This window comes from Mytilus trossulus, unplaced genomic scaffold, assembly GCF_036588685.1.
Source record: "Mytilus trossulus isolate FHL-02 unplaced genomic scaffold, PNRI_Mtr1.1.1.hap1 h1tg000085l___fragment_1__unscaffolded, whole genome shotgun sequence".
NCBI classification, from domain to species: domain Eukaryota; kingdom Metazoa; phylum Mollusca; class Bivalvia; order Mytilida; family Mytilidae; genus Mytilus; species Mytilus trossulus.
The window spans coordinates 5,460,707-5,532,795 of NW_026963295.1; the positions used below are offsets into that span (position 1 = coordinate 5,460,707).

A 72,089-nucleotide genomic window follows, 5' to 3' on the forward strand; every position below is an offset into this window, starting at 1 on the left:
TTTAACTTTTAAACTGTTCTAAAAGTATTTTCCGGTTAAGAGCGGATCCCGAGTTAAACAGGTAAATACCGATGAATCGATCAGGTTTCACATGATGTTTAACAAAATAATGTAGGCAAATGTAGGCATATATTTTTTTACTGTTGAAATGTGCAAAGTTTATCGAGATTGAATAAAATAATATTTACTTTCAAGTATTCTAAATTTATGTATATGTCATAAATGTCATTGATTGCATTATTGAAACTGGATAATATTTTCGTAAATATATATTTAAAAAGTGTTTATTTGTGTTTTATATATATATATATAACTCGTCTAAACATCAACCCAACAATGTTAGATCTGTAAATTTGCTTTCGCAAATTTTTGGTTCTTCCCTCGCCGGGATTCGAATATATGTCCAATGACGTCACATAATGTGTATATATATGTGTGCACCTTATCTACTATTGTACCTATCTGATCACGTGACAAAGAATCAACTTTATATCCCAGTTGTAGGTTCGAGAAGCCTAACACATTTTAAAAACTAGATGTGTCAAAGCGACACGAACAACCCCGTCTCAAAAAAGTTGAAAAATCAGGAATTTCAATGTGGACATTGTGGACACAAACATAATAGTAGTCCTACATATCAAAAATCAGCTCAAATTCTAGAGGCATATAGAAAAAAAGTCTGTATAACTGATTTCTAACAATTTTCAAAGTTGTTTAACCTTCATTTTGGCAAAAATAAGCGGAGCAAAACAAAACTTAAACTTGATCTGTAACTCATTGTGGTTAACTCACATACCACGAATCAGCCCAATATCTGAAAGCATCTAGAAAAAAATCGGTATAAGTGCGATTTTCAAAAATTTATCAAAGTCCTAAGCCCGAAATTACAGAAAAAAATAGCCGAATTGGACAAAACTTATTCTTGAGCATCATGGGTAACTCACATACCAAAAATCAGCCCATATCTGAAAGCGTTTACAAAAAAGGTATGTATAATTGTGCTTTTCAACAAATATCGAAGTTCAAAGCCCGTAATTTCGGTAACAATTAGCGGAGCGGAACCAAACTTGAACTTGACCTAGCTGTAACTCATCATGGTTAACTCACATACCAAAAACCAGTCAAATATCTGAAGACGTTTAGAAAAAAAACCCGTTAAATGGTTTGTTGCGGAATAACGGAATAACGAAATTACGGAAAATACGGAATTACGGACAAGGATAAAACTATATGGCCCCGACATCCTCGTACGGACCCTTGCTGATGATGTATCTCTGATATACATGTAAGTTTGATAAACATTTGGAAAAAATTATACAGATGAGAGGGCTTTTAAACTGGGTGGCCGGACATATACACGGACACAACCGGACTCCCGGTAATTTTGTGATGCGGGATTCACACAGCGCTGATCATTGCTCCCGTTTGAGACCAGACACCGTAAACACGGAAAGTAAAAAAGTCGGCCTACTATCCTCAATGTCATGGAATGTCCTATTATTGACCGATCGCTGTAGTATACGTTCGTAACATATTCCTACGGCTTAGAGAGGTCCAAGTGAGGTGACTTTTAATAGGAATTGAGCAAATTCGATTCGTCTAGTCGGATTTCAATCGTGATTATGTCGTGACAGATTCTGTTGTAAATAAAGGCAACAGTAGTATACCGCTGTTCAAAACTCATAAATCCATGGACAAAAAACAAAATCGGGGTAACAAACCAAAACCGAGGGAAACGCATTAAATATAAGAGGAGAACAACGACACAACACAGAAACGGACCAAGCATCAGACAAAACACCACGAGAATAACAAATATAACATGAAAACCAAATACATGAATTTGGGATAGACAAGTACCGTGCCACGTCTTATCTCAAAAATAAGAGAAAACACAAACGACTCAACGTTAAAATGCAACACACACAGAAACGAACAATAATATAACAATGGCCATTTTGGTACAGGACACTTTTAAAGGGGAATAAAAGTGGTGGGTTGAACCTGGTTTTATGGCATGCCAAACCTCGCACTTTAATGGCAAATTGAAATGACAACATAATATTAATGGACTACAATACAAATAAATAGGAGAACATATTAGACAAAGAAAAACACGATTAATAGATAACAAAAAGCATCAGGTTTAAAATTCAATACGCCAAAAACGCGCCTTGTCACCACACAAGACTCACCAGTGACGCCCAGATATAAAAGATCGAAAGTGAAAAAAGTACAAAGTTGTACAGCACTGAAGATCAAAAGTTGAAAAGGTTTCGCCAAACACGGCATTGTAACAGTTACAGTATCGGATCAAAATCGGAACAATGTTTTGTGTTTTTGGACGGTGTCCTGTGGAACGGGCATGATCTGGATAGATTTGTCATTGGTGTTTTTTTTTGCGAACTGATTCAAGATTGCATCCCGAATACGAACCGTCTTTGATGAACCCGTTCCGAAACAGTCCCGTAAGTAATACGAAATTCGGCAATATACACTCTTCTGAGTTCGGACAATTACTGAACACGATACGATTGAGTATAGACTTTTGTTCTGTGACTTTCTGTCCGTTTACCTAAAATATTTGTATATTGACCTATCTTGATCTCTCTCTATATATACTAACATTTCCCAACGAATATCTGGTGCATGGATTGTTCTTCTTGATCCCTATTCGAATTTTATTGACCTTCAAAAGTTATCGCATCGAAAGTTGAATCAGTGCCAAGCAAGATAGACACCCGAAAATTTTCGTTAAACGAGTCAAATCCGTCTTCTGGTTTCTTAATCAATCTGTGTTAATCATTTCGATTGAGTCTGATCGACAATGTGACTAGGGGGGGGGGGCGGGGGGGGGGCACTTCCTATGTAATGACTGGTAGGGATGAGCCGCTGGAATAGGTCACTATTTCATGCTTCATGATATATGAAAAGGGTGAGAAATTCAGATTAAATATATCAATAGGTTGATATTATCACTTGCTGGATATATATTATAAGTATCTAAAACTAATCAAATGTTCCTGTTTATTTTTAATGCAGTTAAACCACAGTCGTAAATACATCAGCTATTTGTCAAACTGCCAATTAAACTCTATTTATTCAATGTGGTATTTCCACTGAGGTTAGATATAGGAGCAATAAATCCAATCATTTTGACATTTCCACCTCATTAACATTGAAAGGTTTGCATACATGAAACATTAGAAGAAATTCCATAGCATAGTGTCAGCATCCTTCAAGCGGGAACGACAAATCAGTTTTTAATTAATGTAAACTCAGTAAAAGTGATACTCTCTGAAGTGTTAGGCAGCAACCATTTGATTTTCTGGGGGGGGGGGGGGGGGGGGGGGGGCTATGGTTTTTTTTGGAAAAAAAAGTTTGTTTCCAGGTTTTGGTGAAAAAAATAATTTGTTTTGGACCCTGAGAAAAAAAAATTGTTTGTTTCACCCTCAGCTGCCCCCCCCCCCCCCCCCCCCGACCCCCCCCCCCCACCCCCAGAAAATCAAATGGTTGCTGCCTTACTACAATTATCTGATAAAACATTATCTATTGTCTTTGCAAATTGAAATTTCTTCATAATTAAAGTTATAAAAGGGGCAAAAAGAAGAGTGAAGAATTTATTGGAAAAGCAATGTGTGATTATTGCAACTGCGTTGCTTCTAAAAAAAACGTAAAATGAGCGGGACCTCAAAATTTTTGTAAACTCTAATGTATCAGAAGATGAAAAATATCCAAATATAATTCATCAGATAGACAAAAAATAAGTACAGTTTCGATCAAATTTTGTCGATCTGCCTGCTGTCATTTGAAAGAAAATTCCAATTTATTTTCAAGGAAGCCCTATTGCCAGTAAGATTTTATTGAAATATTAATGTTTATAAATATCAAAATAAACAGACATTTCAAACAAGTTTTTCCAAAAAGACCCTTTTAATTTTGTTCATTTTTTTGAGGTAAATGTTAGCCAATAAGACTTCATATACCTGCAGTGGCGGATCCCTAATTTTTTATTAGGGGGACTGGGGCGCTGACTGACCCAAATCTTTTTTCTCCAGAAAACGGGGAGGGGGCGGCGGCCAAGAACCCCCCCCCCCCCCCCCCCCCCAACCGAATCCGCCTATGATCTGTCCCTTTTCTAATATTCTTTTTTAAACATGATATATACCCATGTATATTTCCAAATATTTGTATAACAAAATGAAGACCTACACCTATATAATGATCTGATATGCGCTACATTGCCACTCCCTCTTAAAACAAAGCTTATCGACAATTGCAAATTCCAACAGTCTATTTTAGATGTCAAATGGGTGCAAATTTCATAATAATGCCGGAAACATCTGACACATTTACAAATGTGATTTTAACCGCAACACAATAAATACTAGCATCAGACACTTAATTAGAAATAACCCTGACCGTTTTAAATTTCCCACCCTTTTCATATATTAATGAAGCTTGAAAGACTTATTCAAGCTATTCCTATATATATATAGCCTTCCCCCCTGGGGATTATTGGATTAATAAGTTCCATTATAAGAATAGGGAATTTAACTAGCGGATCAAGAAATGTTATAAGTGGGGCCCACTGACTGCCTAAGAGGGGTCCGCCCTGGTCATGCTACAGTGATAATCAACCATTTCCCCCCAGAAACCCCGGGGGGATCCCTGGCCCCCTTCTAAATCCGCTTCTGAATTTTAAACATCCTCTTTTCCTCTTTTATAATTTTGACGACTTCTCTCCCAAAAACTACAGTTAAATATGCTTTTCGATCGTCTGTATTGTAGCAGGCTATAATTCTTAATACGACTAAACTTTTATCTTCCAAAGGTAATCATTCAATTTTTGAATGTTGACCTTGCTATAGAAATTTTACAATTTTTGTGCACAGTTGTGCACATTAACAACGCTCCAGTCTTAACACTTATCAGTAACTACGTAGTACTACATAACTTCAAATTAACATGTCATTTATATCAACCCCATGCAACTAGGTACACAGCTGCATTCAATGAAACATGATCAGAGATAAAAATAGATGTATATTCTGAATCAGATCCTTTCTTTTCGATACAACATATAAACGAGAGAAAAAAAGGGGGGGGGGGGGGGTGTCAGAAGAAAAATGATCTTTAATTTTAAATAAACTGATGTATGCAAATTGCAAATTCAATTAAACGCTATCAGTGATTACTCATCATTTGTATCGATCAGATCTGCATTTCTTTTGCACCGATTTTTTTTATTACATTTTCGCCGAATTTGTGTTTCATTTGTGCTGTTTGTGTACTTGTAAATTACAGGTTCATTTTGATCATTATAAATTTCTTCCGTTAGTACAGAAGTTATGAATTGTCAATCATAACATGTATCTAACTGTTGTAACATACGCACGGGGGGAGGGGGTGGAAGTAGGCTTCCGAGCAGGATTATAAAAAAGAAGATGTGGTTGCCAATGAAACAACTCTCCACAAAGACAAAAATGATACAGAAATTAACAACTATGGGTCACCGTACGGCCTTCAACAATGAGCATAATTAGCTATAAAGGGTCCCTATGTGACAATGTAAATCAATTCAAACGAGAAAACCAACGGCTTTATTTATGTACAATAAATGCACGAAAAACAAATATGAAACACATAAACAAACGACAACCACTGAATAACAGGCTCCTGGCTTTGGACAGACACATACCATGATACATAATGTTTCGGGGTTAAACATGTTAGCGGGATACCAACCCTCGCCCTAACCTTGGACAATGGCATAACTGTACAAAATAAGAACGAATTTAGTCAATTTAAAAAATTACTAGTAAAAGTACATCCATGAAAATTTACACCGTTATTCTTACAGTTTTCAACGCGTGCAGCTGACCAGCTAACTTGATGTTCAATATATATAAGTACAACATCTTAAAATGCATGAAATTGTCATCCGAGACGGATTCGAGCATCAGACATAATGGCAAACGTGAAGCACTCCTCGATTTCATGAGGGAAGGAAAGGTCACCGAAAAACTGCAGTAGCCATTAACCAATTTCACTTGAGTTTTCTCTATACTCTGTGCTTAGCCCATCAGACTGACCCTTCCCCCCCCCCCCCCACACACACACACCAGTTACTTCTGCGCCAGATAAAAACCACAACATAAAATTGAGAAAGGAAATGGTGAATATGTCAAAGCGACAACAACCCGACTATAGAGCAGACAACAGCCGAAGGCAATCAATGGGTCTTCAATGTAGCGAGAATTCCCGCACCCGTAGGTGTCCTTCAGCTGGCCCCTAAAAATATGCATAATAGTACAGTGATAATGGACGTCATACTAAACTCCAAATTATACACAAGAAACTAAAATTTAAAATCATACAAGACTAACAAAGGCCAGAGGCTCCTGACTTGGGACAGGCGCAAAATTGCGGCGGGGTTAAACCGAATCATGGCCAAAAAAAGTTAAAAGGCCAAATAAAGTACAAAGTTGAAGAGCGTTGGGTACCAAAGCGCTCTCATGTCGACAATTTTGACAGATATTTATAAAAAATATATTCAATGTCTATACGAGCAATATCTAGTATAAGTTCGAAATTCATGCAATACTGGTCACTTTTCTTTCACCGTCTGAGCCATTAGTGACGATTCATCTCTGATATAAGCTTGATTCACAATTGACAAGAACTTTACATGAAAGGGCTAACAAACCAGGTGGCTAGACAGAAACACGGACACATTCGGAAGCCCATAGAAAAGTTCCATGTCCACCGCAACGTATGTCGCGTAGGGTGATACATTTTAGAATTATAAAGAAGAACATTGCTGACTGCCAACCTTCCCACCAAAATATATATTGGAGCGATATAATTGACACGATTACTTATAAGAACTTTTTTTTTTACATGTATGTACTAATTTCCGAAGTCTACAAAAAAGAATTCCGATCGTCATCCCGTTCACAAAATATAAAAGTACCGCTTATATATGATGACTAGTAACACACAGTCATGTTCCATGGCGAACGAGGCGGGTGCAAATAGCATAAGAAGTGGGTTTTTTTTTAATTATTATTTGACCTTGATGTGTTAACGTCATGTTTCTAAAAATTTAGGCGAAGGAAAGAAATATTTATTGGCGAAAATGAAAAGATGTTCTACAAATGATTTAGAAATACCATGGCAATTCATATTTAAATGATTATAGTATACAATTATAACAACCTTTTAGGAACTGTATATGCATGCACAAGATCCCCCAGCTATAGTTGATTTCTTATTTGAAATCCAATTATTAGTAAAAATGTATAAGAATGTATATATTTTGAAAAATAATAAAATCCTATATATACATATAAAAGAAGATGTGGTATGAATGCCAACGAGACAACTCTACACAAAAGACAAAACTGACACAGAAATTAACAAATATACGTTACCCTTCGGCCTTCAGCAATCAGCAAAGCCAATACTGCTTAGTCAGCTATATAAGGCCCCGAAATGACAATGTAAAACAATTCAAACGACAAAACTAGCGGCCTATTAAACAAAATTGAACGAAAAACAAATATGTAACATATAAACAAACGACAACCATGCATGCATGTACTGAATTACAGACTCCTGACATGTGACAGGAACATACTTATATCAGGTGGCGGGGTTAAACAAGTTTAGCGGGATCCTAACCCTCACCCTTACCTTGGACAATGGTATATCAGTACAAAATAAGAACGAAATATATATATATACAACTCGTCTAAACATCAACCCAACAATGTTAGATCTGTTAATTTGCTTTCGCAAATTTTTTGTTCTTCCCTCGCCGGGATTCGAACCCATGCTACTTTGATATCGTGACACCAAATCGCCTGCACTGCAGCCGTCCCGCTAGACCACACGACCACCTGGGCTCTACAATAATAGAGCTTTCGCTGGCCGTGTGTTACCTTTCCTCGTCAGTTTTAATCTAGCAGCGTACTACAGTACATGATATATAAGGCATGAAGATGTTATAAACAATTGAAAAATGCTTAACTCATTAGATGACAAAACTACAAGTGGACGTGGCCTGGTACTTGTACATCCCAACAACAAAAAGATACTAAGTGCAGATCTAATAGTACTCGCAGTTAACTTAACAGCTTGTTCAAACGGCCAGTAACAACTAATCATCTTAGACTAATATGGACTTGCACATCACTATTATGCGTATAAACATCCCAGTTGCGGAACTAGAAATATTCATAAGTGTGCCACCGGATTTCCTTGATTCGCCTCTTCATCCTACAAGATATCAAGGTCGTTGCTTAAAAAATGTAGGAGTAGCTCTAGATGCTTGTAATATACATAATTGTTAAGATTCAACTCGGTCTTCCTGGCATTTAAGAATATTTGACAAAAATAAAAATGCCGAGGTATACATGCATGAACATCTCAATTGTGTGTTCAGGCAACCTCTGAAATATTAAAACTGTAGTTCAACAAATCTTGGAAGAGGAAGCAGGACAAACCATGATCTCTCTCTTTGCGTTTTATAATAAAATGTATCCAACTACCTTGCATTTTGAGGATATTTTACTTAAAATGTTTCAGTTGCAACCGTCAAGAACTGGACGAGGTGATAGTCAGACAAACCAATCTATAGCTGGACTAACAGACGAACGGGTAGACGAACGAACCTGTACGCGATAAATTAATATACCCTACGATGAAAGTGGGGTCATACAAATCAAAACTTCATAGTTCTCAATTTGCTTAAAAAGTTCTCTTCAGTTGTATAACCATGAATTCTAAGATTTCTTAAACCGTTCTAAATTTAAGTCTCTGAATTGAAAATTATTTTTCAGGGATCCGATGGCTGCTTTCTGTCAAATTCGTTTTTTTTTGTTTTGTTCTCGTTTTCACATACTCTATGCTATTGTTTCACATTTTGTCACATCGGTACATTTTATAAATTATTACATATATATTAGTACACTTCGCATGTGTTGGTTTATTATCGAAGGTTGTACTTCGAGCTTACCGATTGATTCGACGGGAGCATGGACAGTTACAATACATGTGTCAGATCGGAAATTATACAACATTTTCTGTTATTTCCGTATTTTGCGTGGAATTCTCGTCGCGTTGAAGATCGTTGAAGACCCATTAGATGACATCGGCTATTGTCTGCTTGTTTTCGAGTCGTTGTCTCTTTTACATATTCCCCATTTCCATTCTCAATTATGAATTCCAGATTTCAGCAGAACTGGAATCATGATAGTATATAGGGAATCACTGAAGCATGACTGGAGAGATCCCAACTTTAGGTCAGTCAACTCCCCCCCCCCCCCCCCCCCCCCCCCGGAAAAGTTCTGGATTCGCCACTGTTTGTCTTATCCGAGATTCTATTCTAAATTTTTAACTGACTAATTGTCAAAACTAACTCTTCCGTTTAAAATTCAAAATACCTGAATTGTCAATCAACAATTTGAAACACTTCAGTTCTTTTCTTTTGTGTTTGGGAAATCCGCTGAGACTTCACGAACCGTTCCCTTTTCATTCATTGTACACAGCAGACCAGAATATATGTATACCCTGTCATATATTTGTTTAAAAAAATATATTGCCAATTCATTCTAAGAACGAAGCTGAACTTTTAAGAATCGTTTTTACAATTTATTTTCAATAGCTGCAAATGTTAAATAACACCAAGATTAAAAGCGCCTAGCGCCAACAGCTCCGTTGGTATATTTAATAGAAAGATAATATATAGTTGTTAACTTGTTATATTTGCAAATGGGGTAAATAAACTCATCATAAATACCAGGATTGAAATTTTACATTTACGACAGACGGGTATGTCGTCTACAAAAGACTCATCAGTGACGCTCAGGTAAAAAGTATTAATAAGGTAAAATGAAACTGACCATTAAAACTTCATAAAGGGCAAAGCGCAAACATTTTTTTAATTTTCAACGCTATCTTCTTGACCACAATAAGTGTTTTCATCAAAATTGGAAATGATTATATTTTTTAAAGAAAAATCTTTACCTACGTCGCATTATATACAATTAACAAGTTCTAAATATACTGCTAAACAAAAGTTAAGCAACTAATACATTTAAGTCAAATTTTATCATAATTTCTGTCAAGTTTCTCCATTTTCAAGTAAAGAAAATCACGCATTATGGTTCACTTTCTTTCCTGTAATAGAAAATAGAATGCAAAAAGTATGTTTTATTGAGTCACATAATTTACTTCAAAATTGAATCTGCTAGTGATTATTATAATAATCAGAGAATACTTTTTATTAGGATTATTGTGAAACTTATTCATAATAATAGTATGGACTGTATAATTGTTTACATTTCCAGCAGGTAAAAATACAACAATGAAAAATAAAGTAAAATCTGTTCTCTAAAGAGGAAAATTAGAATAAGGAAACATTTGTAAAGATTGATATTATTTAGTACGCTTAAAACACTGAAAATCTATTAAACTTAATATTTTGTAAGATTTTTTGTTAATTTATTTGTTATTATAATATATTAATATATTTAAACACAATGTAAATGTTTACTTTCCAATTTTACAAATTGATATGCATTACTGCTGTACATGTTATAAGTTAAAGTAATACAATCATGCTGAGTGTTTGTCCGCAACATCCGGGTTTTCAGAGATAAGAATAGCTATAAAATCTGCATCTCATTAGATGACGTGTAACATAGGGGAATCTGATCCTATGCTATTAGATCACTTGTATACTTCTAACACACACACAGACAATAGGTGTTGTTTATTTGTTGAAATATTTGATTAAAATATGCGCTTCTGAAATTATTTTACTCAGTATAGTATATAGACTTGTATTCCAAAGACAAATTTATATATATTGTTTAATTTTCTGTAGTGTTTGATAATGACCCAGTGACCTACAACTTTTATGATAAATAAACCACATGTTGTGCATATTGGCAACGCTTCTCAGTAAATCAGTATAAAAAGTATGAATCATTTGTTAAACTAGTGTAAAATGTGGTGTGGAATAATTGGTAAAGTCAAAGATATCCGGCTATTTGAATTGACCCGATGAGCTAACATGATGTTGAATTGATTTTGGAAATAATACACTATAAATCCATTATTTTTATTTTATTTCTAATACTGAAAAAAAATTATGGTCCATCATAGCACAACCAAGTAAACAAGTGTCCATTAATTTATACTAAAATCAAAAAATCATAGACCATTCGTATTCCGACAAAATGAAGATAAATAGAAAAAAATCGTTTAGGAGGGGTATGCGTTGTTGATGTTGTGCAAATGGTAGGAATAATTCCCCTATTCAATCCTTCTTCTGGCAAATTATTTTAAAAAGGAGGGCTTTGATAACAGTTACCCTAGCTTGCCCTACAACATAATGCATCCCCAAAGAATATAGATTTCATATTGATATAAGTCTGAAAATCAAACCCAATATAGTTATGGAATCAGATTTTTTAGGCTGACAAATATTTTTTGTCATTTTACATTTCAATTTGAACAGGTCTGTCTACATTTTCACCAGTTTTTCAATCATTTACTGGTCTGTTTTTACTTTCACAAGTCTCTCTTATAGACCCCTAGTCTGTCCATATGATTCTCAACAGTCTGACTATGTGTCCACAAGTCTCTACGTTTTCACCGGTCTCTATGTGTCCGTCAGTCTGTCTCCGTGTCTACAAGTCTATCTACATGTTTTACCGCCATGTTACGTTTCTAACAGTTTGCCTTCATGTTCTACACGTTCACCAGTCTGCTTATGTATATACCATTCTGGCTACAAGTCTTCAAGAATATCATTTCAAATTCTGAAGATGATGATATTTCTCATAGTAAAGTCGTTAATACAATGTACCAGTACTTTAGGGTCGACATCAAAAAAGCAATGAAGGATAAAAAACTTAATTCAAATTTCTGTAAGTTTTGTATAAATTGACATCGATTTTTACATATATCCTTATTGGTCAATCAATTTTTCCCAAATTAATTTAAGAGGGGGTAGGGGGTTCGGTGAAAAAAACTATATGAATTAAGTTTTTACCCTTCATTGAACTTTTGATGTCGTCCCTTAGTCTATCAGTTTCCATCTTCAGCAAGACTCGGGGTCTGATGAAGGTTTTTAAACAGTTAAAGATTCATCTACACACAATCATTTTGACTGAAGTCAGTCTTCTCGGTCAGAAGCAAAGAAATGCCCGATTAGCGCTGCTGAATTTGCCCGGGGCACGTGGAGGACCAGTAGATATCGACACACCAATTTCAGTTATTCGACAAAGAATTTAAACACATATCTCATTCAATACAAACATTACACAATAATGTCAACATGGAGTCAGTAGCTGAGGTAACATTAAGTTAATTTAAAAGTCAATATCTTGGATAACTTTGATTTCTGCATACAGTTTAGAAAGCATATATCACTGTCATGAATCAAGGATTTGTATAGTAAGAAGGTTCTTACTATCATCGGTACTTTGGGATAGGACAATTTTTTTACCCTCCCCCTTTTTTTCAATATCCGTTATTCTTTCGATTTCTTTTAATTAACTCTCTTTAGTACTATATACGTGACCGCTGTGGATAGTAAACTTGGAATATATAGTAAATAGCAAAACCAAGTATTTTGTAGTCTATTGTCTTACACTATGGAGTATGTCTTAAACAGCGATTTAGAACAAATATCAGTATGGTCTAAAGATTGGCTTATTAATTTTAACCCTAATAAGACTAAGGCTATGATATTCGCCGGCCATACTTCCCCAGATGATATTGAAATAGAATTTCAAAACCAATTAGGAGAATTTGTCACTTAGGGATTACTTTTGATTCCAATTGTAAATTCCATGCACATATAGAAAATATTTTAAAGTGTGCAAGCACAAGATTAAATGTTCTTAAAAAATTGAAATATGTATTGAATAGAAATTATCTTGCTCGTATATATTTAACTTTTATAAGACCCGTTATGGAATATGCAAGTGAGTTATGGGATGGTTGTACTCAACAAGCAGCCGACAATTTAGAACATGTTCATTTAGAAGCAGGGAGGTTAGTAACTGGGTTGCCCGTGTTTACTAGTCGGGAAGCTATATATTTTGAAACTGGCTGGCATTTGCTTGTGGACAGAAGAAAATCCAGAAAGCTTAATATGTTCTATTCCCTACATAATGGGACTGCCCTCGCTGTGGTTCAATGCCCCCGCTTGTTGGTTAAGTATCTAACTACAATTTGCGAAACAGTAATAATTATGTAGAACCCGGTTATAGACTAGACATAACGTACCAGAGGCGGATTTAGGGGGGCAGGGGGCCCGGACCCCCCTCAGTTTTGGGAAAAAAATGGTTGCTTATATAGGGAATCACTGAAACGTAACTGGAGCGGGCCCCCTCTTAGGTCAGTCAGTGGGCCCCCTCTTAGGTCAGTCAGTGGACCCCCACTTATGAACATTTCTGGATCCGCCACTGCGTACGTCAAAAAATATAAATATTTTTAAACGAAAGATGAAGTCCAAATTGATACAGCCACCTTCCTATTTTAGTTGTTGGGATAGAAAACTTAGTATCATTTATACACGTTTGAGAAATATGTGCAGTTCTTTAAATTCAGATTTGCATCGTGTTAATATTAAACCAAGTCCCGCATGCAGCTGTGGCTACCCTGTTGAGGATAGTATACACTTTTTTTTGGAGTGCGCTTTGCACAACGAAGCAAGAGACAGAAAAAGTTAAACGCACCGTATTAAGCTATAACCAACTAGCTGGTGGATTAAAAATGGTAAATATAGATAAATATATAGAATCTATAAAGATAGGTTGGATAAAAAGATTAACTGCCGATAAATTTCTTAATTGGATGGTTATACCAAAATTTTATCTTAATAAATTTGGTAGCAATCTACTTATCTTAAGGATGAATACTAATAGTATATATTCTATACCGGGTACTAAAGAGCTACCAGAATTTTATCATGATATGATTAAAGTATGGTTAAAAAATAAAAATAATAAAACTAAAAATCCAAATAATTACAGACTTATCCGTCAAGAAGTTATTTGGGGAAATCAATTAATTAAATTTCAAAAGAAAACACTCCTTTTTCAAAATTGGATAGACAGTAATATCATTCATATAAATGATATCATTGATGAAAATGGAGTCTTTTCAGAAAAAATTATAAGTTTAAAGTTAAAAAATAAATCAAACTGGATAGCTGAATTCTCAAAATTGAGAAAAGCAATTCCAAAAGAATGGTTAGAAATATTAAATGAAGAATGTTCAATAAAAACTAGTGTTTTAATAAATAACTCACTATATATAAGTGAAAAAAATAATTGCCAACATAAACTAGAAAAATTAGATTCAAAGAAAATTTATTCAATTTTAATAGAATATGATAAAGAAGTTCCAATAGGATATCATAAGTGGAATAATATTTTGAAATGTGAAAACATACAAATTGAAGCTCAATATGTGCAAAAATTTATTCATAATTACTTAAAAGATAATAAACTGAAAATGTGCAGATGGAAATTATTACACTTTATTCTTCCAAACAAAGTCTTATTAAAACAATGGAAAATAAGCCAGAACTCTACTTGTAATTTTTGTAACGTTACAGAAGACTATAAACATTTTTTTGTAACATGCCACTTTTTAGATGAGTTTTGGGGAGAAATATATAAGATACTTGAATTAGTTAAGATTGGTAGACACATTCTAACTGAAAAAAATTTAATCTGGGGATATAAAATTAATGATAAACATTATTATGAAATAAACTTTCTACTTACAATAATTGTATTTACTATTCACAAAATACATTACTTGTCAGAATATAGAACACAAAATATCAACATATATAATGTTTTTAGGTCAGAATTTAAAATAGGATTATTATTACAAAAAAAATATATTAATATTGAAAGTAAAGGGATACTAGAAAAGATATATTCTTATATTTGATAGCATTATTGTCAGTATTGCAATATTTTATGTATTTTACAGAGCTCCTTGTACTTCAATTGTTTGATAGATGTTTGTTTTTTTGAGTTTTGAAAGTGAAAGTACAAATGTACTTTTTCCATAAATCTATATACTGTAACTTTATATTATACATAAGATATGCAAATCATGCTTAATACATTATGAGAACAAGATTCTTATGTAAACCTACCTTCCGTGGCTAATTCATTTAAATTTGGAAAGCACGTGGTGAAAGTAATTAATCCACACAAAAAATAACAAATGAATTTACCGTTATACCGGATAACAGAGAAATACATTAAACCACAAATCAAATTCGGAACACGCTTAGATAACCCGTGATTCTGTTTTTATCCCCAACATCTATCAGATAGTTACAATATATATATATATATATAAAGTTCATATTCAGAGTTATAATTGTAAAATTTTAGAGAATTAATGTATTTAATGATAAACAATGTATAACGACAAATAATATATAAACTAACAAAATTATAAAAAAATACTACCTGAAGATACCCTGGTCTTAAGGTACTAACAAACAGGGATCTTTACTGAAATAGCTGTACCAGTGAAGAAATCTGTTAACAGCATGTGATATATTGTTGTTGAATAAAAAAAAAAAAAAAAAAACGAAGCAAGAGACATACTGTTTTCAAAATTAGAAAGTTATACTATATCCATTGAGCTTAATTCTGTTAGCTGGTGACGGTGACCTTTCCTTTCAGCAAAACAAAGACATTTTTGAGTCCGTACAACCTTTTATCAGAATGACACACAGATTTAAAACAATCAATTAACATTCCAAATTTCTACTTTACAACCTTTCACTCCAGTCCAGTTGTTTTATTATTATTCCTTATTATATTGTATTTTTTTTCTTTTTATTTCTAATTTTTGTTTGAAGTATGTATTACATGCATTACTACTATGTTTCCCCCCCCCCCCCCCCGCCATTATCTAATGTGCTACTTTTGCAAATAAAGTATGTTTAAATTAAACTGTAGTGTATTGATGTTCTAATGACACAGACAGACGCAAAAAAATAATAATAGAAAACTAAAAAAAATAACAGATTTTGGAAAAAAGGGTCGCGTTAAAAAAAATTGTGTCTTGTCCCCAAGTACCTATGCGCACTATTAAAGCAATAATTTGAGAAATATATATTAAGTGTTATACAATGTGTGAATATTATGAGTCCAGGTAATTCGATCAACTTGATTTATGTATGAAAAATTATATTTATTATCTGGTCATGTCCCGCGGTTTTTTGTAATGTTATAATATAATAACAGTGTAAGTTAAGACCAAAAAGTAGACCAGGCAAATACTTTATTATCTGTACTAGTTAATTTCTGAAGATCAAGTGTCTGTCATTTATTCTGTAATTCACATCCTTTAAACAATTATAACAGCTTGTATTATCTCAATCTATCAACTAGGATACATTATTTTATTTGGCTTAATAATATATTACTGGTATTTAGTGCGACCGTGCACCTTTCGGTTGCCTCGAGTGTTTTCTATATAGCAATCTTTAACTCGTCATGTTGCGGGATTTTCAAATTCGAAAAGAAGAAGAACAGCATGATTTTCGATTTGGTGACCGTATTACTTACAGATAATTATACATTACATAACCTTACACAATCAATTTACTTTTTATGATTATTCTGATATACATGCCCCATATATGTTATTCCCAAAACCTTTAAAAAGGAGGAATCCGGGTCAGGTCATGAATAATTACAAACTGCGCTGAAGTTTTTAATGATTATTGGATAATTGACCTGTTCTATAGGTACATGTACCTAGTTTACCAGTTGACAATACAAGTTGAACCCTTGACATTGGTATAAATTCAAATGCTTAGTGATATATAAAAAAGAAGATGTGGTATGATTGCCATTAGGCATTATGGACTTTGCTCATTGTTGAAGGTTTGTACAGTGACCTATAGTTGTTAATGTCTGTGTCATTTTTAGAGTCTCTTGTGGATAGTTGTCTCATTGGGCCAAAGGGACAACTGTCCACAAGAGACCAAAATGGCCAATGAGACATGTCCACAAGAGACCAAAATGACTTAGCTGCGGAACCGTAGCTCATAGGTCTATTTGCAGACCATAACATAAGGACCTATGAGCATAGATGGTCCGCAAATAGTCAAAAAATAACATAAGGACCTACATGTATGAACATAGAAGGTCCGCAAATAGTCAAAAAATAACATAAGGACCTATGAGCTACAGTTCCACAGCTAAAAATGACTCAGACATTAACAGCTATAGTCACCATACAGCCGTCAACAATGAACGCCCATACGGCATAGTCAGCTATAACAGGCCTCGATAAGTACCGATTATCAGGTTATCTCCTGCATGTTGATATCGTAAAATATCAGCTGCAAGATATCATATGAAGCTTTTTGACGAGTGAGCATAGCGAACGAGATCAAAAAGCATTCATATGATGTCAAGCAGCTGATATTTTCCAATATCAATATGCAGATAATCTGATAATCAATTTATCAGGCTATATTTGCTTGTTTCAGAAGTGTCTTCTTTGTTTCACCAGCACACACAAGATGACTTGATAAGTTCGGGTCAAAGTTATTAACGTCGGTTCAAACATTATGACGTCGCTGATATGTCCGGGTCAAAGTTAATAAGGCCGGGTCAATGTATTTGACGTCACAAAGACATGATACGGAATAATATTAAGAGCTGAACAGATTGATATAGACAGTGGAACGACCGATAAGACATATGTAAAACAATTCAAACGAGAAAACTTAAGATATGTGCATTGTTCATCATGTTCATATTGTATATGAAGATTAATAAGATTAAAGTAAACAATGTGGTATGTTTCCAAAATAAAAGCTATACACCAATGACCAACTGATGTCGATGCAATTACTAGCCATACAAATGATACATACATGTTGGTCACCATACTTCCTTCATTTATATTATGACTATTGAGTAAATTTTTGCAAACATGGCAAACCTGTACATGTACATGCTGTTTATATACACCACATCTTCCTATATCTATATATTACTACAGTTCAATGACTCAAGTTTTAAATGCATAAGCTTATTGGTCATAACAGAATTTAAACTAACTATCATAATTGTATGAACATCATGATGAATATTTACATTCTCTCAAAGAGTTTTAATTTTACTTAGCTAATACAGAAGATGATGGATTCCCCAACAGAAATCTTGATGATCGAACAATTAAGGTGAAAAAATTGAAGAATTGCATCAATTGTTACAGAGAATCGATTTGCAAGCAGAAACAGGGGTCAAAGATAAGGGAATACAACAGCCATCCATGATCCTTTACATGTAAAGGTATTATATTGTATATACACTGTATATATTGTCTACATTTTCTGAATTTATGATTTTTAAAAATCTTTCAAAAGATATAAATGTACATTGTCATGTCATGTCATTCAAATAGAGACGTGCACACTGCAATTGTCTTTGATAAAAGATAGAGTTACATGTTACTTTTGTATGCTTTTTTAGTGTTATCAGCTTATATACTTGTTCAGTATTGTTAAAATCTATAAATGTACCTTATATGTACATGTATGTTGAAATGTCTCTCGGAATATATACATATGCATGTAATCATAATGTTTCAAAAAGCCAAACATTGTAATTATTTTTTGGGGCCCATTATAGCCTTTTGTTTGGTGTGAGCCAAGGCTCCATGTTGAAGGCCGTACATGGACCTATAGTTGTTTAATTTTATAAATTGTTATTTGGATGGAGAGTTGTCTTATTGACACTCACACCACATCTGCCTATATCTATAATATATATATATTGGGAATCCTCTACACCCTGTAAATTTCCTTTGCTTAGACTAAGTTTAACAAATATAATATGCAATGTTTATGATATATACTAGACTTGCTTGAAATTTTTTTAATTCAACTAATTATCTCCTGGCAATGCACATTTAGTTAGGGAATTTTTTATGTTTTATTTTGCAGTAAGTAGCTGTTCATGATGCTTATCTAGTCTGGGCATGTAAAACAGCAGCTGGTTCTATTTTGAAGTAAGCTATTTAGTGATTACATCAATTTCACATGACTAGACCAAGTCTTGGGATAAATTAATAGTACTCATTGTCATGATTGTACTAGCTTTTTATTGTTTATGTATTTTATGGAAAATACTGTTAGTAGAGGCCTGCAAAAATAAATTTATAAGGTGATGAAGTGTGGTTGCCAATGAGAGTAGAGACATCTAACAAATAGCATGAATAGAGTCATGGGGGATTGAATTATACTCTGTCATGTCTGTTTACAATTAAGTGTCACAAAAAAAATTGCAGGAAAAAAAACAACAAAAAATAAAATCAATTGTGTATTTAGTACAATAAGCCAATTCAAACAATGACTGACTTAAATCTGTTTGAATTTTTTCACATTTCTATTGATTAAATATTACTTTATAGATCAAATTATAAATAATATAAGGTTAAGTTATAAGGGCAGTAATCCAATTTCAGATTTTTTGTTGTTGGTTATATTGTATACAGCTGATTGTACTATTTGCAAATACTTCTCATATGTCAAAAGAAAACACAATTGCTGTACCTAATATTGTGATTTATATTGAAATTAATAAAGACAACAAAGAGTTATTCAAATAACAATTTCCCTAGGGGAAAAGGGAGTGTTACATAATTTTAGACCTCCATAGTGGCCCAAAGACACATCAAACACTCACCAAAATATAAGCCTGAACCCCTGAGGGGATCACACATCAAATGATAAAAGTTGTATATATTCTACACAATAAGAGCAAACAATGAAAGTAGGAGTTTTTAAATATAAACTGTCAGATACAAATCAATAAATGTTTTAATGTTGATGAATAAATCACAATGTGGTTAAATAGTTGTAATAAAATGTAATGTCAGCCAACAATAGTAGAAGGGTTTTATGTTTAATGATTCATGCTTTTTTTTGTTCATCTTTATATCTGTTCTGGTCAGGATAGTTGTTGATGAAGTTAATGACCAATCAACTCAAAAATAGATACACATGTGCCTTATGTTATAATCTTTCTAATGATAGATTAATGGTTTTGACCCCAATTTCATGGTCCATAGAAAATACAAAATTTATCATGACTCCTAGCTATTCTTTTAATAGAGTTATGCTACAAGATATTTTTGGGTCACTCATTAGAATATTTTTTAAATGCAAATGTTTATGATTTGATTACAACTGCATTAAGATAGAATAATTGCATGCAGAAAATTATTTCTTTTGTCATATAGATATCAGTTAGTCAATTTAATAAAATTAAACATTTTTTAATTACTTTATTGCAGAATCTACAAAATAGAGCTAAGGTCCTTTAAGCCAAGAAACTGCTAGTGTCTGAAGAGGACAATTTAAGACAGGACATGAAAATTGATTTAATGTCAAGTTGGAACAGTGATTCTGTAAATAAACTCGCCTGATCACAAGACCTCGGATTTGACTGAATCTTACATGGATAGACCAAAGTCATTTCCTAGACTGTAAATACTAGAGGCAGCTGAAAGCACAAGGCACAAAGCTGAGGTCCAAGTAAATCAGAGAGGCCTTGTCACAAGAAATGTACAGAACTTGCATGGTTTTTTTCCTTAAGGGTATATGACAAAATATTGAGATATATGTCAATGAAAATTACTTTGAATTTAAAAAAGGGCCAATTCAATGGTACACTTTTGGAATTTGCAAGAACAAAAATACCTTCATGTTTACTTTTGAATTGAAGGGGAACCTCTGAAAATAAGTCCAATGGAGGGGTTTGGTTTATTGAATTCAATTATTTTTTAAAGAAAAACAGATGAAATATTGCTCTTTAATTTCAACATTTGCATTTTGCTATTAAAATTATTTACAAGTGCAGCACATCCATGACATCAGATTATGTTATTGTGTTTGGTTAAGCTACATATTTCTTTTTACTTAAACTTTCTGTTGACTTTAAATGCTGAATAATAATTTGAGTGTGGCTCATTCGAGTGTCTAGTATTTCCTGTCAATTTTTTAGATGATTTTACCATATTATTTATAATCGCTTGCTCAAAGGGAGATAACTTATTGTATTTTCACAATAAAATGCTGAATAATAATTTGAGTGTGGCTCATTCCAGTGTCTAGTATTTGCTGTCAATTTTTTTGATAATTTTACCATATTATTTATAATCGCTTTGTCAAAGGGAGATAACTTTTTGTATTTTCACAATAAAATGCTGAATACTAATTTGAGTGTGGCTCATTCCAGTGTCTAGTATTTGCTGTCAATTTTTTTGATGATTTTACCATATTATTTATAATCGCTTGCTCAAAGGGAGATAACTTATTGTATTTTCACAATAAAATGCTGAATAATAATTTGAGTGTGGCTCATTCCAGTGTCTAGTATTTGCTGTCAATTTTTTTGATGATTTTACCATATTATTTATAATCGCTTGCTCAAAGGGAGATAACTTATTGTATTTTCACAATAAAATGCTGAATAATAATTTGAGTGTGGCTCATTCCAGTGTCTAGTATTTGCTGTCAATTTTTTTGATAATTTTACCATATTATTTATAATCGCTTTGTCAAAGGGAGATAACTTTTTGTATTTTCACAATAAAATGCTGAATACTAATTTGAGTGTGGCTCATTCCAGTGTCTAGTATTTGCTGTCAATTTTTTTGATGATTTTACCATATTATTTATAATCGCTTGCTCAAAGGGAGATAACTTATTGTATTTTCACAATAAAATGCTGAATAATAATTTGAGTGTGGCTCATTCCAGTGTCTAGTATTTGCTGTCAATTTTTTTGATGATTTTACCATATTATTTATAATCACTTTGTCAAAGGGAGATAACTTTTTGTATTTTCACATTAAATCATCTGCGAAGAGGATTATGTAAAATGTGAATTGTTGAAAACTAATTTTATGGTTCAATAAAATCAAAATAAGTTACTGCTATTCATTATAAATAAATTTCTATCAAAAATAAGGCTCAAAGAACTTTTTATATTACTAATTAACAATAACAATGTACACACATGTTGACGTGTTAATACACACCGTCAGAGTGGGTGTGTCACCATAAAATGTAAACATTGAAAATAAAACTGATACTTTTAACTAATCAGGAGACAGTTAATACACCAAATATATTTTTAAACCTATAAACTTATTATTTTCTTCAAATTTTAAGGTGCCTATGTTTGCTATTTGTTATAACCCTATTGTTATGATTCTTAAACCATCTATACAAGTAAGCATGTTGATTTGTCACTTACCATTATTTTATTGATTAGTTTGAATTTGATGAGGTTCTTCGATGTAGAACTGGACTTATTTAAACAAAAAATGTTTTGTTTATTTGTTTGATAGTAAAATTGTATGACAAACATTTGACATTTTATTTAATTTATCATCAAAACAACTATTTTGTCAGTATCTGAATAAAATTAATTTGTTAGATAATTTGTTTCTTTTATTTAAGTATATACAAAGGGAGATAATTCAAAATTGTTTTCATTATTCTGACCTGATGAGAAGTCATGAAAATAACTATGCCCAAGACAGGATGACAATAAGAAAATGCTGGAAATTGTTGTGTATGGTTATGCTTTGTCCAAAAGTTTTTGTTATCTCCTGTATTATTTATTGCTGCAATTGTCAAAATCCAAATCACACATAGAGATAGCCTTGTCCTATTGTTTATATCTGGTGTTTGTGTTTTTTGTATGTCTTAGATTCTAATCCTTCAAGTTCTTATACACATTCAGATGCAGTGCCATTCTTTACATAAAGATAAAAGCATACTTACAAAGTGGTATTGAGCTTTGCAAATGAATAACAGTCTTCAATGTTACTGACAAATTATACGTTTGCACATTGCCATATGAAACCACAAATATTATTCTACTGTAAATATACAGATCAGCAATCCATGCCTTTTAAGTCTTATACTTTGAAAATATGGATCAGAAAAGTTTGGGGATCAATTTTATTTGTTCAGTAGCTACAAAGTTATAATCATTGACACTTCCTGTTTTTCCTAATATTCGTTATTTATTTAATTAGATATTTCTAAACCAGATATTTGGGTTAAAGTAAAAATAAATCCCCTACATCCCTTTTCCAAAAAAAAAAGCAGAGGGACAAATTCTTCTTTTTCTTAATTTTTCATTTACACTATTGTTTTGTAAGTACATCAGTTATACAGGATTATATTGACTTTAAATTGCATTAAACTTGATGGAAGTTCTAATTTAAATAAGTCATAAACAAGAAATTTATTTGAATTTACATGAAATTAAATTACATAATTATTCAAATTTAGTTCATATTTAAATTTGAAATTTATTGAAATTTAATTTACGTTCAATGATCTTTAAATCTGAAATTTATTCAAATTTAAATTATATTAAAACTTCTTTAAATTTGAAATTTATTGAAATTTAATTTATATTAAAAATTCTGTAAATCTGAAATTTAATCAAATTTAATTTATATAAAAAATTCTTTAAATTACAAATTTATTCAAATTTAGTCTATATTTAAATTTTTTAAATTTGAAATTTATTTAGATTTAAAAATACCTTTAAACTAGGTTGAAATTTGGGAATTTATTTGCAATATTAAATTTAGTTTAAATCTATAATAAATTAGAAATTTTCCAGCGAAGTAAATGCATAATATTTTTTGTAATTTGAAATTTAATATGCATAATATATGCATTTAATTTTATATTAAATGCATCATTTCATGCAGTGATATGTTGTATAATTTATCATAAGCGATACTAACTATACAAAATGTTGCAACACAAAACTGCTCATTTTATCTCTTTATGATATTATCAGATATAAATGATCCGAAACGTCAGACATTGTGCTTGATATTTGATTGACTGCTGATACCATTATCTCTTATCAAAACCACATGTTTTGGGATTATTCAAAATATTACTTTGATTTGTTAAAAACAAAATGCAATTTTATAAGCTAAGTTAACAATATAACGATTTGATTTATGAACTATACGATTTTCCACGCAGGAATCAATGTGAAGGTTTGAGAAGAAAATAAATAAATCACAACAATACTGAACTCCGAGGAAATTTCAAAACGGAAAATCCTTCATCAATAGGAAAACCAAAAGCTAATAAAACGTTCAACGAATAGAAAACAACTGCCATATTCCTGATTAGGTACAATAATTTTCTTATGCAGAAAATGATGGATTAAACTTGGTTTAAAAATCAACATAAAATAGATAGAAATAAAACGCAGTAACATGTGCATGTCTTGAATCATGCGGCCAAACTGTCAAATGTTTTTGATTACATTTGGTAGCTATTGAAAAATAATATAACAGTTGGCTTTAATTGTAATATGTTTTATATATGTCAATTGTTTATCACTTCATATGTGATTATTAGCGGGTTATTTCAAAGTTTGCACCACATTTCTCATTTTAAAGAGACAGTACAGATATTACAGTTATTCCTAATATTTTTTCATTGATATTAAGTAAATTTTAAATCGGGGTAAATCAGGAAAAAAACGTTGATGACGTCATGATCCCATGGCAAAATTATGTTATGAACTCATAGATAGAACACTGTCTGCAAATCAAATGACGCGTTACACACAAAATTAAACGATTTGATTTTGGATGTGTAATATTACATTTTTTTTTTGCAGTTACATAGTGTGTTAGTGACCTAATATAAAATATACAGGGTCAGTAAATTTCATATGGGGTGAGAGCAAAGCTTGAACCCATATGGAATTTACTCACCCTGTATATATCATATTAGATTACTAGCACACTATGTAACGAATTTATCCTACCGACTATCTTTATTTGTTGAATATAGACTAAAGTAGTCTTATTTGCTATCATTACACATCTTTTTTTTTGTATGAAGTGTTCATGTGTAAAATTTAAAGAACCTTCTTCAATTAGTATGCACTAAAAAACTAATGTAAACGATAATTATATGTTATTAACAACCGTGATATAACAGCATTCAACAGAACTTTCACAACTACTAACAGTGTATTGAAATAAGCCCCGCCTCCCTACAAACCTAATATGGCATATACACGGTCACTAAGGGGTCGCTTTTTAACCAATTATATTCCTAGAAATGTATAGGAGGTAAGATAATATTTGATATTTGAGTCTGGGATACATATACCTATCACTTTTGTTCTTTTCGCAAATGTTTTGTGCATAAATCATGCTGTCAGTTTTCTCTTTTTCTCTTTTTGTTTCAGTGCTGTTTTTTAAGCTTGCCGTACGGCATCGATTTATTTATTCATCTATGAATTTTTGGTTAAAGTACAATACACATACACTGACTCGGTTAAACATTCTCCTTAAAATTTTACAATCAATTTGTAGTTATTTTTTTTCTTTTTTGACAAGACGTATTTATTGTGTAACCAAGATAGTAAATCTGGTGCCTTACTTAAGCACGATTATCTCTTGAAACGATATTACCTCATGTATATGTCTCAGTCAAAACAAGAGTTACGAAAGATACCAGAGGGATAGTCAAACACATAAATTTTGAAAATAAACTGAAAACGCCATGGCTAAAAATAAAAAAGACAAACAGACAGACAACAATACACACGACACGACATAGAGAATTAAAGAATAAACAACACAAACCCCACCAAAAACTAAAGGTGATCTCAGGTGCTCCAAAAAGGTAACCAGATCTTGCTCCACATGTGGCAACGTCGTGTTGCTCATAAGATAACAGATCCGGTAAATAATCTAATTCTGTAGGTCACATTTATGAAGGGGATTGCAGTTACGATGTAAATAAAATATCCGATATAATTTGTGAAACGGTTATTCCATAACAGTCAACCAACTCGTGAGGGCGTCCGTAAAATTTACAAAGAGATGATTTCAAGTTCACCATTTGAAACTCTTGATTTAATAGCTTTTTTGTAAGCAACAACCCTCTATCATGTCTATCAAGAAAATCTCGATAGGAAATGCAAGCACGGGAATATTGTATCAATTGAGAAATATATACACCGTATGCAGGTGCTGCTAGAATGTTGCTACTTAGAAATGGAAAGTGCACAATTGGAAAGCTGAAATCATCTCTTTTGTCGTAATATTTTGTTTTCAACCGACCCTCATGGTAAGTCAAGATATGAGGCAGCCTTAACTGTATCTGCTGTGTCATTTATCTCTAGTTCAGTGAGAAAGATGCGATTGACATAATCAGCAAATTTTAAATAATTTAGTGAAAGAACATCATCTATATACCGGAATGTAGAGTTAAAGGATATTGCTAACTTCTTATGTTTTATAACGATATGTAAAGTTAGAACGGTTAGACTTTACCAAATGAATCAAAACAAGAAGTTCTAAAATTAGTTTAGTTTAAGTTCTCAAAAACTATTTAAAAAAAATAACAAATAGTTTATCAGATTTTTACAGTTGGCTAATAACTACACATGAAAAAAATTATACAACGAATAAGAAGGGCCAATGGTAAATTTATTTGATGCGTTCATATGATTCAAACAGAGGACTCTAAAAATCTGACAAAAATCCCAAGACATGACAACGTAAGATCGAATGCCTGCAGTAACGAAAAAAGAGAGAAACAACGAACTGAAATGTTGTCGATGATTGTTGTTTTCACGCTTACAAATATCAATATATCACCGTCGACTATTTCAAGAGTAGATTAAAAACAGGAGTGACAAAATAATTCTGCTACTTAATTTTTTACATTTTATAGGATAAATAGTCTTCGGAGGCTCGAGACGTATTACCAATAATCCAAATTACAACTTCACTACTAGTGTATGCAACAGTTGTCTTTAATTAAGAAATGTTGGTATTATCACTGTAATTTTCTCAGCTAGTCTATTCATTCCCTATTGTTATTGCTTATGCTTCCTTTTTTCAATGTGTTATGGTAATAGAACAGTTGCAGATGTTCTGTAATACGCTATGGCAATATTAATATTATTGCAATTTAAAAATGTAAAATCTAAACAGTATTACACACTAAAAAAGCTACGTCCGCACTATAAACGCAAAACAAAAAAAGACTTGTAAAAAAAAAAAAAAAAAAATAAACTGTCTCCAACAAAGTATAATTCCAAAAGAATAAGCAAAGAAGATTTTGTAAACAAAAACCAAAACGGAATATAAAAAAAATGCTTATCTAATTAAACATACATATACCATATGTATTCTATTTGATAAAATAGTATAGGTACAATGTAGGTTTAATAACTTTTGGATTTTGAATCGTTTTCTGAAAGATAAAAATGAGATGGAAATCAACATATATAGATATAGGAAGATGTGGTGTGAGTGCCAATGAGACAACTCTCCATCCAAATAACAATTTAAAAATTAAACCATTATAGGTTAAAGTACGGCCTTCAACACGGAGCCTTGGCTCACACCGAACAACAAGCTATAAAGGGCCCCAAAATTACTAGTGTAAAACCATTCAAACGGGAAAACATATGCTCCTTTTAATCTTAAATTTATAATAGAGATTATACGGTACTCAGAAATACGCGCCACTCCTTATTGTTGGCTATAAAACGTACCAAATTGAAAAAAAAGTTGATCAATTGAAAAAAAAGTTGATCAATTGAAACGAGACAATATCATAAATATATTGTTATGTTGTGGTAAAAATGCAGACAATTACTGAAAAGGGGATAATAACAGGATTCACTTCATGGATTATGTTTAATTAGAGTTTTCCTGCTGTGACATTATGCAAATCATGATTGGTCTTTCAGTATATTATTCACTTTTTTAGATAGATATAATTTCAACAAAAGTATACAAATGTTCAAAAGTCGTTAATCTATTGAGAGAAAAACTAAACCGGGTTACCGATTTTTTTTAACATTTTCTGTCTTATAACAATAAAAACTGTTCATAACAATACTTTAATACATGTCTATTGATTTTCTACTTCATCGTGAATAAAATGTATTACTTTAGAAACGAAAACACGTCATGTTATATTATATCAATATTGATAGAAAATTCAGAAATCACATTTTTTTTTCAGAATAAACGAACATGACGAATACAGAAAAGCCGAATAAAATAAATGTGAATTCAATTATAAGGATCGAGATGGGGGACTTTTATTTTTGTATGACCTGATTGTGTAAATGGGTCTCTTTTTCTTGTATTCTGATACCCAATATTCTGGAATTGAAAATGTGTTGGTCTGGATACCGTAGATATAAACATGCAAGAAAAATCATTAAAAGGTCTTGTATTTGTTAATTATTTTCTTGTATGTACATGTAACTTCCTTCAAACCAGCATGTATGCAATTGGAAATTGGTGACTAGTAAATTAACGTTAGTGGTAAAATCAAACGTAATCTCGCATCATCTCAACAGTCAATAATCAAACACGTCATACGTTATAATAGGCAATCATGCAGCTATCCAATATAAACCAAAGTATATGTAAGCAAATACAGGTAACATATCGGTTTACAATGAAGAAAAAATAAGCTATCAAAGTCATGAAGTCCAGGAAAGAGTTGAAGTTGTGTTAAACATATTTTCTTGTTGGTAAAAAAATAAGAAAACTAATCTGATTAAGACACTTCCGTTTTCAATATTTTTTACTGGAATTGCATTGATAACGTAACCGCTTTGATTTTCCCGCCGTACAACTATTTCGAATTTTGATTTCTCCATTGTTTTACTTCTCTAATATACTATCACAACACTACGTCTTCCAGTTGTTAACTCTTTGACTGACCAGATAAATACCTATTATCAGCTTACAAAAATAATTGGACTTTGAATAATGCTAGAAGAAAAAGAGAGTTACTATATTATCAAAACTGATTATAAATGTGATTAATGTGTTCCCTTGGTAAAACGTGGAAGATCATTTTCAAAAAAAAAGAATATATTAATTAGAAATGTAGGCGATAGTTTGATAAGATTGACCAAGTACAATACATTGTTTTACGACAAAAAAGTCAAATCGGTTTTAGATTATCTCAAAGGAAGTATTAGAATTGCTTTATACATTAGATATTGAGATTTCTTGAGGGAATACAATATTGTTTTTTAAATAGTGAGGTGTGATGAATGTAATGGTTTGCCTTCTGTATGCATTAGACTGAATATAGGAATCAACTGCTTGACGCAAAAACAATTCAAACATTAATAAAGAAGAAATACGAAATATTATCTCGTTTCTGTTACAACATAAACGTGTTCTATCATTTTAGTCATTTAAGTTTCGAGCACTAACGAAAAATTCGAAATAAATCAATCAAAAACTGCATTTGGTAGTTTAATTAAAACTCAGTTAACTTGACGACCGAAGACCCAGTTATTCATATGAGTTATGAACGTAATTATACGAAGAATGGTAGTGTAGATCAAAGTAGTTTACAAATATTAGATTTTATAAATCTATTAGAAAGACGTATATTATGGTAAAATAAGCATCTAAAAAGAATGGACACACAGTACCTTCAAAGGGAGCGTAAATTATGTTATGTGTGCACAAATGAAAATATCACTAACGTGATATAATCCATTGTCGAGACAGTTATACACCAATTACAAATCTTTAAAGAAAATATTGTATATTTTACTAAAATTTTCATTTAATTGTATTCAGATAAAACATGTTTTAACAAGTAAATGTTGAGGCCAGGAAGTGTGATTGATTTTATGGGATGAAATGAAAAGAAACAGGAAATAATATATTGAAAGAAAATACGTATCTTTCAGCTATTCGACAATATTTTCATTATCTAAAAATAACCTCTATTTTTTATAAATGATATCACCGATCGTATTGTCATTGCTGTCAGGTTAACAATGTAATAAACAATGTTGGAATGAATATCCTTCAGATACTACAAATCATAAACAGAACGTAACTTAGATTGTTAGGGACATATATCGTTGATTAATGGTTAGTACGAGTTGTATTTTATTGACTATGTCGCAATTTATTTTAATACTGACTAGCTTCTGAAAGATTTTACATTGAGAAATAGTATACATTATACTTGTACTTCTGTTCGTCATCTTAAAAACAACATTGTAGTGTACGCATTTGATCTTGTTGTATTGATTGGTCTATTTATTCATAAAGTAACATTTGATTACTGAATACTATGCAACAGATTTGAAAAAAACGTATATTCCATGAATACGATACATATATGCAAAGACAGACAAAATACTAGATTTAACAGTTTTAGTGTGTTATATTACAAACATTATTCGTAAGAATTGAATAATTCATTAATTTTAAGGGCTGATAAAGCAATCAATATTATCGTGATTTTAGGTTATTAACAGCGCTAAGTAATTTGAGAAAGTAACCTAATAACATCAATGCTACCAAAATTCAATATAAGTCACGATTAGCTTTCGTACTAGCTGTATACACGTGAACATAAATTTAGTCAAGGCCAAAATTGGCCAATAGTTACAAGTTGTAGAATTATTTGATCTTAAAAACGCTTGCTTTCCATTGAAATACCGAAATATTTATTTCAAATACCGATTATGAAATTTAACATTTGCATACCATGGCTGCATTTCTGTCTTACCAAAATTTTGTAAACGTTGTGCGGCGTTTGTTGTTGTTTTCTAAACGCTACGAAAGTAGAAACAAATACAATGTTTAATACGTCTCTCCTGACCCTGATGCAACTTTCAATTATACATGCACATATGGTTGGTAAACAGATTTTTTACAAACGTAGAACAAATATATCATTTAATCAAGTTCAAGTTCGAAAAAAATGTAGCTTTTGTACTAACAAACGACGAACGACGAACTGTAGACACATCTTTAGCTATTGCATAGTTTGTCAAATTGGTACCGTTAATGTTATTACTACCACTGGGTCGATGCCTCTGCTGGTGGACTATAAGTCCCCTAGGGTATCACCAGTCAAGTAGCCAGTACTTCGGTACTGGCATGAAAATACGTTTTTTTTTGTGTTATTAAAAATTGCTCTTACAAAATATTAGAAATCATTTTAAATTAAGGAATGTATCTCCCTCAGGCGAAGCTCTGTTTCCTTTCATGGATTTGGCTATACTGTTTGTACCTTTTGGATTATAGCTCTTCATCTTTTATATAAACTTTGGATTTCAAGTATTGTGGCCACGAGCATCACTGAAGATACATGTATTATTGAATTGCGCATCTGGTGCAGGAAAATTGGTACCGTTAATGTTATTACTACCACTGGGTCGATGCTCCTGCTGGTGGACTCTTAGTCCTTGAGGGTATCACCAGCCCAGTTGCCAGTACTTCGGTACTGGCATGAAAATACGGATTTTTGTTTTATTGAAATTTGCTGTTACCAAATATTAGAAATTATTATAAATTAAGGAATGCATCTCACTCATGCGAAGCTCTAATTCCTCACATGAATTTGAATCAATTTGATTATTCTTATCTAATTGTATCTATTACGACTTTCGGTACGGCCATTTTTTTTCTATCAGGACGTTTAATAGTTATTTATATAATATGTTATAGATCATTAAAATTATAGATTTTCCTTCGAATACTATATGAAATGACAAGTGTAATAGATTATGAAAATATGCAGTGATAAACACTTCGAATCCAAGTTAAACACGTATAAACATATGATTTTAAATGGATGACCATGCTGCAAAGAAGTTGTTTAGTTAATTTGATGCACGTGTGACTAGCGAGGACGGTGAACAATACTTTAAAATAAATTGTTATCGAAAACGACATCTACCATGTATACATTTACACTATTTGTATTAGGTACTACTATACCGACACTTTGGTAAACTTCTTCGTTTGTATAGACATATATGGATAGTTTTTTTCTAATTTTCAAAATCATCATTCCCTACAATAAATACCGGTTTATACTGACGACATTTAATACATTTTTTACTATATTTTTTAAGTTAATTTGCCAGTTTTTAAACAATGTCAGACTAAACAGTCATGTCATTTTTATATTTATTGCAATTGCATAATTTGTTTGTCTCTTAACTTATCTTTGTTAACCGTGTCAGAGGAATTCATCGATGATTTTTTTTCTGATTATATTTATGTATTTCGGGTATAAAAAAGGAATTGCAATGAGGGATTCATTTATAAGGAATAAACAGGCAGTTATCAAACGGCTTATACCGAAAAAGTGTAATGTCTCTCTGATATAAGACCGTCACTGATGATATTTTGTGCTTTGAAAATTATAATACAGTCCTTAAAACGATCAAACTTCTTGTCGATTAATCCATCAAAAATTCGATAGATCGCAGACAAAAAATAATTTTCTAATTTGTTTTAATTGTCAAAACCGGTCTAAAACCATCTATATATGAAACAATTGAAACAAGATATATATTGGTAATGTTTAATTTTTTTTTCGCAAATTGGGGCTATCACTTTTTTTAGGCTTATAACATGATTGTTGTTTGTATTTATATTATGGATAATGCCTACATTGAGTCTTGTACAAAGGATATTAAGTTACTCACGCTTTCAGTATCAACCTAGTTTGTATTAAGAATTTATCATTTTCCTATTTTTTTCTAAATACTATTATAATAGATATAGAAAGATGTGGTGGGAGTGCCAATGAGACATCTCTCAATCTAAATAACAATTTAAAAAAAAGTAAACCATCATCAATGTACGGCCTTCAACGCTGAGCCTTGGCTCACACCGAACAACAAGCTATACAGGGCTCCAAAAAATGTAAAACCATTCAAACGGGAAAACCAACGGTCTAATCTATATAAAAAAACCGAGAAACGAGAAACACGTATATATTACATAAACAAACGACAACTACTCTACATCAGATTCCTGACTTAGGACAGGTGCACTCATTTGTAACGGAATTAAACGTTTGAATGGATCAAACCCTTCTCCCTTTTTCTGAAACAATAGCATAACATCACAATATAGAAAAACACACTATGAAATACCAATTGGCAGACTTAACTCAATCAAAACACGTAAATTAATATAAGGCTTTCTAGATCATCGCGAAAAGAATGCATTAATTGCATTTAGACACTGGATCATGTCAAAGGTTAAGTATAAAAGATTGAGAGACCAAATAAAAGGAATATATAGTTCAATTACACAGGCCTGGATATATGATCTGCATTCTGTATATCATGTATATATTCCCTTATTGTATGAAACTCAAGTACATCATTTGCATTATCATGCTCGATTTTTCATATGTTTGGACTATATTCCATAAAACTGTCGATAGAAAAATACCAGGAAAATCAAAAGATGTGTTGTTGATCCATTATTCTCTATTATGTAAACTCCTTTATGACCGTCATGCATGTGAGTGGAAATTGCGTAAAAAGTATATAAATTTAAGAGTTAAATCCAATATTATCCCATTATATCTGTAAAGTCATTATGATATTACGAAGATGTGTTACAAATGTATGATTGCAAATCTTGCAACTATCCAACAGAGACCAAAGTACATACATGTTAACAAAAGGAGGTAACCGATCCGAGCGAGGCAATTCACCAATAACAATCGAGAGGATTAGGGAAGATTTCAAGTTGTAGACACGATAGGTATACTGCTGTACAAAAATCATTAATCGAGTAAAATAATCTGGTAACGACAGAAACACCGATGTAATTACACAACACAAGCATAGAAGTAAGAACACACCAAAAAAACGACAATACAACATGCAAACGAACTCTTAGATGACAACTGCTAATTCTGACATTTCAATATGCTAACAACGATTGCGTCACACGAAAGTATGAATGCTACAACAAGTGAAGTCACACGAATATATTAATGCCACATCAAGTGACATCACAGTTGAAATTTCGAAAATATGATATAAATCAAGTTTATGTTTATAATTATTTTATTTTGTATTGTGCATAAGAATACTAATATAGAATTGTGCTTGTAATATTGAATTTAATTGTGTTATTTAATTATGTCCGATTTTCTTCTTAATCTTAGTGTGTAAAACAAACAAATTTAATGCAGTTTTATAAAATTAAAAATCTACAAAAGAACTTAGTAATTATTTATTTTATTTTTACATTCGAAGTTTAGCAAAACAGTCATATTCGTGAAAAGGACATATTTGGTACTGAAAAACGTACATGCTTAACCGAAATTAAGACATAGTGGCAATGCCTTAGTAAGGTAATACGTGCAAATGTTCATGTAAATTGAGATTCAAATGATTCTTACGTTTAAAATTTCACATCAATTTCATGCAAATTTAAAAAAAAAAATATTGGTATTTTTCATGATTTTACTTGAATATACAAATTTAGATGCTGTTTGAATAACTTTATTTTAAAAATGCATGTGAAATTAACGTGAACAAATTTCATGTAATTTCATGTGAATTTACGTGAATTTCATATGAAATTCATGTGAAACTCACATAAACTAATTCAATCGGAGGTTCACGTATAAGCTCGTTTGAGGTAAATTTCACGTGAGATTCACATGAATTTAAATTCACGTGGAATTGATGTGAATGAAGTTTGCCTGTGTATTCAACCCAGTTTCTCCTTTTTATATAGCGACTACTACACGTGACTAACCTTCTATCTAATATCATAACAGAAAAGTCATTCGTAACTAGTAACACATATATCTAAATTAAAAAAGAGTGTCAGAAAACTATCGAAAGCTCTGAAATATATATCGCTAAACCGCAAAGGTTAAGGTGTTCTCGAATTTTGTGATAACATATTATTAATTGATAATAGAGAACATAATGTAAAAGAGAAAGAAAAAAATGCCTAGTAGAGAAAAAAAAACAATAAAAGTACGATAAGTACAGACAACATTCAATCCAACCAGATAAATAAATGAAAAAATGATAAGCCCATTCAAAAACTAGATCTGAACTCATAATGATGGAAGTTTTATTTAAAAAACCACTGAAGAAATCTAACAGATAACATGGATAAACAGCACGTGTTTCCTAGCTTTTGATGAGTATGGCAACTACGAAGAGATGTGCAACTTCTCATAAGTGTTACATATATACAAAAATCTGCAAACATGTTCATTTGATCTTTTCACGATAACATTAGATATTAAACTTGATTTTAAAATTCTAAAAGAACCAAATCGTGAAACATTAGGGTTTATTCCTGATTAACTGCAGATATGGTTTACATTTATCAAAACCACCTGCCATGAATTACTCAACAGCTAACTTTAATTTGTTGAAAACAAAAATAATATCATGTTTTTGCTTAAACTATTACGACATATTTCTAAACAAAATAAACTTTCCGTGATGTAGAATCTATGTCAATGTATGAAGAGGTTCTGGAAAATTGAATAATGTCATAAGTTAATCTACCTGTAAATATAAAACTAGAAAACGTACTTTGCTCACGGTAATTGTCTATATATGACATTTATGTAGATTGCAAAGGAAAAAAGTATTGTTTTAGATCTTACAAAATGTTTGTATAGATACATCTACACATGCCTCATCAGGAATATAAGATTTTCATAAAAATTTTACAAAATATTTATTACTTATTTTTAAGGAATTGCACGCAAAGAGTGTTGTTAGACAAAAACACGAACATTCACATTTACAAACGAACATACAAAAACATAAAAATAAGGGTCAATTGATCATGCTTTTGTTTCGTTTTAAAAGTCAATATGTATATTTTTTTAAAGAAATTGACGGTACTAAAATATTGATTAGTATTAATGATAAACTAATGAGATTGAAGTTACTCTAAAGTTAATCAAGGATTGTTTTTTTCAATCTGTTTGGTGAAATATAAAAACAAGTTGTCACAGTTGCAATTGTCAGCAGTCCTAAGGCATTAATCCATTAAAACAATGTTATAATTTTGATTTTACTCTTAAAATAAAAACTTGAATTAAAATACCGTTAAGTTTCAGATTTAGGGATATTAAGAATCAACCAGAGATGAGATCAGAAATCTCAAAATTTATCATCAGAAGTTGTACCTACTTCATTCTAAAGATTACATTTAATTTATCTTTTTGAAAGTCTCATCTACAATGATAAAATTTGTTTTAGTAAAAGGTTTTCTCGGTATTAACTTTGTTAACGTCTTCTTTCTTTACTCGTTTTATGATGCCGTAATGAACATCATCTGATAGATTTTGATTCTTGTCTCAGCGGATATGCAATATGTTACATAATCTGGGATCATTGATGTACAACAGAGCAACACAACTGTTATTTCTATATCTGAAGAATTGATAATGATAGCAAGAACGACCACACGATTGTATATATTACGATTTATCAGATGTTTGAAAGTCTGTTCTTCTAATTAGATTTGTTGATACATTACATGTTACATAATTGATATTGCCAACTTGTTTCTTTTGCAGGCTTACTTCAATCTTAGATACAATGGCGTTCTTAAGTAATATGACATTTCAAATAAACGGGAGTATGTTGAATAAGACGGCGACCAACGACACAATACAATCTCAGGTAATTTGGTTTTTTTTGGGGTTTTTTGCGCGTTTGACTCGCTTTTATTAATTTAACATTATCTAAAATATATAAGAAATAAAATAAAGTCTTTTTTCTATTACAAAAGCTGTTTTGGTTTTCATGTGTTTAATGTTGGTGCTTTTTCTAACTAAATATTGGGATTGTGAGCCTTGTACCGTACGAGAGTTTACTGCTAGATAACGGCCATATTTCCACCAATCGTTGATTGCATGCACCACGACGTGTGTTCTATAAGCATGATAAGTGATTATGACATCATTAGTCATCATATCACACGTCATAATTTTGATATTGAAGGATAACAGTTCTCTTGTATTAAGTATGAATGCCAGTCATAAAATTTCACAGTAAGTTACTACATTTAATGGACCATTATATGATATGAACTATTCGATGATACATGTAACACAGATAATGTATCGTCTATTGATTCTGTAGAATTGACTAATTTGATAAGTCTCACACAAAATTATATATTTCTAATTTTTCCCGCAATTGGCCACCTATTGTAGAAATAACAGGTATACAAATAAACTTTTGCATTATTTGCTCTTGTACAAAGTCTCCTGTTATCCCACTTCCATGTTGAGCAAACGGTAATATGAATATTTCTTTTTCCTAACCAGTTAATTGTGTGGTCATTTTCGGTCCGCATCTCAACTATGTCGTTTTCTTTGAGATATGATTTAGATCTCATTAACAAAATTTTCAAGTGTTTGGATTATTTCAGGATGAACACATTACAAATGTATATGTAAATTTGTCGGAAATATAAAATGTATGTGTACTCGCACCGAAGAAAGGTGAAAAGGTAGTCATCTATCTTATTAAATAGCATTGGCTTTGCATACTTTGACTACAAGTTACAGTGTGTTGTAGCTGTTCCATCTCTGGGTTATAGATGTCTTATTTGCAATTTAACATCATCTTCATATTTGTGAATGTTTATTAAAACGAGTTATTCATGATAAATTAAGATAACATTGGTTAAATGTGATATATGACATAATGCATGAACAAAAGTAGTTTAGAAAAAGTATGGTTGCCGTCATTAAATAATAATACTAGTGTTATCTTAATAATTTAAAATGCATGTATGATAAAAGTTTAATCTATTACAGGGTCTTAAATGGATATCATTGATAATTCTTCTTGGAATACTATTCTTTAACCTTTTGGTGGTAGTGCTTTTGGTTTTAAGAAATCATAAATCAAGAATGCGATTTTTCGTAATTAATCTAGCTATTGCAGGTAAGGATAGTATAGATCTATTATAGAGCAATTCAGCACATATTTTGTTGTATTTTTAAGCATTGATATAAATTTAAACCCCGGTGATTTTGATAAGGTCGTACTAAGCTCGAAGCCACTGCTGATGAACGTTATATCATAAAGAAACATTCTGTCTTATAGTCAGCACTGTAGTGTAAATATGCAATATAATATATATGTTACAGGCATTTTGTAAAATTCCTGAAAACTTTAGACATTTCCTAAAATGCCTGCAAGATTTAGTTTTTATACCTAATGACTATTTTTTTTAGGCATTTTACAAAATGCCTGGAAAAATTGAAAGACATTTTACAAAATGCCAGAAAATAATTTTATAGAATGAACAATGATTAAATGTTAAAATGTTAAAAATATAATGTACCAGTTTTATTTCTAATAAATACTGAATTAAAAAAGACGAGTTTAAATAATCAAAGATACATCTTACTGAATGACGTCAAATGTACAGAACAACACATTTTGTTTTATTATTTTTCAAAATGTTCGAATGACGGAACTGGTTCACAATATGCGTCCTGATTTTTGTAAAAACATTGTTTTAGCACTCAGATCGCATTTGGAAACCTGGATCATCACACATTTAGCATTTTCATTAACATGACTACTTAAAAACCCGTAATGTTCAACAACATTGTGTCGCAATAAACCAACACGTCACACATGCATATCTTTTTTTCCATATGTTCCCAAAAATGTCAAAGTACATTATCATGATAAGTTTGATATGTATGTCAATTTAGTTCTATTGGCATAATATTTTGTCCTTCTGCCATTTTTAAAAATGATCAAAAATTCACTACTAGTATCTGAAATACAGAGTGAGTTCGTACTAATCGTTGTTTCACTAAAAGAGCAAATTATATGACATAGCAAACTTCCCAGCTGTTTTTTTGGAAAATAAGTTAATTATACCGAACAATAATACATGTTCTTATTGTTAATTCAAAAAAAGGTGACCATGTATTGTGAAGTCATAAAGAAATAACACAGCTTTCTAAAAATATTTGAAAAAGTAGGATTATAATCCCAATAGAAACATATTCCTACGCTATACGTCGTGTATGAAGAGAATCTGTTAAATTTAAGTCATCTAAAAAGCTGTTCAAGCCTCATGCTTTGAATAATAAAACTTAACTGTCTCGAGAGTAGAAAAATATATTTGTTGCAATTTAGTAATCTATATTTACACAACGTCTCTTTTCTCAACATTTGTCGACTTAAAAGGACAAACAAATTCATACGAAGAAAACCATTCCCATAACATGCGACATAATAAATTGGAAGCCATGAATATCATAAAACCATGTGAAATATAGGTGTTACGAAAGGTAAAACGTTATTACTAATATAATGATTTAAAGATTTTAACATGAATACATAAGATAATCTCTACGAACACTCATATATTAAAAACATTTTCAAACAAACACCACTGCATGTAAGAATATCAAATGTAAGAGAAAGGTTGCATACTAATACATACATAACCCAAGATAAATGTAAATACTGCTATATATTTCATTTTCAGATTGTTGTGTAGGACTTTTGTTTGTTCTACCTGAAACCCTTTTTAATGGGTTTGATGTGCCATGGAATCTCTATGTGTGCTATATTTACTACGTATATTTCTCAATGGTTCCTTTTTATGTGTCAACATACGCAATTGTTGTTTTGTCAATTGACCGTGCATACGTTATTGTAAGACCATTAGCAGCTGCTTCGAAAGGCAAACCTTACCGTTATGGTATGGCATTATCTGCATGGATTATTGGATGTATCCTTGCAATTCCATACGGAGTGTTTGGTACATATAGTGAAGAGAAGGTATACTGTAAGCATGATTCGCCAAGTTTAGTAAGTTTTTTTTTACAAGTTACAATAGTCTGAATATTGATGTTGTTATACATGTTAATTATCAAAAGACAAATATCTGAGCAGATAAAGAGTTTTTACCTCACAAAAACATACATAAGGTCGATTTTTTTTTCAGGTATTCAAAATCTGCTTTTGTGCCCTTAGTGGTCTGTACAATTAGATCTCCTATCCGTAGACAAAATGATTTGTAGCTATTGTCCTTTTAAAAAAAAATGAAAGTATTCAACTATTTTGTTATGTTTATTACAAAATTTCTGTTATTAGTAAAACAACAAACGAGGAATTGGATGAATCCATATCTTAAGCATTGTCCTTGAAATGAGTGTTACCAGTTACATTCGCTTTTCCTGTGTATTATTGCAATTTTGTGCTAAAGTCGACAGAAGGACCCACACAATTACCTCCGATGAGCCATTGTAACAAATTGCATCTCTCGTAATAGCCAATTTAGATAACAATATATTGTAGTTAAGCGAAATGATAATTTCAAAGTAATGTATCATATGTTTCACAACATATACATTAGATATATATATTAAACGAGATGTAAATGATTGAACATTGAACAACGTTCAAATAGACTTCATATAAGGCGATGTGACTTATTATGTGAAACCGTACAGCCTTCTAGATTTATGAATACATCCCACAAGATATTGGAACCGGTTTACATTAACTGAATGAAACCACTTTATCTATGACACAATATTAATGCATTGTGAAATATGTACACTATCAAATAAAATGGGTAATGTAAAACAATGTCAAACTGCGAGGACAGCTAAAACCTGAAACAAAATGGCTTTAAATAAAATAATATTCAAAGGTTGATTTTAATATACTCATTTTGTTGATATGAAAAGGGAAATATTTGTTACAAAATAAATGAACTTATTGTTTATAGTATATTTTAAAAGATGGTACATTAACAACAGAATAACACCACATAATTTGACTTGAGATAAAAAAAAAGAAAAAAAAGGCAAAACATATTGATACAACTGCTTAAAGTTACAGTACAATTTGATAGCATACTCAGTTACCCAAAGCTAGTTAAAAAACAAACATAATTAACAGACAAATAATCAAGTATCAAAAATGCATATACAAAGAATTTTTCTGAACATAACATGCCCTACTTTTAAATTTTAATAGTAGTGTATTTAATGTATTCGTTCAGTGTATGTTCAAGTGTAGTAATAGGTCTGTTGATTGAGTAACGTAATTTTAATTGATAGTTAATAGTGCGTGTTTCAATGTTTTGATGTTACATTATTGTGTCAGATAAGGGCAAAGATTTGTACTTATTAACAAGTTTGAACCCGTTGCATTTGTTTGAACCTGTTTTAAGTCATACATATGATGTTCGCCAGTTGAACATATAGGAAGATGTGGTGCGAGTGCCAATGAGACAACTCCCCATCCAAATAACAATTTAAAAAAAAATAAACCATTATAGGTCAATGTACGGCCTTCAACACGGAGCCTTGACTCACACTTAAAAACAAGCTATAAAGGGTCCCAAAATTACTAGTGTAAAACCATTCAAACGAGAAAACCAACGGTCTAATTTATATAAAAAAAACGGCAACTACTGTACATCAGATTCCTGACTTAGGACAGGTGAAAACATTTGCAGCGGGATTAAATGGATCCAAACCTTCTCCCTTTTTCTGAAACAATAGCATAACATCACAACATAAAAAAACACACGATAAAATATCAATTGGCAGACTTAACTCAATCAAAAAACGTAAATTAATACACAATTATTTGGTAAAGTAGTTTGTTTATAGTTATCAAAGGTACCAGGATTTGAATTTAGTACGCCAGACGTGTTTAAAAGTTCATTACTGTTTCTCGATTCTCGCTGTTGATATAAATAAGACCGTTGGTTTTCCTGTTTGAATGGTTAAATACTAGTTATATTTGGGTCGTTTACAGTTTTATGTTTGGTGAGAGCAGAGGCTCTGTGTTTAAAACTGTAGTTTGACATAATATATGTATATATCGTTTCTATTATACTTTTACATTTGTTTAACTAGGATGAATAGTTGTCTCATTGACACTCATACTATATCTTATTACACCTATTATGCATTTATTCGATATTGCAATACGGAGATTTTATTATTTCTTGTAGGCACTGTGCTTGTTTTTATATGTAATGTAGGCATTGGCATTATGTGCTTGTTTTTGTTGTTGTAGGTATTGCTATACGCAGATCTTACCACTATTATCATACTACCAATCGGAATCATAACAGTATGCTACATTGTTATCATTATTACAATACGCGGTCGGGAACGAAACGGATTCTTGCGTGGTAAAAACAATGATGCAGGTACATATTGTCAATCTAATTAGATATCAAAGGTACAGAGCTGATAATTCAAAACGCCAAACACGTGTTTCGTTTACCCAAGATTCATCAGTGACGCTCGAATCAAAATAGTCAGAAAGTAAAAATGCATTAAGAGTATTGCGGCCGGACCGAAATTCCCCAAAAGTCGTGCCAAATACGGCTAAGGTAATATATGATTTGGATAAGAAAATCCTTCGAAGAATTCTTACTTTTGTAAACAAGGAAACTATTGATAATACATTTGATTTTATTAATAATGTTTCATGTCTATTTCTTGACTCACTCGAACAGTCATGATCAAGCGAACCTAATCACAGTCATTTTCATATCAATAGTAGTTAAAACAGGGAAACGATGAGCACATATACCTTATAAAAAATGCACACCAACATGCAGATGCTTTCAGACTGCATACCATCGTTTTACCATGCACACTAATCAAATGATCTGTAACAAATAATAAAAAAAATATCTTATATTTGTTTTTTTTCTGAATTAAAGAAAACAATCCCACAATTTACTTAACAAGGAAGGATGTTAATATTTTAAATTTTAGATAGAAAAAAAAATTAAAATTAGCTTTTAGAACATATGATAAATCATTATAGATAATGGTTGTGATACAAATGTAAGAAATAACAGCATTTCAAAGGCAAAGATCAGGACCATTAAACTACTATGCGTTGTTGTATGTGGTAAGAAGTATCTTTTTTTCACCCTTCTTTGCATTATGTTTACATGTCAGTTGCAACTCATTAGCATGATTAGGATAAAAATGAATTATCAGTTAGAAATGATATTTATTTTGTTTTTTAAATGAATGATTGCTTACGGAAAGTTCCATTTTTAGGAGGAGTTATCTGAAGTACAATTACCATAATTACACTTCTAAACATGCATGCTTTATGTATATTATTGTTTATTTCAGAAAATAACGACACACAATTGCAATGTACAATGTTGAGTTGTATGATCATTCGTGAAGCATGTTGTTTTCTACAATTTGGATATCCATAAAATTGTGTTATTGTCAAAATAAACTTTATAATGCTTGGTCCTGTGTATCATTCCTCTATCACCTTCTAAAATAGAAATGTTTTAAAAAACAGAACATTACAAATGTCTGCTCTTCTTCTTTTAAGGACATGTCTTGTATATATGTTGGACACACTTAAGTGCAACGGGGACGCTACAGTACGATAATCACGCTGTAATTGGAAGCGAACGAATACATTAAAATTAGTGTTTGTGTTGAAGTTTACTCTGCGGTCCCCGTTAAGATATTGTCGCTTTTATTAAATGTAACGTCGGTGAAAAGGCAATTTTTTTTCAAGCCTAAGTTATAAGTTGTTGACTCAAACATTCGTTTGTTCATTGTAAGGAATTATAACATGTTAATGTAGTCGCTAAGAAAAAGAGTAAATGATGGATCACACCGCCGTTTCTCACACTTGAATTAAGAATTAAAATATTACATTATTTACCTTTATTACCTGGCTAAACCCCTTAATTTAGATACAATTAAGTCTACCGGTAAACTATAAAGCCTACCACATCATATGTTATACCTTAGCTTCATAGCTTTTGTAAAAAGTCTTGTTTTTAACATCTATGTACTTTAAGCCCTTAAACATTACTGTAATAGTTCATCGCACTTAACCTTGCTATACCATCGTACTTTAGCAAACACTCAGCCGTCGCAATTAAGCGTGAGACAGAATCGTACTTTAGCGTAGACCATGACACTTTAGCGTGAGACACAATCGTACTTTAGCGTATACCATCGCACTTTAACGTGAGACACAATCGTACTTTAACGTAGACCAGTGCACTTTAGCGTGAGACAGAATCGTACTTTAGCATAGACCATGACACTTTAGCGTGAGACACAATCGTACTTTAGCGTAGACCATCGCACTTTAGCGTAGACCATCGCACTTTAGCATGAGACACAATCGTACTTTTACGTAGACCATCGCACTTTAGCATGAGACACAATCGTACTTGAACGTAGACCATGGCACTTTAGCATGACCATCGCACTGTAGAGTACCAATGCACTGCATAATCCTATATATATACTTAATTGCATTTAAAAAAATATATTTAATTGCATGTATGTCAAGAACCTAGCTCCAAAAAGGGTCAAATTCCATGTGTATTGAAAATCCAATTTTACCCTGTTCCGAAAGCTTCGAAAATTTTCAACCCAGATTTTCCCAATATGGTTAAAATAATTTCTTAATAGTTTAACCATTGCTTAATTAAAATACAAAAAATTGGGAGGGGTATATTTGAAAATTTTGGTAAATTCAATTTTTTGAAAACATGGTTTTCGAAATTACCGTTTTTTATATTGTTACAAAAATAATATTGAAATTGACAAAAATGCTTTAAATGTTTGCAAATACTTAATCTTGATCTCAGAAAAAAATAAATGTAATCAAAATTAAATATAACAACTGCTGAACTCTAAAATCTCAATTTAAAGCCCCTTTTAATTACCCCTGTGTAGCAGGAGTAGCTTCCCCTGAATTACTCTTCAGACAAGAAGACACAAACGTTTTTGTTTTACAGAAAACAATTCCAATTGTAGGACCATGACAAATGTATTTAAAGTACTATAAACACAATATAATGTGCTTTGTTTACCGCTCTCGGTTTAATCACAAATAAGACTGTTGAAAACATTCCCGGTGCTCTACTGAACTTGAGAAAATGAAATCATTCCATCAATTGGTTATTGTGCTAAATTATTTTAGTTGAAATTTTACAAATGATTTTTTTTTGTAATGTTTAACACATTCCCAACAATTGCTCATGCAAAATGCCATTTAATGGAGAAAGGAAAAGGAAAACTCTTTGCCTGGTGTTGAGTGAAATTGGAACACACCAAACATGTAGACAATTAAAAGAAGAGATTGGGTCGAGCAGTACTTGCTGTGAACCTGATGACAAGAGAAAATGTTCTGCCAGAAAGAGACATACTTGTGACACGAAAAAAATATCAAATCTTTAACTGTATGAAATTATTGATGTGGGGGTTGAGACAAGGAACGGGACTTCAAGCCAACATCACCATTTATAGCAGTATTTACCTGTCTATTAAACAGCTGCGCCATGAGTGCATGATACGTCAGTCATATTTTCAAAGAAAAAAGCTCGATTACTTCTCAATGTCATATTAGCTAATGTATGAAAATCAAAAGTTAGCTTGCATCAATAGATATAAACAATTCACTAAAGTTTCATGATATTGCCAAAAGCATTTTTGAGTTATTATAAAAAAAAACCTTATACATCCCCCTTTCTTATGAATAAAACCTTATGACTTGGAAATGTAAATTGTAAAATTTGTAAAATTATAAAGGAAGCTTACATCAATAGATATAAACAATTCATCAAAGATTGAAAAGAATGGCTGAAAGCATTTTTGAGATATTGTCTGAAAAGTGGAAAATCACCCTTTTTAACTCACCTGACCCGAAGGGCCAAGTGAGCATTTCTCTTCACTTTGCATCCGGCGTCCGTCACTTGACGTCGTTAACTTAAAAAAAATCTTCTCCTCTGAACTCATGGGCAAAATTTTACCAAACTTGTCCAGAATCATCATTGGGGTATTCGTTTAAAAAATGTGTCCGGTGACCCGACCCACCAACCATGATGGCCGCCATGACTAAAAATACAACATAGGGGTAAAATGTAGATTTTTGCTTATATCTCGGAAACCAAAGCATTTAGAGCAAATCGACCTGGGGGAGGGGAATTGTTAATCAGATCAAGTTCTATCTACACTGAAATTTTCAGATGAATTGGACAACCCGTTGTTTGGTTGCAGCCCCTTAATTGGTAATTTTAAGAAAATTTTGCAGCTTTTTGTTATTATCTTGAATATTATTATAGAAAGAGATAAACTGTAATCATCAATAATGAACAGCAAAGTAAGACCTAAAAATAAGTCAACATACCCAAGATGGTCAATTGACCCCTTAATGATTTATTGCCCTTTATATTCACTTTTTTTCACAATAATTTTCATGAATTGTATACATTTTTTTTTAAATATTTACAAAATATTTCCCACTGTAACTACTGGGCCAAGTTCATTATAGATAGAGATAATTGTAAGCAGCAATAATGTTCATTAACGTAAGATCTACAAACACGTTACCATCATCAAAACACTATTTTGTCATGAATTCATCTGTGTCCTTTATTTTACATGCACATATACCAAGGTAATCGACACATGCTCTTTAGAGCCTCTGGTTTTATGAATAAAATCCTGTATACTGCATACCTGCCAACTGTCACTATTTGCAGGGCTTTCCCCCATGAAAGCTCCTAAATGGAAATTTTGAAAGAGCAATGTTGTTCACAATTTTAAACAAAACATTTGATTTTACAAGGGCTATTATAGGCTTGTCACAGAATGAAGAAGCTTAAAAACAACATTAAAATATATATTAAGGCCCCCTTGAAGGATTTGTAAGACTGTTAAAGCAATATTGCACGCTAAACTGCCATGGGCATTTTGAAAAGTTGGCAGGTATGTACTGGAAATGTAATATCTAGAATTAAAAAACAAAAAGGAGTCCATGTGAAAAGATATAAACAATTCACTAAAATTATTTGCAAGTTGGTAAAAGCATTTTTGATTTTTGTCTGAAAACTGGAAAATTCTCCTTTTTTGATGAATAAAACCCGAAAAACTTAGAAAGGTAAAATCTAAAAATTTAAAAAACGAAAGGGAATTATGGTCAATAAATATAAACAATTCACCAAAGTTTTATGCAAATTGATAAAAGCGTTTTTGAGTTAAATGTCCCAAATATTGATGACGGACGGACAATGAAATTGAGACTGAAAATTTGTAAAAGAGACAACAACCCAACCATAGAGTAGACAAAAGCTGATGGTCAGCAATGGGGCGTATATATATATCTTTATTCTCATAAACCAAAGTACAATGCAGTATACCAAAATACATCCTGTAAACAGGCGTATAAAAAGTAGCACAATTCTGTTGTTGACTAAACAGCTGTTATTGATCTTTATGCTTTGAAAACCTGACGAGCGTATCATGTGGTCAGGACATGTATTTCCATTCTCTAAAGTTAGCCTCAAGCAAATGTGATAAAACTTATACACGATGATAATTACTACAAAATGCAAATCAAGTTTGAATTTTTGTGATGTCAATTTAACTATTCAAGAGTTTTGCCTGTATGCTAAACTTTTGAGAACACAAGCCGGAAGATTAACTATTTTAAAAGTTTAGTTGGAATAGAAGAATTTTACTTGTAGTTTAGTGCAGAGACTGCGAGTTATATGTCCTTTAACATATAGAAGAATTTCTAAATTTTTCAATTCAGTTCTCCAACTTATGTGTAAGTTTACTTAAACACAAGAGTGCACACGCTGAAATGTCTCGCCTTCTTTACTAATCATAGATATTATGTTGATAGAACAAAATGTAAAGCTTTATTACAACTGTCACATAAACTCAACATTAACCAAGAAAACGAAACATTGATCAATGAACCATGCCAGGCTGACATGTACAGCTAACAATTCTTCAATACAACAAATATAGTTGACTTATTGCTTATAAATTCAGAAAAACAGACCAAAACACAAAAACTTAACACTGAGGAATAAGCCGTGAAAATGAGTTCAAGGTCAAGTAAAACCTGCGTAACAGACATATATATCATAAAATATTTCCAAAAACCAAATATAGTTGACCTTATGCATAAAGTATTAGAAAAAATGACTAATAGACCAAAACTCAAAAACTTAACTTTGACCACTGAACCATGAAAATGAGGTTAAGTTCAGATGATACCTGTCAGCTAGACATGTACACCTTACAATCATTCCATACACTAAATATAGAAGACCTATTGCATATAGTATAAGAAAAACAGATCAAAACACAAAAACTTAGCTATTAAACCACTGAACCATGAAAATGAGGTCAAGGTCAGATGACACCTGTCAGCTAGACATGAACACCTTACAATCATTCCATACACCAAATATAGTACACCTATTGCATAAAGTATAAGAAAAACAGACCAAAACACAAAAACTTAACTACAACCACTGAACCATGAAAATGAGGTCAAGATCAGATGACACCTGCCAGTTGGACATGTACACCTTACAGTCCTTCCACACACCAAATATACTAGACCTATAGCTTATAGTATCTGAGATATGGACTTTACCACCAAAACTTAACCTTGTTCACTGATCCGTGAATTGAGGTCGAGGTCAAGTGAAAACTGTCTGACGGGCATGAGGACCTTGCAAGGTACGCACATACCAAATATAGTTATCCAATTACTTATAATAAGAGAGAATTTAACATTACAAAAAATTTTAACTTTTTTTTTAAGTAGTCACTGAACCATGAAAATGAGGTCAAGGACATTGGACATGTGACTGACGGAAAGTTCGTAACACGAGGCATCTATATACAAAGCATGAAGCATCCAGATCTTCTGCCTTCTAAAATATAAAGCTTTTAAAAAGTGAGCTAACGCCGCCGCCGGATCACTATCCCTATGTCGAGCTTTCTGCAACAAAAGTTGCAGGCTCGACAAAAATGTTATGAATTGTATACTCAAAACTTATTGCCACAAAATCGGACCAAGTACACATTGCATCACTTTCAACTGTTCATCCCTCAATTATGTCTTATTATAACTTTATGCAAGCGAGGTCATTATATGTGTCCAATGGAATTTATTTAAATAACAGAACAAAAACCATTGCTTTCATGTTACACTTTGCGGTAAACATTTCCTAAAAATCGCCATATGTGGACGAAGACCGGTGATGAATTTGCATTCTATATTCATATCTTTAGATTTAATTTATAATTTCACTGAAAATTAAATGTATAATTTGCCCACTGTTATTTTTTGAAAAGGTTAAAAGATCAATTTATCATTTAAAGCATTATAAAATTAACTAGGTTAACAATGATTGATGGTTTGTATGCCGCTTTCAGCTATATTGTGATATTTCGAGACATTTTGGATGCAATTAGATGTCCTGAATATCAGTTCTCAAACAACCAGAATCAACATTGAATATTATACAAATTTACAATTGATTCCCTGGCCCATGGGAGATATGTTAATTTGTTCACCATGTTTCCCCCGAAGTCAGTGTCCGAGGGAAATCTGTCTGTTTAAGGGTAAAAAAATCTAAGGAAACCAGTTAGTGTCAGGGTACAGTTTTATTTTTAAGTCGTTATAACGACTAAGCTAACTTGTTTAAACTACTTAGCTAAGTTGTTATAACGACTTAGCATATTTATCTTGTTATAACAACTTAGCTAACTTGTTATAACAACTTAGCTAGCTTGTTATAACAACTTAGCTAACTTGTTTTAACGACTTGGCTTACTTGTTTAAACAACTTAACTAAGTTGTTATAACGAGTTAGCATATTTATCTTGTTATAACAACTTAGCTAACTTGTTTTAACGACTTAGCTTATTTGTTTAAACAACTTAGCTAACTTGTTATAACGACTTAGCTAATTTCACTCGTTATAACAACTTAGCTTACTCGTTATTCATTCTTTGCTTCATTTACTTTTTATCTTACTATAATCATTGCTGTATATTTGTACTTTGTAGAAATTAAAAATATTTCTCTGAATAAAAACTACAATATCTTAATCTTACTGTGTTGGATTAAAACCTATTATAGTATATGGATCAACAAATGTATGCATTATTTGACAGAGATCAGTTGTCAATAGTACAATAAATAATGCAAGTTAATTCTATCACGTCAAGTTATCGTAACATAAGTTTTGATAGCAATAGTTAAGTATGGTTATGAAAACAATTGTGACACATACTATGTAAAAAGAAAAGGCAGATAATTGAAAGCTTGCAATTCAGTCGTTCATTATAAAGTTACCAGTTTCCAACAACTTGCATGCAAAATGTAGATTTCAGTTGTCTAATCAGGGAATGTATGAAAAAAGTTAACAGACAATATCATTCGAAGGATTTTTTTTGGTCATTTTTCGTATAAAAAACATGATATTTATATCTCATTTTTTTTTTCGTTGACTACATGTACTAGTATGTAAGGTATCATAATGTGTGTAGTTTATTTTCATGTTCTTATTTGATCATAACCAATCATCTGATATAAGGATTGCAATAATAACATTTATGCCTAGATTTTTTCCCACTAAAATTAAAAAAAAAAAATCCAAAAATTCAGAAGTGACCTTTTTTCAAACAAAACTAAAAAAAAATAAAAAAAATATACCCTCTGAGATATTTTTGTCAAGAATGCATCAGATGCAATATTTTATAATGATGATCTTCGTTTATGCAAAAAAATCTGGATTTTTTTTTTTGAAGCCATAAAATTGGGTTATTTTGTGATTTTTTGCAAATCTGGATTTTTTTAAAAACATCAAATTTTGAATTTCATTTTTTTTTACTTTAGATGAAAAAACTTTCGAAACTTTCAAATGTATTTTGAAACACTAATAGATAATAGTTGTAGAGCAAAGGAAAACTTGGGATAGATGTATCCAGTCTATTGGAAAAAAAGCGATAAAAAAGGGTAAAAATGGAGTTTTCATCGAGCATTTTTGACGTTTTTCAACCAAAATCAGAGCAACTTGTTTCCATGGCAACCAACACTTAAAATTTTTAAATGATTATTATTTTTGTTGTCAGTGCACCATTACTAACCCATGATATGAAAATAAAGGATATCCATGAGTATGCATTTATGATTTTCTTTGAAATCCTTTGATGCTTACAGAGAATGACTCTTAAATATCAACAATATAACCATTTGTTTTATATTTGCCTGAACAAATGACTATAGAAATTACAACAGATGCATTGAAATATGAGACGATTTCAAACTTAAAGCATGAGAAAAAGTTCGTTTAGTAACTTCGTCATCAATATTAAACAAAGTTGTATTTTCTACGATTTTCTGCTACAAAAGTAGGAAAATGTGAACTTCACCAAGAAAAAGTAAGCATTGCTCAGTCGAATAATCAGATGCGATGGATCAAACTGATCTATGGTCGGGTTGTTGTCTCTTTGACACATTCCTAATTTCTATTCTCACTTGTATGGGCTAACAAACTGGTGCAAAACATATATCCTCCTGTGAGCTACATGGTATTTATATCTATTTCAAAAGTACTAAAACTGCATGTTAATAGTTATTATGATTATCATGATTCTTATATTTATACTTATATATTCATGAAAAAATGTCAACTTAATATTACTTTACTTAATAATATATCATTTCAAATATTTGTACAGCATATGTTATTTGCTGGGCTCCAATTACAATCGCAGCAGTCCTAATGCACCATGGAATAGCAGAATATGGGCTTTGGTTTCAGATACTCTATGTACTTGCTCCGGTAAACAGCTTGGCTAATCCTTTAGTGTTTCTTATTTTCAACCAGAAAATGTTTCGTTCTAAAACGAATAAGACGAAGAAAAAAGTATTTAGTGGAACAATTTTTAAAACCGAAACAGAAACATTATCATTGGGTAGCTAAATATATACAGACGATCTGATGGTGCATTTCATTATCCATGTGAGGAACATGATAAAAAAAATATAGCGTATAGTTGTGTTAGGTAGTTAAAACTATTAGCTTAACATGTTGTGCGCAGACGTGCGATTCGACGACAAAAGACTCTTCAGTTTAGCTTAAGTAAAAAATGATAGAAGTTTAGCCCCAAAAACGACAAAAGATTAATCAACAAACAGCTACGATACATTTAAAAAAATACTATGGTGAAAAATAATAAACGCAATAGACTACCAACACAAAGTCCAATCCTTGTTGCGGGTAGACAATTTAGGGATTTGAAATTCGGCTTTCCATTTGCGAACATGGTCTTTAGAAATAATGATAGTTCGTCGAAAGTGGCCGATAAATGACTGGCTCATGTTAAGTAAGAGCAATATCTCTTACACGGAACAGACAACCTTGTAGATTACAATACAGAGCATGTAAATGCTGCTTCCAGGAATCACATGCATTGGAAACGATTACAGGGTTAAATAGATGTTGTAATTTCTTTTTTCGCAATACACTATAAATAAATATGCTAAAACTTAAAGAATACATGTGTTTGCTTTTTTCAATATAAATATAACAAAATAGACAATACATGTTTTTTTTTAAACACTTACACTTGTGAATATTTAAAGGAGGACGAAAGATACCAGAGGGGCAGTCAATCTCATAAATCGAAAATAAACTGACAACGTCATGGCTAAAAATTTTAAGGACAAACAAACAAGCAATACTACACATGAAACAATCTAATAAATAAACAACACGAACCCCACCAAAACTAGTGGTAATCTCAGGTGATCCGGGAAGGTAAGCAGATCTTGCTCCACATGTGACACCCGTCGTGCTGGTTATGAGATAACAAATCCGGTAAACAGTCTAATTCGGTAGATAGATAAAGGCAACAGTAGTATACCAATGTTCAAAACTATGAATCGATAGAAAAAAAAGAAATCTGGGTCACAAACCAAAACCGAGGGAAACGCATTAAATTTAAGAGAATAACGACATAACATTAAAATGTAATACACACAAGAAACTAGCTAAGTATTAGACAAAATCCGATGAGAATAACAAATATAACATCAAAACTAAATACCTGAATCAGGGATAGAAAAGTACTGTGACACGTCTTATAATAATATGAATTCACAGTCAAATATAAAAGGAAACATACAACAGACATTTGTATGATAATGTCGATCCTTTATCATGTTTTTCACAGTCGAAAGTCTCGCCGTTATACAACTTTCCCAACAAACCCAAACGAACCCCAACACATATGAAGATTAACAGTTTACCTACGCAATATATGAAACATTATACATTTTAAACATCTAACTTATATAAAAAAAAAGGTAGGATCACCTTACCCCAGTGACAACCCTATCAATTAAATATTGAAGTAGTTACCCTCCAAGTAAACAGGGTTTGATACACAATATAAAATAGGACATGCTTCCGGCAAAACTCATGTTTATATAAAAAAAATGTTCAAAAGTTGTAAATGCATTATATACAGTTATTTTCCATTGTATAATTCAAGTATATTGCATCCTTGTTTTGTATGAGATCTTTATTATCACCGTTTGGTTTTCAGTTGAGTGTTTTTGGTGTAGTTTGATCGACTGCATGTGTTGACCATGGTAGATGAATGTTTATTGAATGTTCTATTTGTATCGTTTCATAAGCATTTGATACTTCAAAGCTTTCATGTTTTAATCTTGAATGTTAAATATACAATGTCAAATGAAAAAAAAATACCAACCTGTGTGAATAAATTAAAACAAAAAGTCCGTAATAAAAAGGCAAAATAAAACGCTCAATACAACCAAGTAAAGTAAGGAAAACAACTGTCATATTCCGGACTTGGTGCAGGCATTTTCTTAAAAAAAAAACATCAATATTTGAAACATCCAAGTAAATATTTAGACCTCTACAGTCAAAGTTTATTGTGAATAGGTTCATGCAAACTGTTTGATTATGTGTTTGGGTGAATATCCATATGGCTGTGCTTCGTATTGAATTCAACCATATACCATGTATATCAATACGGAAATCATGGTAGTACACATCGAGTGGAAAAGTTCACAGGAAATGAAAAGTAAGCTACAACAAATGTAAGCTTTTGCTTGAATCAATGAATTTATCAACCAATACACATTAAAGTATCGTCATTACATCAGTTGTTTACGTCTTTAAAAAAAATACAAATACATGAACTTTAAATCAAGTAACACATGTATTGCTGAACTTTACATCACGTCTGATAAGAACACCTCAGCATTTAGATAATATCATATATTTCTGACCCGGAAGCCAACACCTGTTATATGTTTCATATCATAGAAGAACAAAATAATTAAATGAGCGATACATTTTATTATTTTTGCAACTGTGGTGAAAAGGAGACGATCTTAAAACAGAAGGTTCTGTATTACATAATCATTTGCGGAATGCATACAATATAATCATTGAGCTGTGATATTGTTTCGTTGTCAGATCGATTGAATGAATAGGTTACACCCATGAAGGCGATATTCCCAGCATTCATGAGTAAATGCTCAATGCTAGCTATATAGACTTAATAACAGATTAGTATTTATTTTTATTTTTTTTTAATTTAGCAATCTTTCATGATAAGAACATTATATGTACAGGATATTTAAAAGATTATAATGACATCATCAGTAATAAAAATATGTCGTCGCTATGAACGGCCATTCCCATTTCTGCATCATTCTGAGTCTGAAGTTAATGCAGTAAATGTTTTTTTTCATAAAAACAAGAAAGATTAAAATTACTAAGATGTTTATATACTGAATACGACATAACTAATGTCTTAATTCACCAAAATGTATAATAACTGAATTTCTTTTTAAATTTAGAACGTGTCTTTGTTTTTTACACTTCAAACTCATACAGTATATTTTACATTTTAATTTTGGACATACAGTGTGAAGTTGAAAATGTCCTATGTCGTGTTATAAGATTCAAGTAGAAATGCCATGACTGTTTTTGTGTAGTATCATGATTTAATAACCTTTTTTTAGCAACAAATTTCAGTTTCTTTCTATTTTCAAAATGTATATATAATTCAATTAACTGCCAAAAAAAAACAAATCTGAAGTTAGGTTCCTCTGTTTGAGAGAATGTGAAAATTTATACTTTAAAAACAACAATAATTTAAACTCGCATTTTGTAATATTTTAACTGAATTAGGCATGACTTTTCTCAAAATCGTAAAAATTAAAATCGCATTTAATTAAAAAATGACAGAATCGAAATAATAATCGCACGCAATTATTTCTGAATTTAAAGTATAAAATAGAAGGTGCAAATTTCAGATAATCGCTTTAATACCATCATCAACTTGCATCAGCGGAACTACCATCTTGTAAGATAAATAGAGATTAATTGGTCTGCCAAATAGCTGATGCATCTGTGGCTGTTGTTAAACCACATAACGAGTAACTACTGACATCAGATAAGTTCCAAATACTGGTGATATATTGCAGCAAGTCATAATAATTTTATAATGATGCATATCTTATTTGCATTTCTAACCCTCTTCGTATATCATTGAACCTTGCTAAGTGATGTATTTTAGAGGCTCATTACCTCTATTCATTACATAGTAAGTTGGCCCTTGAGATTGTCATATTGTTAACGGTAATTTAAATCAGTAACGTATAACAACAGTATAACAAGCCTGTTAGGAATACCAATAAATGTCTGATTGCATGAGTATTAACCCATCCGCTGATTGGATTTATTACAAGCAATTACACGCGGCGCTGACATCTCGTATATCTTCATACTGTGCATGATAATTTATTACAATCGTTTACACAATGAGTTAATCAGTGTTAGGTATGTAATGCCTACTGTTTAAAAGTTTTTTATCCTGCAATTAGCCATCTATTATACAAATAGCAGGTATACAAATGCATGTTTGCTTAATTTGTACTTGTGAACCTCCTTTTACCCCACTTCCATGTCGAGCAAGCCGGATTATTAATATTTCTTTTTCCTAACCAGTTGATTTAGTGGTCCTCTTCGTGGTCTGCGTTTCAACTATGTCGATATCTTTGAGGAATTAGAGACAATGATTTAGATTTTTCATATAACTACTGTTTCAAGTTTTGGTGCAAATTTCAGGATAAACTCAATACAGTGCATTGTTGGAAGGTATATGAATACTTTATATATATTGGAAAGTGTTGTTCCGAAAGAAAAAAAAATATGGCAATCACGTGAAATAGATATTCACATTTTCCTGGTAAAATGAAGACATACTTTTGAAAAACAACAATGAATTCACACTTAACGATATAATAAACACGTGATAATATAATTGTAATGGTAAAATATATAAATACAATTCAAATGTATTGTATATTCAGCCTATTTTAAACACACCATATCGTGTGCTGAGCAAGGTATGAACGATGAAAAATGTATCAAAAAAAAAATATCTACACATATTATTCGGTGTTTTTTATAACCCTAAAAAAAATGTAGAATTAACTATTAAAAAAAATGTTTTAAAATTAAAAAAAAAGTCAGTCTACAACAGTTACAAACGATCCGCATAAGTTTCAAAAATGTGTGTGCATAACTTTCAAAAATAGTTTAAAACTTGAGCGCTCCTCCACATACAATCAGTCAATCAGTGTTTGAAAGTCATGTCTACTATTTTTTTACGACCACATTTGTTTTGCGTCCTATATTTGTATGATGTCATCTTTATTGGCGTCACCATCACCAAAAACCGCATTTGGTTACGGGATAATAACTTAATTTTAAGTGTTACATGTATGGATATCTCTGTTATTGTAGCACAGGATTCCTTATTACAAAGGTAAAGTGGGATTGAGTGTGGGGTGACTGCCTAAAACGTTGAGGAATAAAGGGTAAAACAGTGGCCTTGCTTAGAAAAGGAAATTAGAACAATTAAAAACCAATTGTTCAGAGAACAATTAAAGGTCTTTCCACCAATAAAGATCAATTGTGATAAAAGAACTATAAAATGTAGCTTTAAATATCATATCCAGCGTCAAATGATTGTACACTTATTGTACACTGATTCCAAAATTTATATGGTGTTTATACATTCTTTTCCTAAATAAGGGAGATAATTTGTCACGTCCAGTTTTATTTGACACTTTACCTGATACTGATTCCAAAAAACATATTGTTTAATTAACTTTTACATTAAATGATTGGAACAATTAACCACTTCCAGGTTTACACAAGGCCACTTCTGTCCGCCAGAAATGGCCTGTAGACTGACATGACTGCTCATCTGCTCACATTATTCCATTGTTATATTTAAAGATATTATTGCGTGTAGAATGATTATGCCATTAATAAAGTGTTTGGGACTAATAATAGCTGGTTCATGATTAGAAAAAAAAGATGCGCAGAGGACAAACTATTTTTTCTTTAAAAAAATAAATCGTTAAACATGCCCATTATGGGCATCTACACTTCACAGTTTCGAATCCTCTTTTATTTAACCAACCCTGAGTATGCCCCTCAAATGTGATAGTACAACGTAAGTCATACATCTTATAAATGATTTTTTTTTGTACCCAAATGTTCATTCATTTCAACCTTTCAACGTAAACAAATGAGATTTGTTTTATATTTTTATTTTATAGATGATAACTCTACAGAATTTGTCTAATTAGAAATAACTCTACAGAATTTGTCTAATTAGAAATAACTCTAATTATTAGCTCTTTCCATTTTTCTGTGCAAAGACCTATCGTTTGTGTTCTGATTATTTTTTTTTTCGCCAAACTTTGTTCTTGCGATACATATTTGTTTTGCAATATGTCGCTTCGATATTTCCCATTTTCTATAGGAGAGTTCATGCGCTTTTAAATTTCACCCTGCTTAGACTTGCAATTTTCTTTATAAGATTTTTCTCCCCGAACACTATCTACCATGTGAGTATAACTTCTCCGTAACCTTTAAAGAAAACTATAAATGCATTCCATAAAATTTCTCGTTAATCATTGTTTTGCATGATTTTTCCTATTCTATCCGAAGCAATAAAACACTCCATATGAGAGTTATTTCTCCCTATGCATGTATTGTGATATAACCGATATGCGTTTCTATCTTTTAAACCATAAGTGATAGACCCCTTTTCAATTCTTTTCAAAAACCGAAAAAGAAAGTTGCGACATGTCGTAACCAATAATATTGTTTGAAAAGGTACGTTAACATTAAATTGGAGTTTCTCCCCTCTTACATAAGGCATATAGTCATATAACTCACTAACCATATATAATTAAATGATGCCCTTGGTTTGTGACCTTAACATTGAATTCAAAGTCTTATGTAAAATTTACGTTCGAGATTTTGAACTTTGCCTTTACCTCATATGTATACATGATAACGCCATGGGACTTTTTGCATTACGTTCCAAGACACCTGATGAAAATGATCAGTTTTGAAACCGTCAGCAAGAAAAACAGTCTACCCAATTTTATTTTTTTAATTAACAATATAGAAATTTAATATTTGTAATACAATGTATATCATATCCTTGTTAGTCCGGATTTTTGTATACGTATGATAGAAAATGGGTCTTATTCCTTAATGTTCCTTAATGTTTCTTAATCAAATTTCTTTTGCATGTTCCCGTTGCTATAGCAACGTATTACAAAACATCATAACTGATAAAAAGGTTTTATAATCTAGGCAATGATTACCTGTCTTTGTGTTCGTAAAAACTAATACATTCCTAGTCACACTTTTGGTCTAGGTGGCCTGCAAATGTGTTGTTTGTTGTCTAATTTTGGTACGCTTTTTGGACTCGTAACTGAAGAAACATTTCCTTATAAACATAACGTAAGAACGTGATTGATTTTTTTTTGTCTTTAACATGTTTTTGATAATATTGCAATTCAATTGAAAATTTTAGACTGAATGTCATGTTGCAGATTCAAGGTTTGTACAGTTCGAAGATCAATGTTTATTGACACGACCTCATAAAAAGTAACATTTTATTTTAGTTTCGTTTTGTGTGGATTCTTTTTGGCAAATTACGGTTTTGTTTGATAGTTTTGTATCATTTCGTTTAGAATTGCGCCCGTTTCTTTTCTGCTCTGTAAAATCTTAACTATGCAATTTTTGAATGTTTGAATTTGAAGAGTTGGTGATATATTGAAAATTTCAATTTTAAATGTTGATATTCCACAACCCCTCCCCCAGACAACATTTTCAAAGTGGCCGGTTGTCGCTTGGTTGCCATCTTATTAACTTATATTGGATCCTTTCATACATTTCTTTTCTTTTTTGCTTTCAAAAGGTTCGATTTTTTGTTCTATTCGTTGTTTATTTGAAGTTATATGCATTCCTAACAAACCATAAAGACATAAAAGATGCAATCTTTTATTTTATCTCAGAAATTTAAAAAGTTTATTAAAATGAAAAAGATAGTTAAATTATTTGTTATCGATCATACCAAGGCAAAAACGTCATTATAGAATCAGAAAATATGTATAGATAAAATTAATGTAATAGTGACATTCTCTTCATTGAAGATGAATATTGCAAAGTTCTGATCAGGTTGAAGGGCAAGTATGTGAAAAGTTTTGATTTAAAAACAGATTTAGATTGTGCTTTGTACGTGTTGTCAAAAGAAACCATGCCATGATTTTTTTCAAACAGTGATTAATTTGTCTTGGTGAGTTTGACTGCTTACAAACATTCTTCACAGACAACAACATTTTTTTGTCAGCACTTGTTAATCACCAATAAACAGGTCAATTACTTACAATTCTAAAGCATCCAATTACATCTTAGTGCAATAAATACACTTTACGGATCCGTTTATCCGATAAAAGTTTTTTGGGGTAGGATATGTTATCCCTTTTAATTATTCAAAATTGTATTTTATTCCTTTTGTAAGATAAACAAATGAAATGTAGATCGGCGTAAATGCAAAACGCAAGCTGACAGGTTCAAACGGAAAGGCCATATCAAATGGCAAAATCAAATGATAAAACACAGCCAACGAATGGAAAACAACTGTCAAATCATTAACTTAGTACATGCTTTTTTAAATGTAGAAAATGGTGGACTCAACCTGGTTTCAAAGCGCTAAACCTCTCACTTGTATGCCAGTCGCATCAAATTCCGTTACTTTAACAACGATGCGTGAACAATTTGTTTACACCATGTGAACCGAATTATTACATCATTGTTAGTTTGATTTAATAATAAGGTTATTCAAATGTCCTATTTGTTTAAAGCATGAAAATATAAAACTGTTGTTTTCCATAAAACATGACGCACACAATAAGTTTTACAAATAGTACAATAATGTCGAAGTACTGACAAAGGTACTCCAATGTAAAGGTATGTTTTCAATTGTTCAAATGTACAGTATCGACACAAGAACATGTGCATACGTTGTAGAACTAATCCATTGTTACGATACTTCGAGATAATTAGTTATGAAACTTTAAAATGCAAGGTTTAACAAGATGCTGTTGTATATTATGTTTTTTTCTAATTATTTGATATATGATGCTTATAGCAATAGACACTGTAACACAGGAGGCTTGTTATTCATCAAACGTTCCCACTTTTGTCAAAACCAATGTGATGCATACAGTATAAGCGTATCATAATTATCGTTACAAATTGTCACGATACTATATAACTGTCAAACAGAATCAAAACAAAGAAAAATAATAAGTAAACGATTTATAAGAGAAAGAGAGATTGTTTCTTGTCAATTATTTTGCTTTTGTTTGTTTGTCGGAAGTATAGTTAAAACTAATTAAAATGAATGTTGTAACAAATGTTCTCTGCGTCAACGTACACTTTTATAAATAAGAACTTAAACACAACAATCTGTCTATGTGAGACAAGAAAGATCAAAGCATATATAATGATATTTTATATGATGTGCAACATGGGCGTTACCAGATCAGCAGAAGATGGGCACCATATATGAATGTTATGGTCTTATTCGCCAGACTTGGACGAACAATAACTATTTATACAATTAAACTCAACATAAGTATCAGAAATGAGCTCTCCTTGTGAGGTTAGCGTACTTTTTATTAACCAATGTGTGATATAAATCAAACCGTTCGTTTCACAGTTATTTTGTATGTACACTACTCTCTGTCTCAGTCGTAACAAATTAGGCAGAAAAACAATTATACTTGCACGATCAAAGTTTAACATCATTATCTCAGCATATAGTTGAATAAAGTAATTGACTTATAAAGTTGGACGTGATACCCAACGGGAAATTACCCTTCGCCAGAAAAATATATTGTATATATCCAACTCCTCAAGGGGCCGTAAATGTATATATCAAGATTTCTTCTTATTTTTAATCAATAAAAAATTAGACTATTGAATTCTCTATACATCCAATAATTATATATTAATATTACGCTTACACTCAAGGTGTGGCGGCAGTGAGTCCACTTCATTGCTCACAAAGTTCCGTTATCCTAACTGGGGCCGATTCGAAGTTTCTATCAGAAGTGCCGTAATTTTGGTTATTTTATTCTTTTAAGAAAGTGAATTAAATTGGTCGGAAAAAAATAGTGGGTCACAGACCATTTAAGCTTAACATTTTACTTTTGAACAGGTATGTAAAAGGGATCATTTTTCAATGAAATGATAGGGAAAATAGAGGTGTTGACATATTTTTATCAGTGTTATCGGAATAAAAAAAAAAAGTTCCATGACAATTGGTCCAAAACTGTAATATGAAAAGCTGGAATATAGCTTCAAAGAATGAGTCAATAAAAAACATAGATCACCGATAAGGAAAAAGAACTATTTTGCCTTAAAACCATAAGGCCCTTATTTGGCCCAAAAATTCCTGCAAATTTAAAAGTAATCAAACATTTTTTTAAATTACTGAAAACTTGACTAAGGTATAAGGTACTAAGAAAAATCAAATCAAATTTCACATATAACACGTTATCATGGCAACGAATCATGACCTAATTTGCATATTTTGGTAAATTTCGTGATTTTCCTTGTTTTTTCATCAAATTTTAAGTATATTTAAGATTGAAAAAGTATGTGCGCACTCAAGAAACAACTTTATATTTGGTGAGATTATGCCAATAGTTATAATAAAGCTTTTATTAAATTATTTTGTTGTTTCTCGGCTGCGCAGGATGTTTCCTCAAAGGAAATAATGATAGAAAACTGCATAAATTCTATATTTTTCATCGTTTTTGTGAAAACAATACACATTATGACGTAATTGTGACGTCAGCAGATAACAATCTTTCTGTTTTTAACTTATTTTTCTTGACCCTATGCATTTCTAAACATTATGTGCCAATTTGTAATGATTATCAAACATTTTATTTTCTTTGGCCAAAACAAGGCCTTAATGCCCCTACTCCTTTTGTCGGGAAAATGATGAAAATGGGTGAAATGTCATTTTGACCTTTTAACAAATACGGATAAGAACGAAAATATTCTATAAGTCACATAACTACAATGATTTAACATTTCTAAGCAATCAAAATATTAAAAAAAATGTTTCGAATTTACGACAAATACTTTTGAAATTAATGCGTTAAATTATGCGCAGTCGAATAGTCCCGAGCCACCTTAAACAGATACATAAATGTATACAGTTCTGTTTTACATGTCTCTGTTTCAATGTACAATATTTTATATCACTATGCAGTTGTTTGAAAGACGCATCTAGCGCTACAACACACAAGATACACACGAGGGCAATACGTGCAAATTCGTCAATTTATATCTCAATTAATAACATTATACCATTAATACAACTTATGACGTGATATAGTCCTAAACAAATCTTACTGATAGGATATAATAGAAGGATAACAGCTCCATTATACCACAGCTTTTACAAAAGAAAACATGTGATTGTCGAAGATTCAAACGTATTAACAAAGAGTAATGCCTTCTTAGCTCGTTCACTTAAAAAGACTTTTAGGTTATGGAAAATATGGGGGGTTCTGAGTAGTATGTAAAGACACTCTGACGTTGCAAGATTCAGGGATTATGATCGTTTCCCGTAATTGTACGTCGGATCATATTTGGTTTTTACTTTCCTACGGCACCGTAGGAAGTTCTGTTGAGATCATCTCATGTATACCCTTAGAGGCCGATTCTGAATTGGTACCAGTTCGAGCTTGACGGTTTTATGATACATAGTATGGACTATGTATTCAGCGTGCATTGTATTTTTTGTCTATCTGATGAGTGAAGCCTTTTTCAACTGATTTTTATAGTTCGTTCTTATTTTGTACTGTTATACAACTGTCCCAGGTTAGGGGAGGGTTCGGATCCCGCTAACATGTTTAACCCCGCCACATTATTTATGTATGTGCCTGTCCCAAGTCAGGAGCCTGTAATTCAGTGGTTGTCGTTTGTTTATGTGTTTCAAATTAGTTTTTCGTTCATTTTTTTACATAAATAAGGTCGTTAATTTTCTCGTTTGAATTGTTTTACATTGTCCTATCGGGGCCTTTTATAGCTGACTATGCGGTATGAGCTTTACTCATTGCTGCAGGCCGTACGCTGACCTATAGTTGTTATTGGTTGTGTCATTTTGGTCATTTGTGGATAGTGTCTCATTGGCAATCATACCACATCTTTTATATATAGAAATAGTTAATCTTTACTACCATGAAACCCGGGGGTGATTCGAATAGTACCCGACGTTTTTTGGGAACATAACCCTCGTTCTTTTTAGGCTTAACCTTTAGCAACTTCAACTTGAGCATCCATTGCTACCAACGGTGCAAAGATTGTTCAGTTAAATCAATCATGTCGGATCGTCGGGATATGGCATGCTTAAGGAGTTAAGATCGTTTCCTGTAATTGTTCGTCGGATCATTTTCGGTTTTGTCTATCATGCGGTATCGCAGGGAGTTTTGTTGAGATCCTCCCATATCTAGCTTGAGTGACCGGTTCTGAATTGGTACCTTTTCGAGCTTGACTGTTTAATGATACACGTTACTCCCTCTAAACCAGGGATTGATGCGAATAAGTCCCGACGTATTTGGAAATCATAACCCTCGTTCTCTTTAGGCTGAACATTGAGGAACTTGAACATCAATTGCTACCAATGGTGTACATATTTGTCAGGTAAATTAATCATGTCGGCATTCTGTTATTATGTCAGACCTCGTCATTCAAAGTGAACTGTGGCCTTTATTTCCACTTTGTTTATTTTTTTTTTATGTTTTTGCCTGAAACTTGAAAATATTCCCCATCGAATGATACAATTACTTGTAGGAAAATCATGGAATACATACACAGTCTGATTATTATTCGGTAGTTGTTGATGTCGGAACTTTGGATATTAAACTATTTTTCTTCTTCACAAATTGCATATGTCAAAACGTTTACTAGACTTCATTTAAGAAAGTAAAAAAAAATATACCTAGTAAGATATCTATAATCATGATAATAGTCGTTTTAAATGACAACATTTGGGAACTTTAATTAAATTACCAGTCAGACCAGACCGTAATGATCTTAACATATTTCCACTGTTAGAAGGATGCATGCATGTACTCTATATTATATACTATTGACATTTGCACCTTTACCCGCCGTAGATAATGATAATGGATAATGGTTTAAAGTTAAGGAGTAAATATTGCATACTCTTTAGAACCTCATAAAGTGTTTAAATTCAATGAAATTTGTAAATATCCAATGCTTTCAAAACAAGAATAAGATATTGAGATTTGAATTGGAACCGTGCTTTAATCTCTATCAACCAGAGGCGGATTTCGAGCGTTTTTTCAGAGGGCCCCGACCCCCTCTCTTGAATGCATATTCAGTTGACTATATAGGAAATCACAAATCAAGCATGACTGGATCGGGCACCACTTATGTGCTCATTGGGTTCCCTCTTACGAAATTTTCTGGATCTGCAACTGCCAACGCAATTAACTGCACTTTCTGCATACTAGTTCAAATCACCTATGTCTGCAAGGAGACATTGTACATGTTCTTTGTCTGGACACTGTATTCTGTCACTGTACAGACATATGTTGTGGCCTTAATCTTTTTGTTGCCTTGAGGTATTAGGGGGGAGGGGCAATACAATTGAAGTCTCGATTTTACGAACTATAAAAGTGTACAGCTGCCATTGAACACGCACATGTAAAGCCAGACGACACTATCTGTTCGCCGCCAACAAGTATTAAAAAGGTATACATTCCCGTATAACATAAACCAGGTTAAATTATGTCCTACATTTCCGGTAACCAGAAATGCCAGATAGAGGTACAGATAGTATATAGCACAGAGATATTACTGCAAATGCAGCGAACTTGTCGACGAGGCAACGCATGTCATATTCAGAAGAAGAAAAAAATTGGTTTGATCAGGATATGGTTTGATATTACAAACTCGTGCATTCGAGTCGATTATATTAATGTAACAATGCGATAACAGCGGCGGATATAATCCAGAGAGCTGTTCTTTTCTTATTTTTTTTTTATGTCAGATAATACACAAATTCAAATCTTTCCGAAGTAGTTGTTTTCTTGAACCTCTCTTCAAACATATATTTATTTTCTCTTTTTCAAGCGTATTTTATATAGAATTGCATTATAAACACCTGGGCTTGGTTTTCGAAAGTATCTTATGACTGACACATGTCTTATGATGGTCTTAGTCGTAATATATGTTTTCAACAGTTTCCCAAGTTACGATCTGTCAACACTTTTGTCGTAAACTAAAGACAGCGACATGACGTATGATTATGATGATGGTCTTATGATTGTCAACTAAAAATTTAATTACTCTTCCTGTATAATTTCATGGCAATTGCAATAAAATATTTGTTGTGTTTCTTAATTAGCTTAATAGTACAGCTTTTTTTTTCTCAACTACGTGAATAAAAATTCGAGTTTCCTGTGACATACATTTTTGAAATTATTTTCTAACTTAGGGTTTTGTATAATAAATATACATATTATTTTGTTCCTAATAGATTTAATAATACTATATTAACGTATGTGCAGGAGTATTTCATTGAGCGGGTACACGATCTACCGAATATAACAATTGTTCAAGGTTAAGATAAGATTCCTTATATATTACATACCAAATTAAAACAAATTATCAACTCATATTTCAATTCCATTTTGAATAAAATTTCAATAATTATCGTGAAAAAAAAAGAATATTCATAAATATTGAGAATGGTAATAATAAATATGTTAAGGTGGTACCCAACACTTTCACTAAAATAAATTGTACTCGTTTAATTTTCATTTTATTTTGACAAAGTATTTACTTTGACCCTTTAATACAAATATAAAAATGTCAAAAATGTTTACCAACTGTTTTGTCAAAAAAATAACATTGGTTATATAGCAGTTTGACAAACACCAATGTTGATCATTGAGAAGCTTAATATACCCTTTACAATACATTATAATTAAAGCATTTAGCTGATTTAAAGTGTTAAGTACCACCTTAATACTTTTCATTTTCTTTTTCATATTAATTGATCATTTTCAAAGTTTTTATCGTGTAAAAGAAAATGTACATTTTATCGTCATACACCAACAATTACCGTTTACGTCATGTGGCAAGGATTTTAACCGCTATTCCTCATGAAGGTACCCCATTACGACCCTTCTGAAAACTATGTGTCATTTAATCGTCCTAAATGGGAAGTCTATTATTTAAAAGTCCAACCGATGACGGATCGATCCAATATCCAGACGCCTTTATGATCCTTTTTTCTCCCAAAATATCCAAAACAGAATAATCAAAACCGGGGATGACAAATACTAGTTTGCATGGTACAATGTACCTATAGGACACAACGCCTCGAGGATTCATTTATTGTGGAAGTATAACATGTATAAGAAGCTACACACAAAATGAGGTGTATGAAAGTATAGATGAAATGCATATTATTCTCCTTACTTTTTCTCTTGTTTTAGTATGCAAAACTGTCGTCAGAAATGGAATGATTATTGTTAAAGAAAGTGTACCCATAAAAGCAGAAAAGTTTGTCGCCTAGCAATCAGTTTCCTGAATTTCTTTTAAAGAGTGATTTAAAACTTCACTCAGGACTCCATTATATATGGTTCATTCTGTAAAAGCCTGTAATCAATTGGTTGTTGTAAGTTCATCTCTTCTATATTTGATTTTTGTAAATTGAGAAGGGCCGTGCAGAACCATTTTGTTGTTGTATTGTAAACGTTTACCGATGTATTAGAAAATAGTATACTTCTGTTATATGAATATGGTATTTTCTAACAATACGATATACAAGCACCAGGAACTAGCATTATTAATTGATACAATATTACTGAGATCTTCATATTTTATCTCTATTAAAAATAATATTCAAGATAATAACCAAAAACTGCAACGTGTCGCGAAATTATCAAATTCAGGGTCAGGAACCAAATAATGGGTTGTCTATTTTGTCTGAAAAATTGAGGACATATTGATCTTGACCTGATGAACATTCTTACCCAGTCAGCTTTGCTCTAAATGTTATCGTTTCAGATTCATAAGTTAAAATCTTCATTTTACCCCTGTGATCTATTGTTAGTCAAATCGGCCTTTATTGTTGGTTTGCCGAGTCATCGGACACATTTATTACGGTAAATACCCAAATGATGAGTGTGGCCAAGTTTGGTTAAATTTGGTCCAGTAGTTTCAGAGAAGAAGATTCTTTTAAAAATTAACAGACGACGGACTAAAATATATTATTGAACATTTTAAAACGACAGAGAACAACTTCAATCAAATATGCAAGACACATCAGGTTCAATAGAACATAATCCGATATTCATATGTGCTATGCCTTTACTGGCCTGGTTAATGTCTGTATTGGTTAAATAGCTCATTCTAGCCATTTACACACATTTGTACACCTTTTTTTAATTTTTAATTTATGATTTGAGCGTTTCTGATAGAGGGTAAACAAGAAAAGTACAAAGAAATTCAAACAAGAAAAGAACAGCCTCATTGATTTTTAAAACATGGAAAGAAAACCAAATTGGATATTCTGCAACACACGGCAACCAGTGATTAAAAAAGCTCCTGACTTGGTTCTTGTACATACAGAAGATAGTGAGTATATGATGTAACAGCAAAACAATAACTTATATTTTTATAATTGTCCGGTGATGAAGAAGAATTTAGTAAACAAACAAGATTCTCTATGTCTTTTTTTTAGGGTCACTATTGTCTTATTTCTCCATGCATGTACGTGTTAACGTATTTATTCCTCCCTAACTTTTAAACTTTGAGGTTATATCATTCTCGATTGAAGTTAATATATAAATGTCATCTGGAACTTTGAAATTAAGAACGTTTTTGTATTAAATCTCTCAATATTTTATTACAAATGCAAGCATATCGCCCTTAGATCACTCAAATTTGGCTCTGAAATTGGCAAATAAAATGTCGTCCTCAGATAATGTATAAGACTCTCTCAAACTGACAAGTATTATGTTAATCTACAAAAGGAAGAATAATATATATCAGATATGATAAACTTATCTGTTATAAGGTAGAAAACCCAACTGAAAAGTAACTTTGTTTTGCATATTTGATAGATTTTTGTATATTTAAGCTTCAAGTGGATGACTTAATCAGTTAAAATCTTTCACATAAACTAATTGTACCAATTGAATTAGACACTGAAGTGTTTAAAAGTGTCAAAAATCATTTGTTAGATTAACCTGAAATTTGCGGCAAAAATCGGCCCTTACTCCTTTGTAAAACTACTTTTGCCTTTTATTTAACCTGGGACGATCCGAAGCATTTTTGGGTCTGTTATAGCTGACTGTGTGGTAATTGATTCGCTCTGTGTTGAAGACCATACGGTGATCTATTGTTGTTAATATCTGTTTCATTTGGTTTCTTGTGTAGAGTTGGTTCGTTGGCAATAAAACGCACATCTTCTTTATATAGTGGTGTGGATAACAAAGATATTAACTCCAAAGAAAATGCAAAACGAAATCTCCATAATCAAATAACAAAATCAAATAAAAAACATATCAAACGAATGGACAACAACTGTCATATTGCTGATTTAGTAAAACAATTAAATTTTCTTATTTCCTTTTTCCCTTTGATTGCCTTAAGGAAGTATATGTTTTCCATGTTTAAAGTTTCCCTTTTCAACAAAAGTAATTGGGGATTCAATTGTACTTACCGAATTTCACAAACGGAATAATATTTTTCATTACACCATTCGTCAGCCCAGTTCAAAGAAAAGAGGAAATGTATCGACGCACAGTGTGCATCTGTCTCACCATGAATATTTGAATTATCTGGTTGCTGTGGCGCTTCTTGATACCAGTTACTGTAGTTAAGTGGTTCACCAGACAACCATTTATAAGACATTTCACCGTTATTGTCTGTAAGGCCAATCCAGAAATATACTAAAAATAATAATATCAACATAATGAGTAACAAAGATTGTTCTCTTGAAATGCAAAAAAAAAATGTATATTTTTAAAAAACCTTAAAAGACAGAATCAAATATTATCATTTAAGTCTGGGTTTGTTTAATGCTATATATGTCATTAAAAGCTGAACATACTATAGAATTCAAATGTGTTATTAGATATATATTCGATATGAGAGCAAGTTAAGAACAAATTGAAAAATTCAGATAGCATGCCAAAAAATGACATGTTAATACTATCCTTTAACAGACCGTATTTTTTGTAGGAGCCGAAAAACATACACCATGTAGAAGATGCCTTCAAAATGATACTTTTTATCAAAATGTATAACAGTACAAATTAAACATATGAAAAGATTACTCAGTATTGCCTCTTGATTTCATTGTTATAACATAAATATATCGTTACCAATATTAAGTGTCACGTCTATGCTATTTTATACCGTTTTAAAAAGATAATCATTCTTTGCTTTACACATGTGCGTTGAACAGTTTAATTCCAGAAGTTTTCAGAATAGCATATTAAATCACTTGTGTTATGACATGAAAAGAGTTTATCCCACATATGATCTATTGTGACCCATTAACTCCATTTCACATTGTGCAGAAGTACAAATGCGCGCACGATCAGCGCACATATTACCATATAGAATTATAGTCTTAGGTTTTTGAAATTATGCATAGGACGTTGTATTACAAACATCGGTTGATTTCTCTGTTATCTGTGAAACCTTATTAATTGATGCAAAACAAATAGACAACACTTGAAACAATTGCTTATTTTCCTACCATTCGCAATTAGCTCTTTTGTCTTCATCAATGCCATTACGTCTAATAAAAAAGAGTTTTCGTCACCGGTTTCAATACTAGTCAATTGTCCACCATTGGTATAGCAGTAATTCTTCAAGAATGAATATCAGTTAAAAATATCTTTAAATATACCATGTTTAACATTCTTTACGAGCATATGTCTACAACTCATCATAAAATCGAAATCGTTAAAAGGAAAAATTATTTAGAAAACTGAAGTGCATTTCGGAATCAAACATTCGTAAGGTCTTGTCATGCATATCCAATGAATATTTGGTTAGTGTTGTCAAATCGTACACGTCTGCCTAACCTGTTACTCGTATAATCGTTCTACCGATTCACCGGTTAACCGGTAGTTTAAGTTGATGTGTAATAGTATGCTACACATCGATATAAGAAGATGTGGTATGAGTGTCAATTTGACCACCTGCCATCCAAGTCAAACATTTACGTAAAACAACAAGAAAAACCTTAAAATATGCATTGTCTATAACATAAAAATTTACTTAAAAGAGCAATCCAATTATAATGTAGAAAAAACATGTTTTTATTGCAAAAAACAAATTTTATATCATAAAATTATATTCCATACCTCAGAATCATACCAAGTTGATATGTCACATTTGAATATGTACTTTGAACCACGAAAGAATGCCACCGTCTCAGGACATATTATTTTTGCTAAAATTATCAAAACAGCATTAAATGTTTTTAAAAACTTTTTTCTGTCATTCATTACAGTGTATGAAACATTGTCTGAGTTTACTGTTCATCGTTTATTTTCTCATGTCATATTTGTATTCATTTGGGATACGCAGACACATTCTTTTGGTTATTAAAGTTTATGGAATATGTATTTTACACCCTACTAGATGTCAACCAAACAAATATCAAAATAGAAACAAGTCATAAACAAATCTAAACAAATCATAGGTTTTACTTAGCATAACTTATATCGCCATGGTTGGTTAAAAGGGCAAACAGACAAACACAAGTACATATGACACAACATATAAAACTATGGAACAAGCGACACAAACCCCACCCAAACTTGGGGGTAATATCAAGTGATCCGGATTGGTAACCAGATATTGCATAACATGTGGCTCCCGTCGTTTTGCTTAAGTTATAACAAATTCGGAAAACAGTCTATTCGGTAGGTGACATTCATGAAAGGGAAGGGAATTGTAGTTACTTCGTGAAGAAAATATCCGATATCCTCTGTGAAGCGGTTAACCAACTCGTAATATTTTTTCTTATTTGCTTCAAATACAACAAAAATCAAAGTACAGAGGTTATTGCTTAAATTAACTACATTGTGGAATGTATGTTTTCCAGCCTGATGCTGTACAAGTTATAGATTAGTGTTTGTTCTTACTACCTCATGGAGTATCTCCATTCCAGTCTGATGCTGTACATGTTATAGACTAGTGTTTGTTTTTACTACATTGTTGAATATTTCCCTTTCGCCCTGATGGTGTACATGTTATATATAAGTGTTTGTTCTTACTACATTGTGGAATATATCCATCCCAGCCTGATGCTGTACATGTAATAGATGCTTTTCCAACTAGTGAGTGTCCTGCGTCACAGGCAAAATTTGTCGTTGATCCAATATTTCTTTCCGTTACAGTGACAGTGCCATTAGTTAGACTGTCGGGTGGAATATCTTGACACTGAACTACAAGAATATCAGCAGTTTACAAAACATTACAAAGAAAAAAAAGATCAAAATAAAACAGTTAGCTGTGTTATACTTGTATTTAAAAATTAAAAAAAAAATCTACGGGGAATTTCTTTATATGTGAGCTGTGTCAAATATATATCTCTTTTATGCAAATCAAAATTGATGAATACGGGTTGGGACAATATCTACGAAAAATCCTGCGAGAAAATTGCAAAAGAACCTGAAAATAGATCACTTTTTTTTTTTATTAGCAGTGCGCTAAATGAAAGTCAATGTATCTAACTATTTATCATGTTTATTGTCATTTCAAAAAATGTTCCTTTAATCCTATTGACTTGTTATTTTCATTTTCAGCAAAATAGAGTGATAGGAAAAATT

The 72,089-nt window shown here is 31.7% G+C and overlaps 1 protein-coding gene and 1 long non-coding RNA gene across 2 annotated transcripts; both read left to right on the forward strand.

The window, feature by feature from the left end:
- The first annotated feature begins 17,222 nt into the window (after nt 1-17,222).
- On the forward strand, nt 17,223-22,504 carry LOC134699735 (uncharacterized). Its single transcript, XR_010103649.1, has 3 exons — nt 17,223-18,374; nt 19,028-19,092; nt 20,380-22,504. It is a non-coding gene; the product is annotated as an uncharacterized LOC134699735 (long non-coding RNA).
- Nucleotides 22,505-29,912: 7,408 nt separating this feature from the next.
- On the forward strand, nt 29,913-52,280 carry LOC134699762 (cardioacceleratory peptide receptor-like). The gene is made up of 7 exons (XM_063561184.1): nt 29,913-30,033; nt 36,494-36,599; nt 37,745-37,874; nt 39,445-39,770; nt 42,000-42,135; nt 42,765-42,851; nt 51,491-52,280. Exons 2-7 carry the CDS (start codon nt 36,516-36,518, stop codon nt 51,733-51,735), a joined length of 1,008 nt encoding a protein of 335 aa, XP_063417254.1. The 5' UTR covers nt 29,913-30,033; nt 36,494-36,515; the 3' UTR covers nt 51,736-52,280.
- Nucleotides 52,281-72,089: the final 19,809 nt, after the last annotated feature.

What these genes read in the sequence shown, in the direction of transcription:
- LOC134699762 (XM_063561184.1), top strand. Translation starts at nt 36,516, where the DNA reads ATGGCGTTCTTAAGTAATATGACATTTCAAATAAACGGGAGTATGTTG. An exon ending in TGGTAAAAACAATGATGCAG is followed by an intron (nt 42,136 to 42,764) that starts GTACATATTGTC and finishes AAATCATTATAG; the next exon opens with ATAATGGTTGTGATACAAAT. An exon ending in ACTATGCGTTGTTGTATGTG is followed by an intron (nt 42,852 to 51,490) that starts GTAAGAAGTATC and finishes ATATTTGTACAG; the next exon opens with CATATGTTATTTGCTGGGCT.